This window comes from Zingiber officinale, chromosome 10A (assembly GCF_018446385.1).
Source record: "Zingiber officinale cultivar Zhangliang chromosome 10A, Zo_v1.1, whole genome shotgun sequence".
Taxonomy (NCBI): Eukaryota; Viridiplantae; Streptophyta; class Magnoliopsida; order Zingiberales; family Zingiberaceae; genus Zingiber; species Zingiber officinale.
This window is the reverse complement of record NC_056004.1, coordinates 73302549-73374637: the sequence shown is the minus strand read 5'-3', so window position 1 is coordinate 73374637 and position 72089 is coordinate 73302549. Positions and strand designations below refer to the sequence as shown.

Here is a 72089-nt window from a genome sequence, read left to right as displayed (position 1 = left end):
TGCCACAAACAATATCGTTGCACTGTTTGAGGGAAAACTTGTGCAATGGCTTTCGACATAGCAGGATCCTGATTAGTGATGATAATATTTGGTGGACCTTTAGGTATGACTTCTATGAACTTCTTAAGCAACCAAAGAAAAGATTCAGTTTTTTCATCACTTAAAAACTCGCAACCAAAAATGATTGTCTGATGATGATAATTAACTCCTACAAATGGTGTCAAAATCAAGTCATATTTTTTTGTGTTATATGTTGTATCAAATACAACTACATCACCAAATACACTATATGCCCTCCTTGATACATGATCAACCCAAAAATACCTACTAAATTTGTTATTTGAATCAGTCCCGTAATCAAAGAAAAAAGATGAATTCTTCTCTTGTTCGGATGTAAATAATTCGATTAGTGTTTCGGCATCAATACCCTTTTGTTCATCTCTTAGGGTTTTTTTCAAAGTTTCTAATATCTCTTTCTGTGTAACCTACGCCCTCAGGCCCTCCATATTCTATCTCTAATAAATGCATTTGTTGACAAGTTGGTACATTGGCCTCTGAAAATTGTTTAGTTAATGTTTTCTTTGCTGTTGAAACATTACGATGTGAGCGCAATAAATGCACCTTTGATAGAGTCGAGAGTGGATGATTATGGATTTCTATGAAGTTACTGTTGGAGCAATCCCAATGGTCCGCGATACCATATGTTTTGGTGTTTGGGCAAAGAGTTTAAGTTAGGTTTACCCTCGTTATTTGATATATATACTTGAGTTGTGCAGGACTGTAGGTGAGACATGTGACTCAGGTTGACGGCTTCGGGTCCGGTGAAGGATGGAGCATCCTAGGGACCGTAGACAAGACAGCAAGGACAAGGGCCGATGGAAGCGACGAGGCATACGCGAAGGATGGCATTGGGGACGAGCCGCGGGCTTGGATGCATCCGAGGGACGAGAGCCAAAGGAAGTAGGCTTGAAGGCAAGTGGTCAAAGCTGCAAAGAAGAGTCAAGTGAGTCGTGAGGGTCAGAGTGCTAAGAGAAATGTACTCGGGATGGGAACCCTAAGTTTAGGGTTGTACCAATCGACTGGCATTAGGACCAGTCGACTAATGGTGAGCACAGAGAGCTTCTGTGCCCAAAACGGCTGGGACCAGTCGACTGATAGATAGCCGTTGGAGTGCCGTTGGACTGGCACCAATCGACTGTTGCAAGGACCAATCGACTGGTAACGGGCAAATCAACAAGGCTGATTTCCTCAAGATCTAATAGAAGGAGCTTGGGATGGCCAGCAAAGGTTGACGAAATTAGACTTGGTTAAAGCCTAATTAGTAGTCACTAAGTGCTCAAGGTTTCCCTTGTGTCTAAGTGCTTTTGGTGAGTATTGTGGTGAGGTTTCTCCACCCACAAGGAGGTTTAAGCTAGCCGGAGTTTCCGGGAACTAATCCACCGACGGATTGAAGGATCGTCCACCTTACGGACACACCGTGGAGTAGGAGCAAGTTATCTCCAAACCACGTAAACGAACGTGTTAGCAGTTTGCATTTCCATTCTTGTATTTGGTGTTCAGCTTTCTATTTGTGTTCGTTTGTATTCCGCTGTGCTAACATCATAGGAAGCAAGGATTTGGGGGCGCTGTCCATTCAACCCCCCTTCTAGCCGGCCGCAAGATCCTCCTACAAGTGGTATTAGAGCGAGACCGCTCTCCATCGGACTAACCGCCGAGGAAGCAAAGATGACCGGCTTAATAGATCCACCAAAGTTCGAAGGAGGAAGCTTATGGGACATCACCTTTTGGATGGTGAAGATGAAGAACTTCTTCGAGACGGATTGGGACATAATGATGGTGGTGAAAGAGCCATTTGAAGTCCCGAAGGACAAGAAAGGAAAGAAGCTTCGACCACGACATTGGACGGAAGAGCAAACAACACGGTCAAAAGCAAACGATAAGGTAATATCAATTTTGATAGATATTTTGCCTTCTAACGTATTGAGTGATGTAGGTGAATACAAGAATGCCCATGATTTGTGGAGCAAAGTAAAGAAAGTTCTAGGTAAAGAACTTATGCCTACACAAGAAGAAGAAAAATCCAAAGAAACGGATGAAGAAGCTCAAGTAGAGGAGGAGCAACCGGAAGGTGACGAGCACTCAATTTCGAGGAAAAGGAGGAGAAGGATGAAGAAATGACATCCACTAGTGTGGATGAGGAGACATCCTCAAAGGCTGAGGAAGAATCCAAGACAAGTGAAGAAGAAGTCTTGGAAGTCAACCTAGTGAGTACCTCCACCGAAGCAAAGTCAAAAGATCACATTGTGTGCTTCGGGTGCAATGAAAAGGGACACTACAAGAGTAGATGTCCATTGGGTAAGAAAGAGGTAACTCCTAAACTCAATTCAATTCATTTTGAATCTAATTTGAGTTGTAGGAAGAATAAAGAGAAGAAGCACATTAGATGCTTCACATGTGGAGAAATGGGTCATTACCACACCAAATGCCCAAAGAAGAAAGAAATCAAGAAGTTGGCGCATTTGAAGAAATGGGAGAAAAAGAAGAAAAAGAAGAAGAGCTCAAGTCAAGGGGGAGCTTCAAGGGTAAGGGAGGTATACCCTAATTTGAAATGCAATTCAAATTTTCATTCCTCCTTGCATGCTAGGAAAAATAATGTTAATCATTATATGCCCATGCAAAATTTTGGTTTCAAATATCATAATAGAAGTAGGGTTAATGTAGATCAAAATCCTAAGGTATCCATTCATGATAACTCTAGAAATGGTAGACCTAAGGAGACCCAAGGCATTAATCCCAAGAAGGTGAGACATATGCCTAGAAAGGGTAGGTCTAGAAATGTCCATGGTGGATATGTTGATTCTAGGTTTAGGAACCTAGAAAGAGAAAATCAAGTTTTGAAGGCAAAACTTGATAAGTTGGAGAAAACCCTAGAAAGATTCAATGTTGGATCTAAGGGTTTAGGTATGGTGTTGGGTAGTCAAAAACCCAACAATGATAGATCGGGTTTGGGATACCGATCTAGTGTCTCCAAAGCTAAGGGAAAGTCTTATGCTAGGGTTGCATATGACTATAGCAAGGAGAAACTAATAAATGGCAAGGGAAAGTTATTTAAAGGTAAGGAAAAATTAACCAAGGACAAGGTATCTAAGGTTAAGAAAGTTAGGTTTATAGGCCAAGTGTCACCGGAGGTGCACCGATGTGGCCTAGCCATTGTGGATGAGTCACCTAGGGAGGTGACTAAGACTAAGGGCTCTAGGGGGAGCTCAAAGAGTCAAATTGGGACCCATGGCCAATGGATCTCAAGTGGGTACTACTTGGGAGTCTAGAGGAGCCGTGGAGTGTGCCAAATGGTTTGAAGATGGACTTGAGTTTTAAACCTAGGGATTTGGCACACATGGTTTGTGTTTCATGCAAGAAATATGACATTTGGGGGTCATATAACATGATAATTGATTTTGGATGTATAGATGTCATATAAACCAATGCTAGGGATGCATTGTGGGTTGGTATGGGCAAATACATCAAGAGGAAGCCAAAACTAGGACTTTAGGTCAAGGTTCAATTGAACCATGTAGCTAGTTTTGGATTTTGTGTCAATCTTGGGATTAGTGATAGATACATTTTGTAATGTATTTTTCCCAAGTAGACAAGGGTACAATAGACCTCTCCACAAAATTTGAGAATTTTTGGAGGTCTAAGAAATTTCTGATGCATTTCTGAAGTTGTCCTGAAAATGTTGATTTTTACAGAAATAGGGTGCCAGTCGACTGGTACAGATACCAGTCGACTGGTAACAGTGTTTTTGAGCACAGAATGGTTCTGTAAGCTCATTTCGATGAGGGCAGTCGACTGGTGCTGAGACCAGTCGACTGGTAACAGTAGATTTCGACCACAGAATGATTCTGTAAGGTTCTGTCGAAGGGGGCAATCGACTGGCACTCAGGGGCAGTCGACTGATACCAGCTTGATATTGTTTTTCAGTGTGGTTCGTGACCGTGTCAACTCATTTAAATGTATGGGATCCATGGGGGATAAATACATGAGTTTGGGTCTGTTTGGATGATAAGTTTTCAACAATTGGGATATTGTTGGAGAACTTTTTGGATGTTAGGCAAAGGGGGAGAAGTAAGGTTTAGTTGGGAAAACCTTAAATGCATTTGCGTAGGGGGAGCCTTGTGATAGGTTCTTAAAAATCCCTGTGGGAAAATCCTAGCTCATTGGGGAGCTTAGGTGTAGGGGGAGCCTTGGGATAGGTTCAAATACATGATGCATTGTTTCGGCGGTATAAGTCCAAGTGTGTAGCCATAGCAACGTAAGTCCATTCGGCGGTGTAAGTCCAAGTGTGTAGCCTTGGCAACGTAAGTCCATTCGGCGGTGTAAGTCCAAGTGTGTAGCCTTGGCAACGTAAGTCCATTGTTTCTTTTTAGCATGTTTATTTGCTATATGTTTTCCCTAACTTAAACGTATTGCTAAACACCAAAAAGGGGGAGATTGTTGGAGCAATCCCAATGATCCGCGGGACCATGTGTTTTGGTATTTGGGCAAAGAGTTTAAGTTAGGTTTACCCTCCTTATTTGATATGTGTACTTGAGTTGTGCAGGACTGCAGGTGACACATGTGACTCAGGTTGACGGCTTCGGGTCCGGTGAAGGATGGAGCATCCGAGGGACCGTGGACAAGACAACAAGGACAAGGGTCGATGGAAGCGACTTCGAGGCATACGCGAAGGATGGCATTGGGGACGAGCCGCGGGCTTGGATGCATCCGAGGGACGAGAGCCAAAGGAAGTAGGCTTGAAGGAAAGTGGTTAAAGCTGCAAAGAAGAGTCAAGTGAGTCGTGAGGGTCAGAGTGCTGAGAGAAATGTACTCGGGATGGGAACCCTAAGTTTAGGGTTGTACCAGTCGACTGACATTAGGACCAGTCGACTGATGGTGAGCACAAAGAGCTTCTGTGCCCAAAATGGCTGGGACCAGTCGACTGGTCCAGGGACCAATCGACTGATAGATAGTCGTTGGAGTGTCGTTGGGCTGGCACCAGTCGACTAGTGCAAGGACCAGTCGACTGGTAACGGGCAAATCAGTAAGGCTGATTTCCTCAAGCTCTATAAGAAGGAGCTTGGGATGGCCAGCAAAGGTTGACGAAATTAGACTTGGTTAAAGCCTAATTAGTAGTCACTAAGTGCTCAAGGTTTCCCTTGTGTCCAAGTGCTTTTGGTGAGTGTTTTGGTGAGGTTTCTCCACCCACAAAGAGGTTTGAGCTAGCCGGAGATTCCGGGGACTAATCTACCGACGGATTGAGGGATCGTCCACCTTACGGACACGCCATGGAGTAGGAGCAAGTTATCTCCGAACCACGTAAACGAACGTGTTAGCGGTTTGCATTTCCATTCTTGTATTTGGTGTTTAGCTTTCTATTTGTGTTCGTTTGTATTCCGCTACGCTAACATCATAGGAAGCAAGGATTTGGGGGCGCCGTCCATTCAACTCCCTTCTAGTCGGCCGCAAGATCCTCCTACAGTTACTGATAACCTAATTATGTTTGATCTGTTTCTTAACAAATGCAATATTTGACTTACAACCCGTTCTAACTGTGTCACGTGCTCTTTCCCTTGTCAGTTGATCAGTTTTTGCATGTTTAGCATTCCGCATTAGATCAGTATGCCCTTCTTTAAAGTATATAATTTGTTTCCACATCACTTCATTTGTTATCTTATTTTTCTTTCTTGTGTTTATCCTTGAACTAAATCTGACTTCTCGTGCATATTGGTCATAGAATGAATATATATCCTCTAGCGATGAGACTTCCATCCCAATTTTTGGGTTTCTAATATCTGCAACTTGAGGAATGTATTCATAATCATCAACTCTATTTCCGTCCATTTCTAGAAATGTCACATTATATTTGAGAACAGATAAGTAGATAAATAAATAAAAACTATAACTTATTTTAATTTAAACTCAAAATTGCAAATTTAAGATCATTTGATAAAAACTACAACTTATTTCAATTTTAATTTCTACTATTCTATAATTTGACTACTTCAATAAAAAAATATATAATTAGTATCACTATCAGAATTTCAGAAAAATGATAATCAAATCAAATTAAGATCTTCATACCTAGTTTGTTGCTCAAATCAGAAAATGATGATCAATATCACTACCAGTTTTGTTGTTGTCACTAGTTGCAAAAAACTTGTATACCTGGAGAGATCAACTAGAATTAAGATCTTCATATCAAATGCAATAGCAGAACTAGTAGAACAAAGAAATTCTCATTAGCTGTGAGTAAATAAGAACTCATGATTATTTGAATAGAAATGTCGTCAGGTTTCAAGAACCTCTGTTCTTATCGGTAGGAGACGGATCGGTGAGAGAGGGAAAACCTAGCTTCATCGCAGCAAGTGAGGGACGAGTGGGGAAAATTAGTTTCGTCGCAGTATAGGGAAAACCTAGTTTCGTTGCGGCGAGGGAGGGAGGCTTGGCACAGCGACGGTCGAAATCACAATGAGGGAGGGTAGGGCACGGAAAGGGCTGAAAAGCCTAAACTCGCAGGAGGGTGCTGCGAGAGAGGGCAGGGCAGGGCGTGGCGAGGTATTGTTGTGGCACAACGTCGCGGTGAGGGTCGACGGCGAGGAGAGCGGCGAGGAGGGGTTCGGCGGATTTGGATCGGAGGGTGGCGTCGTTGGCGGTGTCGCTGAAGAGGGAAGGTGTTGCAGCGAGAGAGGGCAGGGCACGACGAGGGAGGGTTGGCGAGGGTTGACGCGTGAGGAGAGCGGCGAGGAGGGGTTCGACGGAAGAAAAATAGATTTTAAGGGGAAAAAATGACGTAGATTTTTTTTTTTTAGAATCATATAATGACGGGGATATGTCACATGAGCAGTCCATATGATTCAGTAATAAGAGGTTCGTAGGCTAACAATTCTATATATGTAATTAAACTAGGTCCATATTTAAATAATTTCACACCAAATATGTTATATCCTATACGTATAATTAAAAATAGGTCCTATGTTTAAATAATTTAATTTCAATTATTTTAAATCTCATACGTGTCATGATCTTATATCCATATATAAGCTAATATTAATTAAATCCTATTTACCACATTATGAGAGAGAGAAAATGCTACAATTATTTATTTACTATTTTCATTATTTTATCTTATTTAAATTAAATGATTTACTTACTGTACATGGCCGATTTTAGAACACTACACCATCTGTAAGGCATCTCGCCCAGTTAACCTTCAAAAACTGGTTAACTCTTCCTCTTTTACTTGGGTGATGCTTCAATCATCTTGAGTTGATCACACTTGAACCCAACTCCGATCTCCTCCTCGGGCAGACTTTCTCCCTGGTTTATCGTCTCTCGGATATGTCATGCACATCTTTCTCGTATGTCGGTGTACTATTCCGCAGCTTCTGGTTCATCGGATGCATTAAGCCCATTGATTCCCTTTCCGTGTCATTTTTCTCGTCTGCTCGACTTTTTATGCTACTAAGTTTCTGCACACTTAGACACAAGGCATCAAATACAATATGACCTAACTTGACTTGATTTGATCACATCAAAACCAGCCCAAGTACTTACATATAAAACCCCTGTTAGAGCAGCCAACAAGACAAACTCAATTTCAACAATCTTCTCTTGCACGTTACTCCAAAGACAACTCGACGACGCCCAAACATTGCTCCGATAACCTACGATCAAGTTTTCCAATTCTCTTTATTATAAGTAACTTTACGTTATAGTTCTTATACTTCATTTTTGTAATTTATTCAAACTATTAGTTGATTGTCCATCGAAAGTACTCAACGAGTGCGAACTTCCTTTACTTTACTTTCTGCTACATTTTCTCTGATAGTTTTTAACGGAAAACATGAAAAGTCATGAGCATTATTCACCCCCTCCCTCAAAAAGCACTTTCCGATCCAACATACCCAAGACCCAAAATATAGGTCATTCATATCCTCTACAACTCACATGAGATTTAACCTTAGGACTTCTCATGTTTAGATATCTGAACAATCTTAAAGTATCAAAACTTTATATGTCAAGAGTCCTCACCTCCAAGTCTTCTTCATTTTCCAAGAGCCTCACCTGTGGGTCTTTCTTGTTCACTAAGAGCCCACGCCTTTGTCTCTCCCTCGCCTATTATCATGGCTAAATTTGTCCTTTGTTAAATGTTTGATTAACCTTGATTCCCTTGGACTTCATGAAGCTCACCTTAACTTGTATCTGCACATTTGACACACTTTAGTAGTAATAATAATATTAGCCTAATTTATTTTTTTTTCAAAAACATTAGAACCATATGGTTGGACTTTACCATTAGGATATGATTGCACCAATACTTTCCATTACATTTTAGAAATTGACATAATGGTGTAGCTTGGAGCAAAGTCATCTGTGCTAGTAACTAGTCAACTAGTTCTTGGTTCAATCTATTGTCAACCTATTGAGAGTTGATTGATGTTGTACAAAAAATTTAGAATGAAATTTTAGACACTTATTTTTATCATGATAACTTAGGGTATTCATGTAAATCGATTTAGGCGATTATAAATATTGTTCTATGATCAAATTTCATGCCTTTACCCATTCTTGGTGATATATATATATATATATATATCTTCAGGAAGTGATTTAGAAACCTCATCTTCTCTTGGAAAATTTCAAACTCTAGGGAGAGATTAGGTATAGAGAGAGTTTGGAGTCCCATAATATTTGTTAATTTCCTTAACTTTAAATTATTGTTAAACATCAAAAAATGAAGAATGTTAGTGCAATTGTGCCGTAAGTGATCAACTCAACCATGGATTTTAATATTTAGGCAAAAGTTTTAAGTTAGACTTTTGCTTGTGTATTTGATTTATGCATTGAATTTTATAGGAACTTGTTAGGAGACAGATGAAGCTTATAGAGCTTGTAAGTTGACAAGGTCGAGTGTAGTTGATGATTTGGCATGGCCAAAGAGACATGTTCAATGACTTGAAGGTCCAATTGAGTTTGGAAAAGAATGCACGAGGTATTTGAGGGATCATAGAATGAGAAGCATTGTGTGGTAGTGGAGTAGCTTGTGGAGCTTAACTTGGTGCAACCAAGTTGGTTGACTAGTCGCCCGAGGTTCATTGGAGATTGGAGAAGGATGGAATGAGATAGGTTAGTGACGGTAGATTGAGGAACATTGAGATGCAACATTGATGGTAATTTGAAGAAGACAAATTATGTTGGTAAAGATTGAAGGATGACGTGTGGAGCAAACTATGAGTTTAATGCATTCGAGGGACTTAAGACTTAATGGGAGATAACCTTACTGGAGAAGTTAGTTGCGAAAGGTAAGCTCTTGAGTGAGTTGTGAGAGTTGAACAATTTTTATTTTAGGGTTAGGATAGCACTTGATTTAGGCAAAGACTCGATCATTATGATGATCATAGTCGAGGCTCCAATCGACTGGAAGGTGTCTCCATTCAACTAGTAAGATGAGTTGACTCAAGTTTGGAGTTGGCTAGTGAACAAAACATTTATGTTTATGGGAATAATCAAATGATTCCCTACAGAGTTAAGAAGAAGACCATTAATCATGTGGAGGAAAGTTATAACTCTTAGTAGAAGTGGTTAGGTTGACCAGTGGATTGAAGTTGTGGCCAATTGACTAAGACGCAAGTAATCAATAGATAGATGGTAGAACAAAATAATAAAGGTTGAAGGCCACTTAAGGAAGATTAAAAGGATCAAGTTTTAAATTTAATTAATTAATGGATAAATTTTTTTAATGGACACTTAAAAATATTTTGGACTGATGGATCATTTGTTGGGAATGATTTCTTATTTATCCTAATAGCCAATGAAAAATTTATATGAGATTGGCTAGTCACCCCAAAATAATCGACATAAGTTGAATATTTAGTATCAATTTAAAAAAAAAGGAAAAATTAAAAGGAACCTGAGGGTTGTGTTGGTGCAATATTCTCTAGGTCAAGGTTGACCTGGTTGACTGAGTTTGAATTGGGTCAAACTTGAGTCTTGATGTTTGAGTTTCGATGTTAGACAATACATGAAGACAACACATGGAGATTGCAGGTGCAATTGTTCATGTGGGGAGTTTGTGAAGGAAAGTCAAGTAGGTCAAGGTTGACTGAATACTTGACTGGAAAGACCTAGTGAGTGAAGCTAGGCAGTTGAAAGTCCTAGTAAGTGAAGCTAGGCAGAAGGAAAATCCTGGTGAGTGAAGCCAGGTGAAAGACCTAGTGAGTGAAGCTAGGCAGTTGGAAATCCTGGTGAGTGAAGCCAGGTGAAAGTCCTAGTAAGTAAAGTTAGGCAAAAGGGAAGTCCTGGTGAGTGAAGTCAGGCATAGGAAATCCAGATGGATCAAGGTTGATCAAACATCTGGTATTGGGAGGTCCAAGTAGGTCAAAGGGATTGACCGGATACTTGGCACGAGGAAATTCAGATGGGTCAAGGTTGACCAGACATCTGGTGGAAGTCCAAGTAGATCAAAAAGATTGACCAGACACTTGGTGAGGGAGTCATGGAAGGTCAAGGGCGACCGGATGCTAGGCATGATGAACCAACAGGTCATGGTTGACCAGATGTTGGTGTAGGGGACTTTGGACTTGGTTTTGGGCAAAAACAGGAGCTGAATCGATCAACCGATCGATTGGGGCATGCCCAATCGATCGGGTGATCGATTGGGTGAGTCCCCGCGACAAGGATCCTCCCAATCGATCAGTGGATCGATTGGGGAGAAGTGTCGCGTGAACAGAAAGCCTCCCAATCGATCGGGCGATCGATTGGGAGCCTCAAATCGATCGGGCGATCGATTGGGAGCTGCAATTTTTTGCGATAATCCTTGGATTGATCCAGGCAATTCCCAGGAGCACTGAGGCGCTCTGGATCGATCGGTCGATCGATCCAAAGCCTCCCCAATCGATTGGGAGCAATCCAATCAATTGGTATTTGACCGTTGGCGCAAGATATAGCTGTTGGCGAGCGTTTCTCTCGGCAGAACTTCCACAGTTTCGATTCTTTCTCAACAGCAACTTCACAGCCACTTCTCCACAGCTCTCACGCCAGATCTTGAAGGTTCTTGGAGGCTTGTGCTGATGCACGTCCAAGTCAAGAGGCGAGGAAGAAGCTAGGGTTAGGGTTTCTTGTGCATATCTTATAAGCTTTTGCTTGTATTGTATTTCCCTTCCCTTTCTTCTTGTACTGTGAGCTTATAGGGCTTCTCCGCCTTCAGTAGTTACCGTAAAGGAGGGTTTTCATAGTGGAGGGTGTGTGAGTGTGTGGATCCTTGGACTAGTCACCTTCTTCTTGAGGTGGATACCAAGTAAATCCTTAGTGTTAGCGTTGAGTGTTGTATTCTTGTATATTTCCGCTGCACATCATCGCAAGAAGCAAGCAACACCAAGCACGACGATCACGCCGAGCTATTCACCCCGCCCCCCTCTAGCTACATTTCGGCCCCAACAAGTGGTATCAGAGTGAGACCGCTCTTCACCGGAATCATCGCCGGAAGGGGCAACAAAGCTAGAAGGTGAAGAAGTTGAAGCAAATTCATCAAAGCCAAAGAATTCAAGAAGCTCAACTTCAAGATGGAATTTTGAGATGGACTCGGATTCGACACGAGGGTGCCTCCACCATTCACAATGATAAGCTTCGATCTTTGGAGATCAAGGACCAAAAATTTCTTGATGGTAGAGATAGAGCAATGGTTTGCTCTTATGGAAGGCTTCGAAGCTCCAACAAGTTCAAAGGGAAAAATTCTCAAGAGAAGCAAGTGAAGCCAAGAACAAATTCAAAGGAGCGAGGCAAATGATAAAGTGACCAAGCTTTTGGTCAATCTATTACCTAGCCACATTTTGGAGCAAATTGGAGAATTCAAGGATGCCAAGGAGCTTTGGAGAAAATTGGCGACGATTCATGAGATCCCCTTCACTGTACAAGATCAAGAAAAATCCAAAGAGTGCGACTCATTGGAGCAAGATCAAAAGGAAGAGGATTCCGTAGTTGAGAGATGCTCAACTTCTGAAGAGGAAGAAGTCCAAGAAGCCTCATCTTCAAAGGAATGCAATGAAAAGGGCAAAGAAGGAGCATACTCTTTGTTCCATGTACAAGATGAAGATGATGAAGCCTTCACCTCTAGGATTGAGGGGGAGCGATCTTCATTGACACCGGATCAAGAAGAAGGAAAAGCTTCTACATCCGGGTCTAATGGAGAAGAAGAAAATGCATCCTCCACAAGTCAAGTCAAATATATTGGAGGAGCATCATTGTCAGATCAAGAGGAAGTTTCTACCTCCGGATCAATAGAAAAAGATGCCATCCCTACACATGAAGGTAAAAATATTTCAATTAAAAATAAAAATCATATTATATGTTTTGAGTGTATGCAACATGGGCATTATAAGAGCAAATGTCCCAAATTGGCCAAGAAGAAGGACCAAGTGGCACAAAAGGGCAAGGAGAAACTCAAGGAGACAACCCCCACAACAAAGAAGAACAAGGAGCACATTGTGTGCTTCTTGTGCAACCAAAAGGGACATTATAGAAGTCAATGTCCTAAGGGGAAGAAGGTGGTCAAACCTAAGGGAGGAAGCATGAGTAAAGGGGGAGCCTCCAAGGTAAAACAAAAGGTATCATTTATTGAGCCTACCCCTTTAAATAATGGTAAAAAGCATGCTAATTCCAATTTTTATCATTTTAATGCTATTTACCATAAAAATAGGGAGCATGATAGGATTAATGAAAAATATATGGCTCTCTATGCTAAGACTACCACACATAGGGTTAGGAAGGTAGGTAAAATGTTAGGCAATAACACTAAGGACCATAGTTATAAGCCTAGAAATAAAAATGCTCAAAGATTTAAAGAAAAATCAAAATCTAGGGATTTATGGGAAGAAAATCAAGTCTTGAGGTCAAGACTTGATAAAATGGAAAAGATCCTAAAAAGGATGGAAAGTATCCTAAGAGGGCAAAAAGAGCAAAACCTAGGTTTAACACAACAAGAGTTATTCAAGGGCCATAGGGGTTTGGGATACAAACCTAAAACTAAAAGGGATGTGCCCTCTTACCATATGGTTCCATATAATTATGGAACCAACCCTAGGTCAAATGATCAAGTCAAAAACACTAGGGAGGTTATCCCTAGAAGTATTTTTACAACACCAAACGAAACCAAGACTTCTAAGAAGTCTAAGAAAGTCACTAAAAAGGTCACAAGGGAAGCAATCCCTAGGGTTGACCTAGAAAATGTGACCAAGGCCCCTAAGAAGCCTAACAAGGTCAATAGGAAGGTATCTAGGGAGGCTATTCCTAGTGAGTACCTAGAGCATCCAAGGAGCACCAATAGATGTTGGGTTCCTAGGAGCATTTTCTCTAACCCTTAGATGGGTTAGAGAGTGTCAACTCTAATTGAAAGGGTAGTTAACCCAATCATGATGAAGTTGGCACTCTAAGAGCATTTTTAAGGTTATTGCTAACCTTTGAAAATGATAAGGATTCATGGCTTACTCTTGGAAAGAGTAAGATGTGCCATAATTTGAGTATTTGGATATAATTTTAATTGGCATAAGAAATCAAGTCTAAAGAAATGCCAAGTTGGGATGTTGGCATTTTATTAGGAAGTTAAAGGTAAATCTAAGCCTTATTTTAATTTGTTACTCTTTAAAAGAGTAATTTGTGCCAAAAATTTGAGGAATTTGCTTAATTTAAATTGGCACAAAATTAGGAAAATCAAAAGAAATGTCATAATTGAATTTTGGCATTTTTTTTTGGGAAATAGTGGGCAATCTAGGTTTTAAATTTTAATTTAGCTAAGGATTAAGGATACTTAGATAGATAATCTAGATATTTCATTTATGCTAATTTTTCATGCATTGCTTGCCCATCATATGTCATGACATCATATTTATTCTTGCATTCATGACTTATTATGAAAAACACAAAAATACCATGTCATGTCATACATACATCATGTAGTTATAGGAAATTTTCTTTTGGAAATAATTTCTTTTTGATGTATGCCATAACATATCATGCATTATGTTAAATTCCTTGCAATTAAGAACAAATGACATTTACTTACAAATAACATCCTTGGTGGATGTTCATAATTCAAAATGCCTAGATAGATATACATGATCCCTAGTTTAGGGCAAAACTAAAGTTTACATCTCACTAAAGAACTATAAGGTGACTTGTATGTATTTTTGAACACATTAGATGCAAGTGAGATGTTAGGATGATGAACAAAACTCAAGATGTTGATTTAGTACATTTTTATGAGTTTTAGGTTCATCAAAACACATAGTTATGTGTTTTCCAATCATTGGGAAAGCTAATGTACAAGTCATGTGCATTGAGCCCAAAGAATATGGTTGGATATTGATTTTGAAAAGGATTTTAAATATGCTTTGAAAAACTTTGATGAAGACTATCTTTTGATAGTAATCATCATTGAAGAGTTAGGCACAAACTTGAAGAAAACACTAAAGTTTTTACAAGTTTTCAAATTTGTGTAAATCTTTGAAAAAAGGAAGTATTTTCATAGAAAACTATTTTTCCATGATAATATATATCCTAAATAATGTCTGCAACGAGTTTCATGATTTTTGGAATTTTGTAGAATTTTCTAGGGGTTTCTGAAGTTGACTGGAATGAAATTTCAGCAACTTCAGACCTTCAATTGATCACCCGATCGATTGAAGGGTCTCAATCAATCAGGCGATCGATTAAGCGTGAGCTTCTCACGAACAGAAGCTCACTGGATCGATCCACCGATCGATCCACGCAGTCTGAATCGATTAGTGGATCGATTCAGCAGGGTTCAATCGATTGGAACCCAACTCCAATCGATTAGGAATGCTGATTTTGGCTGGGCAAGCCTGATTTCAGCATTTTGAACCACCTTTAGTCTAGGTAATCATTCCTAACCCCTCAAAACACATTTGTATACATTTAGGGGGAGTTTTCATGATGAAAACAAGGATGGATTGGTTAAGGAAGATTAAGTAGAGGTTTAGGTTGATGTTTGGTTTCAATATTGAATTGTTGAACCTCAGAACTTCTAAATTTGGATTTCCTATATGTTTAGGGACTCCAAGTCATTGTTGATGCAATGACAGAAGTTACGTGCATGTCTTTAGGGGGAGTTACTCTTTAAGGACATGAAAATTTATTTTTCATACACCTTGGAAGGTGGTTAACATTCTTTCATGAAAATGCTCAAGGTTGGACATTTGAATATAATGGAGAGTGGATATCTTCATTATTCAAGTGGTGTATGCTCATGGATGAGCATTTGATGATAATGAAGGGTATGAGACCTTCATTTGAATAGTGTGTGAATATACCAGGTGGTATATGCTCAAGGGTTGAGCGTTCAGAATAATGAAGGGTATGGGACCTTCGTTATTATGTTGTGAACAACAAGTGAAGTTGTAAACAGCGTTGGCTAACTCTTTAGAGGGAGAGTTTTTTTTTTATGTGTGCCAATAGGGGGAGAATGAGTGGTTAAGTTAGACCTTCATTACCTATAGAGGGAGTTTGCCCTCTGGTAAAGGGGAAGAATGAAGGAAACCATCATTATCATTCATATATTGGCATGAAGGGAGTTGAGGCTATGAGATTAGCCTAACTTAAATGTGGTATTCTCAAACATCAAAAAGGGGGAGATTGTTGGTGTAATATTCCCTGGGTCAAAGTTGACCTAGTTGACTGAGTTTGAATTGGGTCAAGCTCGAGTCTTGATGTTTGAGTTTCGATGTTTGTTAATACATGAAGACATCACATGGAGATTGCAGGTGCAATTGTTCATGTGGGGAGTTTGTGAAGGAAAGTCAAGTAGGTCAAGGTTGGCTGGATACTTGACTGGAAAGACCTAGTAAGTGAAGCTAGGTAGTTGAAAGTCCTAGTAAGTGAAGCTAGGCAGAAGGAAAATCCTGGTGACACTACAAGAAATTTTGGATTTAACCACACTTAATAGACAACAGTTTTTCAAGAAATTATTATCTTTTTTCCATTTAACAACAGTTTTATTGAAAACTGTTGTTGTTCACCATAATGTTTTTTAAATAACAATAGTTTTTCAAAAAACTGTTGTCTAATGTGTGTCAAAGACAATGATTTTAAAAAACTATTGTCTTTTAGTGTTGCTTATGTGATAATATACAATAATTTTATTAAACTGTTGTCTATTGAATGTTGTTGAATCCTAAATAATCTCATATAAATGTCTTTTGTTATTGGATGTTATTTATTTAATAACCTACACATATAAATCTAAACAATCTCATGTTTTTTCCCCATTCCTCCTCTTCTCCTCCTGCCGATCTCACCGTCACCGCGATCTCCTCATCATTGCTGACCTCCGACGCAGCCGCTGCTGCCCTCACATTCCCGAAGCCATAGCCATCGCCAGCCATTGAGGGTGCTGCCGGTTACTCCCAGTCACCGCCGCCCTTTCCCTCGCATGGCCAAAAGGACCCTCGCAGCGGCAAGGATGCTCGCGACCACTTCAAAGCCTCCAGTGCTCAACATCTCCACCTTCTCCAAGATCGAAAGCAACCAAATCAAGGTGTTTTCCCCCAAATCGCATTACAGAATCTAGGTTTTTAAATCCTAATCTTTTTTTCACTGATTCACAATGGTTGCAGTACTTGAGATGAGGTTAGGATCTAGGTTTTGTTCTTATTGCATAGGGTTTCTTTTCAACTATCAAAGATGAGGCTATCTTCTTCAAATCTGTCACCACAATACCACAAGAAGGTAACTCTATTCTAACAGCCTCACGTGAGGTTTATTTGTTTATTCAAGAGAAGATTTGATAGCTATCTTCCGCATCTCTTGTGTTGTGAATGTTAGAAATGGAGCAACCGAGTAACTAGCATGACATCTTCACTTTCTGATTTGTTGATTGGTATTGCCTTTTGACTCTCAAGTTTATTGATCCTGTCCGAATCGCCGAACCAAAGGACGCTGGGCACGTGGCGCGATCCTAGTCGATGGAGTGGATCTCCGGCTGGTCGAACGAAGCTCCGGCGATCCTGCACAAAAGTCGAGCCGGGAAGGGATTCCCGGCGGCGACCCTCCGACGCTCAAGTCAGGTAAGCGGTGGAAAAAGTGGCTGCCAAGCTTGTATTATGCGTACCTTTTGAGAAGTAAGAGGCTCCTTATATAGGGCAGGGAAGGAACTAATGCACGTCCACCGAGGTGCATACGTGTCAGCAACCCATACCTTGGTATGCACTTGTCAGAGAGCTTACCTGACACCATACTGCTACAGTCCGAGCATGCCTTCGATGGGACAACAGGGCACCCTGCTGTCAGATTAGGAGTATGGCGTAACCATACGACTTGACGGTTGTCAGAAGATGTTCCCGTCTTTTACCCACCGCCCGGCCGGGACGTCCGTCCGGACGACCGGGTGAAGAACGTCGTCCGGACGGCCTTAATTTCCGTCTCGGCCGACCGGGAGAAGAATGTCGTCCGGACGGCCTTAATTCCCTGCGCGGGCCGGGCGGCACGTCCTTCCGCTCGGTCATTATGTACTGTTTCATTTGAGCGTCGGAACCCTGGTCCCTACCAGGGTGCTTTTTACTACCAGATGTCCCTTTCTTCCAAGTTCGGTCGGCTCGTCCTTCTCCGGCGGGCCACTGGGCCCCTTGACCTCCCCGTGGCGTTGACCCCCCGTTATGGGGTTCCGGATTCTTACCACCGGATCACTTGCCTTCCCCTCGAGTCTAGTCGAAGGAGGCGAAGTTCGACTGACTGGACTGCCGATCTGACTAAGCAATGTTCATTGCATTAGGCTGCTCGGCCAGGCATAAGGATGCTTATCCGTTCGGCAGTATCTATCCGTCTGGCGATATCTTGTCCGTGCCTTGTGTTTTCTTGGAATCCACGTCCGTTGTTCTCCCATACTACCCATCACGTGCTCTGCGCACGGTAAGGGGAGCTCATTAAATGCGGCTGGTAACCGGTTGACAGGTGGCGATCGTGCGTTTGTCAGCGTATGGCGGTTGCGTCACTTCCGATGGGACAGCCATAGTTTGAAATGAACGGCTAGATGACAACCTCGATATTAATGACCTGGATCGGACGGTGGGGATTGCTCCCGGGCGGCGATATAAAGCCCTCGACTCTGTTTCCGTCGCATTTCGTCCTCCTCGTTTCCAGACACCTGTTGCTCCTTCTTTCGCCGGCGACCTTGTGCTCAGGCTTTCCAGCGACCATACGGCTTCTTCCGACCATCTCCCTCGCTTGTAAGACCCTTTTTCTCGCTCCTGACGCTTTCTTCTTTCTGCTAATCGTCTCCTTCAGTCGATTTCCCCCCATTCCTTGCTTGAACTTTCCCTTTTGGTCCCGTATCCTTATTTGTCGACCATGACTAGCACCTCGCAGTCGACCGGCGGTGCTCCGGGTCTTTGGTACCCGAACATGGAAAGCCGGTTCGACGAGGAGGATGCCTTGCGCCTCACCCGAGCCTATGACCTGCCGATCGACCACCAAATAGTGTTAGCCACACCGGCCGATCGGCCTCATGATCCGCCGCCCGGCACTGTTGTTTTCTTCCGAGACCAATTTCTGGTCGGACTGCGTTTTCCACCCCACAAGTTTTTCTTAGAAGTTTGCAATTATTTCCGCATTCCGCTCGGCCAGGTAGTTCCCAACTCTATTAGGTTACTGAGCGGAGTGATAATTTTATTCAAACTGAACGGCATCCCCTTAGAACCAAAAACTTTCCACTACTTTTTTTATCCCAAGCAAGCCGAGTGGGGCACCTTTGTTTTCCAGTCTAGGATAGGTTTCATCCTTTTTGATAATATGCCGAGCTCCAATAAACATTGGAAGGAGCATTTTTTCTATATACGTTTTCCCGAACGGCCAACTTTTCGCACCAAGTGGCAAACGGCGATGCCATCGCAACCGGAGCTCGGCAAATTTAGAGGTGACGCTGCCTACCTTCATGCAGCCGACCAGCTAGTTGGCCAGCGCTATCATATTGACATGCTACTCCTCCCGGGAGTAATGCACATATTCGGCTTGTCCTCTACCACAACCGATCTGCCCTGCAGCATGAGTAAGTTTCCTTATCTTCCCATTTGTTTTGTTCTAACTGATTTATTTTTTGCTCCTGCAGCTGAAGTCATGTGGCGCGCCAAAGCTACCGAGAAGCTCAAACTGAAGGCCGCTCAGATTGAGGCGGTGACGAACAAGGAGGCCGCCGAACGGGGCCTTGCTCCGGCTGATCCGGCCGGCTAAGAAGGTGAGGGGACACCAACTGTCCCCGAAGCCTCAGACGCCCCAGCCCCTCATGATGAGGCCGCGGGCGACATAGAACCTCCCACTGAAGCTGAGGTGGAGGGCCGTTCGGCCGATGATGTGCCGCTACGCACTCGGAAACGCCGACGACCAGAATCCGCCCCTGCCTCTACACTTGATGAACCCCAACCTGAGCGGGGCGCGGGTGCACCGGTGCTGTCCGGGACGGTTTCCCTCGAGAGTACCCCGACCCCTCAGGGTTCTCCGAGGGCCAGCTCTGAGGTGCCGTCCTCCAGCCCTTCAAGAACCTTGCGCCGTATCAGGCGTTTGGGTGAGCTTCCTTCCTCGTCCACCGGTAAGGCCGGTACTTCTCAGAGCGAGCCAAGCGGCTCGAACTTAATAAAGACCGTTCTGCGCCTCCCCTCAGAGGCGTACATGGCTGCTGCTGATCGGCCAGTGGTCCCCGAGCAGCAGATTACCCTGACGGGCCCTCTTGCACAAGCTTGGATAGACGCTCGGCGTCGAATAGCCAAGATGACTCCCAGGCAGCTCGGCGACAGCAACCTCCAACAGGCCACCGGGGTATGTTCTCCTTTTCTTCCTTTGCATATTTGAACTAAGTTTTTAACCTGCGCACATTTACTGGCAGAACTGGGTGGAGCAGATCGCTATTAGCGATCGATTGGCCGAACTGGAAGATGAGTTGAAAAAACAAAAAGCTGCGGGGGATAATGGGCAGTCGACGGCCGCTCTGGAGAAGTCCCAAAAACTGCTGGATGCCGAGCGGAAAAGGGCGTCCGATCTGGCAAGCAAGGTCGTTCGGCTTGAGGCGATGCTCAAGCAACGGGATAAGGAGATCAAAACGGCGACCACTCGGAAGCAACAGGCCATCAATGATATGGATCGCATGAAGGTGGAGATCAGGGGGCTGGAGCAACGCATCAAAGACTTGGACGCCCTGCTGACCACCGAGAAGGAGAGCCGCTCGGCTGATCTCTAGAGATTTGATGGGGACTTGAAGGAGCTTCAAGCTGCCAGTGATGCCGCCCACGCCGCGCTCAAGGAATACCAAGAGGGGGAGTCGGCCCGCTCGGATGAAGTGAGGAAGGCGTTCCTCCGCTCGGAAGACTTCGGAGAGAAGTTTACCGACAAGATATCCCTCACTTTCGAGGAGGCGATCAAGGCGGCGGTGGGCTATCTGAAGACCAAAGGCCACCTGCCTGCCGAGCTGACCGTCCCCCCCGAGGATCTAGCGAGCGTGATGGACACCATCCCCGACGCTCTTTTTGATTTTGATGTGTGAGGAGCGTTTTTGTAAACCTTTTTTGAATTCCCGCCGTTCGGCCCTGCTTATCTCTGTAATGACTTTTTTGGCTTGCATAGTAGATAATCTTCTGTTCCTTTCACTTTTTATTTTGCCAAGAAAATTTTCCTTCGTCACAACCAAGTGTTCTTTAAAACTCTTCCGCTCGGCACCACGCGAATTGTCCTTGATGTCTTTCATCATGCGACTAAGCAGCCGCTCAGCGTGCGAACGTCGCTTGTTAACTTGTTTGCCCTTTTAATTCCGGTTAACCATCTTTTGCTTCGCGCCTCACCTCAAAGGGGTTTTCGCTGGATTTTCGCATGCGAGCCGCTCGGACGTTTACAGACACCGGTTCGTCTCTCGATCTTTAACGACGGAGCTCGTCGATCTTCCGCTCGGACGTTTATAGACGCCGGCTCGTCTCTCGATCTTTAACGTCGGAGCTCGACGGCGCGGATATTTATAGCCGGTCAGCGCGGCTCTCGATCTTTAACGACGGAGCTCGTCGGCGCGGATATTTATAGTCGGACGGCGTGGCTCTCGATCTTTAACGTCGGAGCTCGACGGCGCGGATATTTATAGCCGGTCGGCGCGGCTCTCGATCTTTAACAACGGAGCTCGTCGGTGCGGATATTTATAGCCGGACGGCGCGGCTCTCGATCTTTAACGACGGAGCTCGTCGGCGCGGATATTTATAGCGGTGGTAGCGGCTCTCGATCTTTAACGACGGGCTCGTCGGTGCGGATATTTATAGCGGTCGGTAGCGGCTCTCGATCTTTGACGGAGCTCGTCGGCACGGATATTTATAGCCGGTCGGCGCGGCTCTCGATCTTTAACGACGGAGCTCGTCGGCGCGGATATTTATAGCCGGTCGGCGCGGCTCTCGATCTTTAACGACGGAGCTCGTCGGCGCGGATATTTATAGCCGGTCGGCGCGGCTCTCGATCTTTAACGACGGAGCTCGTCGGCCTTTCAAGGCTAACTCCTTACCATGTCGAGCGGACTGGGCCTTCGTATCATATCCCGCGATTGAACAATATTTATGCCCGGCCGAACAGCACGGGTTATTTGCTTACAAGTCTTTAAACATATAAACCTCCCGGCCGATCGGCTCAGGGGCCTTCACGTAGTAAGCCATTCGGCGGAGAATGCTCAATGTGTTTTCATCTTTTTGCTTCCTGCATTACAGGTACATAGGCGACTAGCATATACACAAAAATGGATTACATTCGTGCACCTTTCATCCAGCTCGATAAGGCTGGAGATGATTTGCACTCCACGGTCGATCCAGCTGCCGCCCGGCTTCATCTTCCAAATAATAGGCTCTCGAGCGGAGCTTTTCAATAACTTTGAAGGGACCTGCCCACGGTGCCTCCAGTTTGCCTACGTCGCCGACCGGCCTGACTTTCTTCCAGACGAGATCGCCGACCTGGAATGGTCTGGGGATTACTCGACGGTTGTAGTTCTGCTTCATCCGCTGTCGGTATGCCATCAGCCGAACGGACGCCTTGGCTCGCTCCTCTTCGACCAAATCCAGCTCCATGTCCCTCCTTTCGGCGTTGCCATCATCATAGTTCTGGATCCGGACGGACTCAACGCCGACTTCCACCGGAATGACTGCCTCACCGCCGTACACCAAATGGAACGGTGTGGCGCCCGTCCCTTCCTTTGGCGTTGTTCGGATGGCCCACAAGACGCCCGGCACTTCATCCGGCCAACTTCCTCCCAAATGGTCGAGCCGAGCACGCAAAATACGAAGGATTTCCCGATTGGCTACTTCGGCTTGACTGTTGCTCTGGGGATAGGCCACGGACGTGAAGTGTTGTTCGATGCCGTAGCTTTTGCACCAATCCTCTAGTACCTTCCCTGTGAACTGCCGCCCGTTGTCGGAAACCAATTGGCGAGGGATGCCGAATCGACAGATGATGTGTTGCCAGATGAATTTTTTAACCATCTGTTCGATGATCTTTGCCAGCGGCTCGGCCTCCACCCACTTGGAAAAATAGTCGACCGCCACTAGTAAAAATTTCCTCTGCCCGGTCGCCATCGGAAATGGACCGACAATATCCATTCCCCATTGATCGAACGGGCATGAAACGGTTGATGCCTTCATTTCTTCGGTCGGTCGGTGGGAGAAGTTATGATATTTCTGGCACGAAAGGCATGTAGATACTGTCCGAGCGGCGTCTTCTTGTAAAGTTGGCCAAAAGTACCCGGCCAAGAGGATCTTGTTGGCCAACGAGCGGCCGCCCGGATGCCCCCTGCATGATCCTTGATGTACTTCCTGGAGGATGTAGGCCGAGTCCTCCGAGCTCACGCATTTCAGCAACGGGCGAGAGAAAGCTTTCTTGTAAAGTTGATCGCCGATGAGTGTGAACCGACCGGCTCTCCTTCTTAGCAGCCGGGCTTCATACTCACTGGATGGTGTGGCGCCCGAGCGGAAGAACTCTATGATGGGTGTCCGCCAGTCGCTTGGAAATGTAAGGCCTTCCATCCGGTCGACGTGCGCTACTAACAGTACTTTTTCAATTAATTGCTGAATGGCGACCGGCGTTATTGAGCTCACGAGCTTGGCTAACTCATCAGCTGCTTGATTTTCTGCTCTGGGTATCTTCTGTACAATAACTTCTCTAAAATCAGCCTTGAGTTTCTCGAAGGCTTCAGCGTAGAGCTTGAGCCGAGCGCTATTGATTTTGAAGGTACCAGAGAGCTGCTGAGCGGCCAACTGCGAATCCGAGTGAAGAGTGACCCGACCGGCTCCCACATGCCGAGCTGCCTGCAAGCCAGCTATGAGGGCCTCGTACTCTACTTCATTGTTGGTAGCTTTATAATCTAGCCAGACGGATAAGTGCATCTTCTCTTCTTGGGGGGAGAGTAACAATATCCCAATCCCGCTTCCGAGCCGTGTGGACGACCCATCCACGTATATTCTCCACATAGCTTCTGGTTCCGACCTTTGCACTTCAGTCACAAAATCGACCAAGGATTGAGCTTTGATCGCCGAGCGGGGCTGGTATTGGATGTCAAATTCACTCAACTCCGTCGTCCATTTGATGAGCCGTCCGGATGCCTCTGGATTTAGTAGCACACGTCCGAGCGGGCTATTGGTTTTGACAACGATCGTGTGCGCCAGGAAGTATGGACGAAGGCGCCGAGCGGCGAGAACCAGAGCGAAAGCCAGCTTTTCGAGCCCGGTGTAACGAGATTCAGCATCTTTTAAAATGTGACTAAGGAAATACACGGGTTCTTCTCCGCTCGACCTCACTAAAGCTGAGCCGATTGCATGCTCGGTTGAAGACAAGTACATATGAAGTGGCTCACCCGCAGTCGGCTTGGCTAATACCGGGAGGGAGTTCAGGTATGCCTTCAAATCTTCGAACGCCCGGTCGCATTCTTCGTCCCAGTGAAATTTTGTAGCTTTGCGTAAGATCTTGAAAAAAGGAAGGCTCCGGTCGGCGGTTTTGGAGATGAACCTAGACAGAGCGGTTATCCGACCGGTCAAACGCTGCACCTCCCTTGTATTTCTTGGAGGCGGCATATCTTGTAGAGCTTTCACCTTGCTGGGATTTGCTTCGATTCCCCGTTCGGTCACTATATACCCCAGAAAACGCCCTCCTTTTGCTCCGAACAGGCACTTCTGGGGATTTAACTTGACTCCATACTTGCGCAGCGTTCGGAAGGTTTCCTCCATGTCTTTGAAGAGATCGGCCGCTCGGACGGACTTAATGAGAATGTCGTCCACATAAACTTCTAGATTCCGCCCGATCTGCTCTCTGAATACTTTATTCATCAAACGCTGATATGTGGCTCCCGCATTCTTCAGTCCGAACGACATCACATTATAGCAGTAAGTGCCGTCGGCCGTCACGAAGCTGACTTTTTCTTGATCTTCACGGGCGAGCGGCACTTGGTGATAGCCCTGGTAGGCGTCGAGCATACAGATTAATTCGCAGCCAGCCGTAGAGTCCACCAGCTGATCTATCCGGGGCAAAGGATAAAAATCTTTCGGGCAGGCTTTGTTAAGATCCCGAAAATCTATGCACACTCTCCATTTGTTGCCCGGCTTGGAGACTAATACCACGTTTGCCAGCCAGCTCGGGAACTGCACCTCGCGTATATGACCGGCTTCCAGAAGCTTTTCCACCTCCGCCCGGATGATGACATTCTGCTCGACGCTGAAATCCCTTTTTCTTTGCTTTACCGACCGAGCGTCCGGTCGGACATGTAACTCATGCTGCGCGATGCTCGGCGAAATTCCGGGCAGCTCATGTGTCGACCAGACGAAGACATCATGATTTCTTCTGAGGCATTGGATCAGCTCCTCTTTCTGCTTCTCCTCCAGATCGGACGCAATAAAGGTTGTGGCCTCCGATCGGGTGGGGTGAATCTGCACTTCCTCCTTTTATTCATAAATTAAAGTGGGTGGCTTTTCGGTGATGGCGTTTACCTCGATCCGGGGCGTTTTCCGAGCGGAATTGGCTTCTGCTCGGACCATCTCAATGTAACATCGCCGAGCTGCTAGCTGATCTCCTCGTACTTCTCCCACTTGGTCCTCCACGGGGAACTTGATCTTCTGATGAAAAGTTGAGACGACCGCCCGGAATTCGCTGAGCGCCGGTCGTCCCAAAATGACGTTGTAGGACGAGGGAGAGTCAACCACCACGAAGTTTATTGTTCTTGTCCTCCTGAGCGGCTCTTCTCCAAGCGAGGTAGCCAGCCGGATCTGGCCGACCGGCTGAACTTCGTTACCCGTGAACCCGTAGAGCGGAGTCGTCATGGGTAGCAGCTCGGCTCGATCAATTTGCAGCTGATCGAACGCCTTCTTGAATAAGATGTTGACTGAGCTCCCTGTGTCAACAAATATGCGATGAATAGTGTAATTGGCTATTACCGCTTTGATGAGCAGAGCATCGTCGTGGGGTACTTCAACTCCTTCCAAGTCCCCGGGCCCGAAACTAATTTCGGGTCCTTCCGCTCGTTCTCGGCTACAGCCGACTGCATGAATCTGGAGCTGCCGGGCGCTTGCCTTTCTAGCTCGGTTGGAGTCTCCTCCGGTCGGCCCGCCAGCAATAACGTTGATCTCGCCTCGGGAAGTATTGCTTCTATTTTCCTCTTCCCGAGCGGACGGTCGGGACCGTTCTCTGGACGCTCGGCGATTCTCCTTCCTTGGAGACTGATGCCGATCGGGAGTCTGTCACTGTCATCTATCAGCTCGCGTCCGATCGGCTTCATTGGCTCTTTGTCGCCTGTCGACTGAGGGAGACCGTCGTCCGGCGTTCCGAGGCACAGGATGAGCCACGAAGGGAAGCCTTCGACAATCCCTTGTGTTGTGGGTATCCGTCCGGTGGAAGGAGCAGAACATCAGGGTCCATCTCTTCTTTATCTTGGGCCAAGCGGCAGCTACCTCTTGCACATGGGATCTAACGTGGGAGGCTCGGATTGCTTCAGCCCTTGGTCCTCTGGGCGGCTGATGAGCAGCAGGTTGTTTCCGCTCGGACGGAGGAGGCCGCTCGGTTGGAGTTTCTTTTTTCCGAGCTGCTTACGCTTCTTCCACATTGATCTATTCATTCGCCCGGTGTAGCATGTGATCATAGTCTCGGGGCGGCTTTCGGATGAGCGATCGGAAGAAATCTCCATCCACTAGGCCTTGTGTGAAGGCATTCATCATAGTTTTCGAGGTGGCCGTTGGAATGTCCATCGCCACTTGGTTGAATCGCTGGATGTAAGCTCGGAGCGATTCACGAGCTTCCTGCTTGATGGCGAACATGCTAACGCTTGTTTTCTGGTAGCGTCTACTGCTGGCGAAGTGGTGGAGGAAGGCCGTTCGGAAGTCCTTGAAGCTTGTGATGGATCCGTCCGGCAGCCTTCGAAACCACCGTTGGGCCGATCCTGAGAGAGTGGTAAGAAAAACTGAGCACTTTACTCCATCTGTGTATTGATGGAGGGTTGTCGTGTTATCAAACTTACCCAGATGATCATCTGGGTCGGTTGTCCCATTATACTCGCCGATCGTCGGAGGTACGTAATGCTTGGGCAGAGGGTCTCGTAGAATAGCCTCTGAAAATTGGCGATTGATCCGCTCGGGCGATGCTTCCGCTCGGGGGGCTTTCCCCTTCCTATCATCTCGTCTAGGCATTTCATCCGAAGAAGACCCCCTATCTCTGTGAGTTGGTACGGCCTCAGGGGTGCGGAACAGAGCCCGATGAAATGCGACGGTGGCAGGTGGTGCTTCCGCTCGGCCACCAGATGCTGATGTTGCTTGCTGCTCCGGCCGCTCGGATGCGGCTTTCTGTTTTTGCTCCACAAGCTTGGCGGCCCTTATCTCGATCAGAGCGTCGAGTTCCTCAGTCGAAAGTGTCACCGCGTGTTGTCGTCCAGCCTCGTCCATTGTTTCCGATCGGATGCAGGAGCGTTCCCACAGACGGCGCCAAATTGATCCTGTCCGAATCGCCGAACCAAAGGACGCTGGGCACGTGGCGCGATCCTAGTCGATGGAGTGGATCTCCGGCTGGTCGAACGAAGCTCCGGCGATCCTGCACAAAAGTCGAGCCGGGAAGGGATTCCCGGCGGCGACCCTCCGACGCTCAAGTCAGGTAAGCGGTGGAAAAAGTGGCTGCCAAGCTTGTATTATGCGTACCTTTTGAGAAGTAAGAGGCTCCTTATATAGGGCAGGGAAGGAACTAATGCACGTCCACCGAGGTGCATACGTGTCAGCAACCCATACCTTGGTATGCACTTGTCAGAGAGCTTACCTGACACCATACTGCTACAGTCCGAGCATGCCTTCGATGGGACAACAGGACACCCTGCTGTCAGATTAGGAGTATGGCGTAACCATACGACTTGACGGCTGCCAGAAGATGTTCCCGTCTTTTACCCACCGCCCGGCCGGGACGTCCGTCCGGACGACCGGGCGAAGAACGTCGTCCGGACGGCCTTAATTTCCGTCTCGGCCGACCGGGCGAAGAATGTCGTCCGGATGGCCTTAATTCCCTGCTCCGGCTGGGCGGCACGTCCTTCCGCTCGGTCATTATGTACTGTTTCATTTGAGCGTCGGAACCCTGGTCCCTACCAGGGTGCTTTTTACTACCAGATGTCCCTTTCTTCCAAGTCTGGTCGGCTCGTCCTTCTCCGACGGGCCACTGGGCCCCTTGACCTCCCCGTGGCATTGACCCCCCGTTATGGGGTTCCGGATTCTTACCACCGGATCATTTATATTATTAATTATGGTCTTGCAAAGAAGTACAGGCATTTCCAAACTCATAAGCACATACCTTATAGGTAATCAAAACTTGATCTTGATATAATAATTCTGTGTTTTTTTACTTCATAGCACGTTTGGCAAATTCTTCTTTGAGGCTGATGTTTCAATAGTGACCAGTATGCAGAATCTTAGACGAATTTGTATCGTTTCGCTTAGTTTATAATTTATTATTTTTATAAGTTTCTTCATGTCCATACTAGCCATTGTTTCTGAGACTTTTCAGCCCCTAAAAATTAATCTGTACTATACATGCTTTTTTATGAGCAACTTGACAGGAAGGGTAAAGAGTGAAATGGAGGGCGAAAAATTTGAGATGTTTGCACAATTTTTTTTTTCTGAATCAAGCTTATTTGATCAATTTCAGGGTTTTTGTCATTTCTTAAAGGAAATGATTTCTTTTGGGGGTTGAGTTATAGTAAACAATCAATTAGGCATAACACTTTAGGATCTTTGGTGACTAACAAGAAATGTACAACCTAAATTGAGCAGAGAATTCTGTCTTTTCCTAAGCAAGTTTTGTTTTATAACTATAAATTGACTTTTCTTTGGAATCTTTTTCTTGTTTTTATTTACTCCATCCAGCCTAACAAATTTTGTTATATTTTACATCTTCCTATCATGGGATTTTGTTGAATTGTTTTATAGGTAATGTGTTTTTGGTTTCATATGGTGTATCCATTTACAGGGAGAATAAGAATCTTACAGGAACTGCAAGCTATGTCAGTGTTAATACACATATAGGGATTGGTGAGTTTCTTGATCCTTATATTAATGTAAATATTATGTACTTGCACTGTTCATTTGTATTTATTAATACATGATAGTTTACCTACATAGCAAAGCCAAAGATGATTTGGAATCTCTTGGTTATGTTCTTATGTATTTTTTAAGAGGAAGGTTAACATTTGTCCATCTACCGTCTTTCTTATCATTTTTGTTTCAATTGGATACCTAATATGATATCTATGGTGGTTTTATTTTGCTTCAGCCTTCTTTGGAAAGGGCTTAAAGCTATCAGTAAAAAGTAAAAGTATGACAAAATTAGTGAGAAGAAAGTGCTCACCCCTTTGAGGTAATTCAAAATCCTTCTTTTACATACTTGAGAAAAATTTTGTCAGCCACTTTTATTTTTATTTCAATTTGCATAATGATTGTGAGAGAGTTTAGATTTTTGATGATATAAACCATGCACTTTGTAAGTCATTTCCTTCAGAATTTACATCTTATTTTCACTACTGTTGATCCTTGCGTTTTGAGGACAAGCCGGATTATTCATACTTGAGGATGCTATTCCGTGAGCTATTTATTCGAGAAGGTTAGCAAAATTACAATTATTGTCTATTGTTCTTATTTTTTTTTGTTGAATTGACATTCCACTTTATACTCTGTCCATGTTAATGTGGTATACAAATTTGGTCCTTAAGAATTCTAAGTTCTAACACGTTTTTTTTTTTTTTGTATATTTATTATAGGTATGGGAGAGTTGACCCGAAATAGTTATGAGAATGTCAACATTTTGCATACGAAGACTTTAGAGAAATGAATGCTAGCTTTTGATGTAAGTGGATGTTAATTTTACTAGATGATTACTAGACATTTGATATCTAGTTTAATGATGTGTAGAAACTATATGGTGTTTAATTTTTAATATATTGTGTTTTAATTTTTATTAGTATTCATTAATATATTTATTAAAAATATATAGATTTTGACAGGTCTGAATTAGTGATACTGTCATTGTTACCATTAACGATGGTATACTAACTTGTTGTTAAATAATTAAATGACATTAAATTATTAATAATGGTAAATATAATCGTCATTATTAATAGCGGTACATATGATTGTCGTTGTTGCCATTAACGATGATATCTAAACTTGTTGTTATTATCACCAACGACGGTAGCGTATACCGTCGTTAAGACCTATTAACGACGGTAGTGTATATATTAAAGACTCTTTGTTGGTTTTTTTAGTTTCAATCTACTGCTCTTTTGGCATCTTTATCCTGCTATAATGTTATTCTGTAAGATTATGTTGCATTGATTTCTAAAAGTTGCATAACGTCTCTCTACTCTGCCTTCAAAACTAATGATTTATGTTGTTTCAGGTAATTACTGCAGCCATTCCTACTATAGTTGGTGAAAACCTTAACGTGTTCATGACTTTAAGAGCCACCATATTGTTTCAAGAGGTTACCATTTATGTTACATAGATAACGCTTTTTGCACTTCTGTTAGATGACTAGATCAAATGATTTTTATGGTTATGTAACATTTATCCAGTGCAATTAGAATCACGCGTACAGTTTAGTTTCTAATTTGTAATATATATCTTTATTTGAATAGGTGTCCTCAAGAGTACTGGGAAGAATGCCGACAAGCCAAAAAAATGGAGAGACTTTAACAAACTTCTCTTCATAGACATCTAAGTAGAAAATCTCGAGTTATATTGTTCTACCTTTGTTTTAATAGTGTTATCATTTTGTTGATTGCTTATGAAATTTCTTCAGAATGTTATAGATATTATTTTTGAATGTTAGAAAATTGTATATTAAATTTTATTTTGAAATTTAGTATTTTGAATGATTTATAATATTGGAAAATTGTGTATTAATTTTTTTTAAAATTTTTTATCTAAAAAAGACAACGATTTTTCACCGTTGTTGTAGATAGTTTAAAACTGTTGTTGAAGACCTGCTATTAAAGGTAGACACTCAAAGACAACGGTGAAAAACTGTTGTCTTTGAAGGAAAAGACAACAGTTTTTCACCGTTGTAAAAATGTTGTCTTTGCCTTCAAAGACAACGGTTAAAAATTGCTGTCTTTGGGCACCCCTTTTAACAACACGGCATTTAACAACAGTTCTAAAGGGGCTACGACAACGGTGAAAAACCGTTGTTGTTAGGCTTTTTTCTTGTAGTGTGAGTGAAGCTAGGTGAAAGACCTAGTGAGTGAAGCTAGGCAGTTGGAAATCCTGGTGAGTGAAGCCAGGTGAAAGTCCTAGTAAGTAAAGCTAGACAAAAGGGAAGTCCTGGTGAGTGAAGCCAGACATAGGAAATCCAGATAGATCAAGGTTGATCAGACATCTGGTATTAGGAGGTCCAAGTAGGTCAAAGGGATTGACCGGATACTTGGCACGAGGAAATCCAGATGGGCCAAGGTTAACCAGACATCTGGTGGAAGTCCAAGTGGGTTAAAGAGATTGACCAGACACTTGGTGAGGGAGTCCTGGCAGGTCAAGGGCGACCGGATGCTAGGCATGATGAACCAACAGGTCATGGTTGACCGGATGTTGGTGTAGGGGACTTTGGACTTGTTTTTGGGCAAAAACAGGAGCTGAATCGATCAGCCGATCGATTGGCTCATGCCCAATCGATCGGGTGATCGATTGGGTGAGTCCCCGTGACAAGGCTCCTCCCAATCGATCAGTGGATCGATTGGGGAGAAGTGTTGCGCGAACAGAAAGCCTCCCAATCGATCGACCGATCGATTGGGAGCCTCAAATCGATCGGGTGATCGATTGGGAGCTGCGATTTTTCGCGATAAGCCCTGGATCGATCCAGGCAATTCCCAGGAGCACAGAGGTGCTCTGGATCGATCGGCCAATCGATCCAAAGCCTCCCCAATCGATTGGGAGCAATCTAATCGATTGGGATTTGACCGTTGGCGCAGGATATAGCTGTTGGCGAGCGTTTCTCTCGACAGAACTTCCACGGTTTCGATTCTTTCTCAACAGCAACTTCACAGCCACTTCTCCACAGCTCTCACGCCAGATCTTGAAGGTTCTTGGAGGCTTGTGCTGGTGCACGTCCAAGTCAAGAGGCGAGGAAGAAACTAAGGTTAGGGTTTCTTGTGCATATCTTATAAGCTTTTGCTTGTATTATATTTCCCTTCCCTTTCTTCTTGTACTGTGAGCTTGTAGGGCTTCTCCGCCTTCGATAGTTATCGTAAAGGAGGGTTTTCATAGTGGAGGGTGTGTGAGTGTGTGGATCCTTGGACTAGTCACCTCTTCTTGAGGTGGATACCAAGTAAATCCTTAGTGTTAGCGTTGAATGTTGTATTCTTGTATATTTCCGCTGCACATCATCTCAAGAAGCAAGCAACGTCAAGTACGACGATCGCACCGAGCTATTCACCCTCCCTCTAGCTACATTTTGATCCCAACAAGTTGGAGTTGGAGTTGGTTTCTAAGCTTCTTTATTGTATTCATAACTTAGTTTCATTGTTGTTATTGTCTTTATTTCTTTTATCTTCTTATAAGAAATTTGTAAAAAGGTTGTTTCTGTTTTTAAAAGGTTTTTGAGAAAGAGAAAATACAGTAACAATTCAACATGACTCAATGAGGAATCATAGATGGTGAAGTAGAAATGTAAATTTCAAATCATATTGTTAATATCATCTTGCAGGATAAATAATGCCAACTAAAAAACAAGGAAGATTAAAAGGAGCCTTGGGGGATGGAGTTGGTGGATCTTGACCAATATTTTGATAATCCGTAAGCCTCCTTATTGTATTCATAACCTAGTTTCATTGTTGTTATTGTTTTTATTTCTTTGAGGCCACGGGATCGCGTTCTCGATGGATGTATGCCCTTGGAAAATAAATTTCTTTCACCTCTAATCATTTAACAATCGGTTATAAGTTGATCTCATGATTTACCTTTCTTTATATAACTCAGACACATATTGTAATGGACGCTCATCTTTTTACTACAAAAGTTAATATCGTCATGCATATATATTTTATTTTTAAAGTCAAGAGTATACATTTTTATTTGTATGTCAAGCAAGATTCACCTCTCAAATCATTAGTCCTAACTAGGGGTAGGAACGAATAAAACATGTTTGCGAGTTTTTCGAGCTAAATTGAAAAATATTTAATTCAAATTTGAAAATTTTGAATTCGAGCATAATTCGAACATATTTGATAGTTTTTTTTTAATCAAATTCGAACTTATAATATTTTATTCGATTGTTCATCAGTCGCTCATAAATTGAATTTAAATCAAATTTTGATTATCTTTATAAAAAAATTTAATTTACATATGCTTAAATTAAAGTTCCAATAATTCAAATCAAATTCAAATTTAAGGTATTTCTAACTTTAATTTGATTCTACTCGAATTGAATTGAGGTTCAAACAATTCGAATTGAACTCAAGCTCAAGTCTATTTCAAATTAAATTCGAACCAAAATCATTATTATTTTTTAGCTTTGAATCCAATTGGAATATCATATATATTTTTCATATTCAAACTCAAATATAAATATTTTCATATTATTTAACTTACCCTTTCCTAACTCCTAACATAGAAATAAATAAATAAATAAATAAATAAAGTGATTTAAATTTCTATAATACTAAGAAAGTTACCTTTGACAATCCCATTAAAATAGGCAATCTTTTAATTTTTATTCTTGTTTTTTTTTAAAAAAAAAAAAACTTGAGAATCTACCGATGACCTAACTAGGTTAGTTTGGCAGCCGGCATGTCAACAGACTGGTGATGTAAACGGAGACATGACGGCGTAACCGCTCCATCTTTATTTCCAATAAAAGTTAAAAAAGGTTGCGCATTTGCCAACTATCGATCCCACCCAAGGCAGTCCACAGCTTTCCTCTATCTTCAAACCACCCCTTCCTCTCTCCGCTTACCATTGTTATCTGAGCTTCCTCGGTTTCATCTCTCCCCTTCGCGCTACCTCCGCCTCGGAGCTCACGGGTATCGGTTTCTCTTTGCTTTTCCTTTTCCTTTTTTCTAATGTTTCAATGGTATAGTATTATGCGAGATTCTCATTCGCCCCACATGATTTTAATCTTTGTCATGCTGTCGTGCAAATTTTCCATTTGATATCGGGAAGTGCGATAGCGCAGAGAATCTTTTGATTTGCTATTAGTTTTTTTAAGCATATAGAGATTGGTTTTCGGTGGCTATTTAGGCGTTTTGAGTCTGGATAAGACGGAAGAATAGGGTTTGTGCAAGTTGCATAGAACCTGAAACGCTCGTTGGATTCCACTTATATTCATGAAAAAAATGGAGTTTTTATTTTATTTTATTTTTGTTTCGCCGAGAAGTTTTGCTGAAGCGTGCAAAAATTTTGGCCTTTGATGAGACGTGCGATATTGAGTTTTTCTTTATTATGATAGGGTAGGCGAAGGGTTTGGTTTGTGCTGGAGTTCTACTGCCTTAGTATCTTCGGCTAGTTCTTTGGAAAACAATAGATTCTGTGCCATACGTTTATAGAGAAAAAGGTTCATTGGAAGGAATTTGCAGAAAGAGAGAGCGTGACTCTTATGATGCACTGCGGACATGAGTTTGGAAAGCTTCCTGATCATCTCCTTATAGAAATTTTTGTCCGCCTACCTCTCTGCGAGTGGTCTCGGATTTCTTGTGTCAACAAGCACTGGGCTGCAATTTTTAGGGGGGAGAGCTTGTGGCAAACGGCGATCATCAAGACCTGGCCTTTTGCGTGCCAGAGAAAACGATGGCCTGGACCTATTCCTCGTGGTTCCAGTAGAAGGTCAGTTATTTGAAGAAATTAATGGCTCCTATTTGTTTGTACTTATGATTTGTTTCTTTCGTAGGAGAATTATTGGTCCAATTTCTTCCCTATTAGCTCTTAATTTTCATGACACTGTTAATTCCTAAGAACAAAATAATGAATTCATTCCAGACTGATTTTTTTTTTTTATTTCACTACTGTAGCACATGTTTTAGCTTTGTTCAAACATGTTCATTCTGATTATTAGATTAACTGATAAGGATCTTGGTGGTTCTACATTACAAAGTCTTGGTCATATTACAATAAATTATCTCATTTAGGGCTCACTCCTGCATATAAGGATCATCAAGGATCTGTGACTTAGTAATAAGAGATTACGGAAGCCTTCATTTCATCCTTTGGCACATCTGGCAAGCGCATCCTGTGCTTGTACAGTTGGTTCTTGTTTCATCACTATATATCGACCGCTATCATATATAATCATGCTGATGGTTCATTCACTCCAAAAGGGCCAAGGAATCACGCATATGGGTGAAGCTCACTCCCACGTATAAGAAAAAGGACTTCAAGACAGAAATTTCGATAAAGGAGCCTTGCTTGCCTCTGGCAACACACCTTGCAAAAAACTTGGATGTCTCCCTTGGCATGCCACATAGTAGTACACATATTCACCTCAAAAAAGATCTGGGAACCTAGATACATCTATGTGCTAGACCACCATAGTCGAGCTGCATCACTAGAGGCCAAGCTATGATAACATTTAGACTTCTGTACATGTGATAAAATGTTCAAGAGCATTTATTTTAGACTTGACAAGACCTCAAAATCTATATATTGGATGTTCTGTAGAACACCTATAAAAAGGTTCTTTACTTGACTACACCTGCGTTCTCTATTATTATCAAGTTTGAATATTAAGATGTTTTTTTTCATCTTCTGAAACATATTTTTTTTAATTTCATTTTACTTGATCATAACTAAATTTTGAACATTAATCATGATTATTTTGGCCCTCTATAAATTTACAAATTGGATAAATAGATATGATTTAAATCACCTATCCCATAAATAACTCACTATGGTTTATGGTGCAACTGGATGCATTAACATTTTTTATTGCAATCATAAACATGAACTTATGTAATTGTTACAATTGGTTCCATCCATAAGATTAACTCATTGTACCTATTGGAAAATTGACTGGTCAATGGGACAATATTTTTAATCGTTTTTAAGTTTCTTACCAACGAAAAAATTGTGTATCCATTTTGCACATGGAGCATAAGTGAAGTAGGTAATATACCCATTCATTGAAGAAGTGATATCTAAAATCTTCCCTTAGTTTTGTATTCATTAGGGAATACTTATTTTCTTATATGATTTTTTTCTCCTACCAAAAAATTATCTTTTACCTTGAGTGAGTTAGATTTTTTAGTCATCATTGCCACGACCTATTTACAGGAAGATTGACTCTGCTTCTTGTTGATTACATCATCTGTGAAGGCAGTGATAGCTGCATCAATCATCTTGGTATAACATAAAGAATGGACGGTACAGATTTTGGTCATTTGAAGCAATTCCAATAGCCAATTTATATAGATAGTAGAAAACTAAAATTTAAATTAGGAACAGAAAGATACATTGGCTTAGATAATTTGCTGAAAGTTTTAAAAAGGGCAGAAATATTTCATTTACTATTGAAATCTTTACGAGTAATTTAAGTGCAGCTATAATGTAATTTTTTTTCTATCTTCTTAAAGAGGTGTTTGTGCTTGTAGATGTAATTCTATTGTCGATCTTTTATAGACTACGTGAACAAAAAATTATCTGCATTTATTCTAACAAAATTTACTATTTTGTCCTATCTTCTTGATTAAACAGGAGATATGAAGCACTGTATGCAAGCAAACACTTCATTTCCTCTAATGGTGAAGTAGATGAACTATTAGGTCACACTTATTTGTATTTGAAGGAGCAGCTTGAGCTATCAATGATGCCACCTCCTTCTAGCATACTTCATGGAACCATGATTGGTGGGTTCTTGATCTAGTGTCTCTGTTTAATACTCTTCATAATACTTGTTGACTAACTGAGCAATCAAAAAATGATTTGTGAATTGGGATAATGGCTTCAAAAGAGTTAAAGAGGCATAAGTTTGTGTCCTTTATTAAGAGATAAGATGTCTTTAGTGTTGGAGCAACCTAGGTGCCCTAGGTTTTGATGTTTGGACAAAGGTTTAAGTCAGGTTTATTATTGTATTTGATATGCATTGTGAGTGTGGAGGATATAGGTACAACAAGGAGAGTCCAAATGTGTTCTTGGCAAAAGAGGAAAGTCCAATGGTGAGTCTTGGCGGTGTAAGTCCAAGTATGTAGTCTTGGCAACGTAAAGCTGAGTGTGACTTGACAATGGATGAAGTCCTGGAGGCGCAACCTCTTGGCAAAGGAAGACCCGACAACAATGACAAGGCTGATGGAAGCTCCAGGAGGTAAGGCGTGAAGTATGAGGAGGTATTAGAGAGATGCGAGGCTGATGGAGAAGGCCAGAAGGTTATGTCTAGGTTGCGCGGGCAAGGACGAGTGCATGAGAGATTGTAAAATTCCAAGTTACTATAACAGTATTGTAGCGCTATTATAGCATAACTGTAGCAGTCGACTGGTATCGAGCCGTTGACATGTAACAGTCGAATTCCATAGAGGACCAGTCGATTTACCAGGTGGTAGAAAACATAGTTAGGTGTTTCCTCCCGAGCTCTATTTAAGAGAACTCGGGATGCTTGACTATGGTTGACGAAATTAGTAGTGGTTAACCCTAATTAGAGTCTCCAAGTGCTTAAGTGATCTAGTGTGGTCTTGTGCGAGTTGTGGTGAGGTTTCTCCACCCACAAGGAGCTACGCGAGCTAGCCGGAAGTTCTCCGGGGAATCATCCATCGACGGATTGGAATCGTCCACCTTATGGATAGCCGTGGAGTAGGAGTAAGTAATCTCCGAACTATATTACATAAACGTGTTAGAAGTTTGATTGTCTTTGCTATTGCCTCTAGGTTTAGCTTTCTATTTGCTTGTTTTGTTTTGTATTTCCACTGGGCACTAACAAGTGTAGGAAGGGATGATTCGGGTGACGAGCTATTCACCTCCCTCTAGCGATGTCAAGGTCCCAATAATTTGGTATTTACAAGTGTAGGTAATTTCGAGAATGCAAGTAATCTTTGGAAAAAGATCATTCCATTCCATGAAGATCCTATAAAACTCCAAGGAGTGGGGGAGCCCAAGGAGAAGGGTTTATTGGTCCAAGAGGAGAAGGACTAATCGGATGTTGACACATGTTCAACATCCGAGGAGGAGAAGGAAGATGAGGAAGTGTCATCCACATCTTCAAGGGAGGAGGATGTGGAATCGTTCACATCTTCGAAGGAAGAAGAAGAGCAATCCAAGGAAGAGGAGGTCTTGGAAGCTCAACCTTCAACCACACCCACCGAGAAGAGCACTAAACCCGCATCAAGTGCTTTGAGTGCGGGGAGATGAGATATTACAAGAGTAGGTGTCCTTCGCTCAAGAAGGTAAAGGAGGTAAACCCTAAACCTGGTAAAGTTCTTTTAAAGACTAATGTGAGTTGTAGGGATGGTGTCAAGGAGAAGAGGTACATTCAATACTTCACATGTGGTGAGTGGGGTCACTACCACACAAAGTGCTCAAGAAATTGGCGCACTTGAAAAAATGAGAGAAGAAAAGGAGCTCAAGTCAAGGGGGAGCTCTAAAAGTAAAAGGGAAGGTAATCCTTAATTTGAAGTTTAATCCAATTTTAAATTCCTTCATACTTGTTAGGAATAATGAAAATTATGTACCCATGCATAATTATGGATTTAGGTATAATGATAGGAATAGGGTTAACACGGTAGATAATCCTAGGAAATCATACACTAAGGTTAAATCTAAAAAGAAACAACCTACTTTGCCTAAGAAGAGGAAGGTGGTTGAAAACCTAGGCATTAATCCCAAGAAGGGGAGACTTATGCCTAGGAAGGGTAGGTCTAGAAATGTCCAAGGTGGACATGTTGATTCTAGGGTTAGAATTCTAGAATTAGAAAATCAAGCCTTGAAAGCAAGACTCGAGGAAATAAAGAAAGTCCTAGATAGGTTCATTATTAGACCTAGAGGACTTGATATGTGTTTGGGTGGTCAAAGATCCAAAAATATCAAATTGGGTCTCTCCAAGACCAAAAAGAGGTCAAGTGTTAGGGTGACACATTACATTGATAAGGGAGCAGTACTAAGGACAAGGGAGTGTCATCCAAAGCCAATGAGAAGAAATATGTTAGGGTTGCATATAATTATGGCAAGTATGAGGTGTCCAAGGTTAAGGATAAAAATAAATTAACCAAAGATAAGGTGTTTAAGGTTAAGAAAGTCAAGTTTGTAGGCCAAGTGTCACCCGAGGTGCACCGAAGTGGCCTAGCCATAGTGAATGAGTCACCTAGGTAGGTGATTAAGGTTAAGATTCCTAAAGTTAGGAAGAGCCTATGGGATCCATGGTAGATGGGTTATCAAATGTGCCAAGTGGTTAGAAGACGGACTTAAGTCTCTAACCTAGTGGATTGACACAATTGGGATGATATCATACATGAAAATATGACATTGGGGTCATATTACGTGACAATTGGTTTTTGATATATAAATGTCATATAAACTAATGCTAGGGATGTATTATGGTTTAGTATGAGCAGATACATCAAGAGAAAGTCAAAACTAGGACTTTAGGTTAAGGTTCAATTGAACTATTTAGCTAATTTTGAATTTTGTGTCAATCTTGGGATCTATGATAAAAGATATTTTTGTATATATTTTTTCCAGGTAGACATGAATAAAACAGATATCTCCTCAAAATTTGAGAATTTTTAGAGGTTTGTGGAATTTCTGGTGTATTTCTGAAGTTGGGTAAGAAATGTTGTTTTTGGCTAAAATAGTGTACCAGTCGAAGTCGACTGATACAGTATGAAAATATATTTTAGCAATAAGAAATGACCAAAAGGATGGTGAACATGTATATTAATCTTATGGGGGATTAATACATGATATTTATGGTCATTAGAGGTTAAAGAGCCAATAATTGGAATATTATTGGTGTTCTTTTTTATGTATGACAAATGGGAGCAGTGTTGAGTTTAAGTGGGAAACCTACACACCTTTGCAAGAAAACCTAGCTAAGGGGGAGCTTAGGTGAAGGAGGAGCAATTGCTCATTTGTTGGCAAAGGGGGAGAAGTTTAACTTTACGAAAATGTCTAGCTCAAGGGGGAGCTTAGGTGAAGGGGGAGCCTAAGGTTATGTTTCATGACTTATGTATGAGTAGATATGCATGTTTATTTGCATTGTTATTGCATTTATGTTTTCCTAACTTAAATGGGTTGTCAAACATCAAAAAGGGAGAGATTATTGGAGCAATTTAGGTATCCTAGGTTTTGATGTTTAGACAAAGGTTTAAGTTAAGTTTATTGTTGTATTTGATATGTATTGTGAGTGTGCAAGATACAGATACAAGAAGGAGAGTCCAAGTTTGATCTTGGCAAAGGAAGAAAGTCCAAGGGTGAGTCTTGGCGATGTAAGTCCAAGCATGTAGTCTTGGCAATGTAAGTCCACGTGTGACTTGGCAATGAATGAAATCTTGGAGGCACGACCTCTTGGCAAAGGAAGATCCGACAACAATGACAAGGCCGATAGAAGCTCTAGAAGGTAAGGCGTGAAGGATGGGGAAGCATTCGAGGGACGCGAGGCTAATGGAGAAGGCTAGAAGGCTAGGTCTAGGTTGTGCGGGCAAGGACGAGTGCATGAGAGACTGTACTCAAGGTAAAATTCCAAGTTAATGTAGCAGTTACTGTAGCGCTACTATATCATTACTGTAGTGTTACTGTAGCAGTCGACTGGTACTTCCATCAGTCGACTGGTATCGAGCCGTTGACATGTAATGGTCGAATTCCACAGAAGGCCAGTCGATTTTACCCGTCGACAGGTGGCGGCAAACACAGCTAGGTGGTTCCTCTCGAGCTCTATTTAAGAGAGCTCGGGATGCTTGGCTAAGGTTGACGAAATTAGTGGTAGTTAACCCTAATTAGAGTCTCCAAGTGCTCAAGTGATATAGTGTGGTTTAGGGTGATATAGTGTGGTCTTGTGTGAGTTGTGGTGACGTTTCTCCACCCACAAGGAGCTACACGAGCTAGCCGTAAGTTCTCCGGGGAATCATCCACCGATGGATTGAGATCGTTCACCTTACGGGCAGTCGTAGAGTAGGAGTAAGTGATCTCCGAACCACGTTACATAAACGTGTTAGAGGTTTGATTGTCTTAGTTATTGCCTTTAGGTTTAGCTTTCTATTTGTTAGTTTTGTTTTTTATTTCCGCTATGCACTAACAAGCTTAGGAAGTGACGATTTGGGTGACGAGCTATTCACCCCCCTTCTATCGGCATCAAGGTCCCAACATTTAGTTGATTGAATATTTTCATCTTCTTTGGTCTCTCATGATAGTTTGACAATAAGAAATTCTTTTGCCTAGATATGATAAGATCTTAAGTTGCTGAGGTTGTTCTTAGTCATGGATCCTTGCTTCTTATCCATTGTGACTCTGATAATGTAAGATACTTGTCTTTAGTTTCCAACTTTGCTATTAATGCAAAATTAATGGACTTGGAACTAGTTAATGTACATGTTAAGAAATTGTTGACGGATCTTAATTGAGCCGGTATATGTTATCAATAAATTCTGTAGAATGAAAGCGTCAGATATGATTTGTGGCTTGTTGATATACTTATCAGATAAACCACCATATAATATTACTATATCAGAAAAGGCAAGAAGGGTTCATCCTATCCAATATCCACCAATAATATATGAATTTTCAAGTCCATGTTCCCAAACTAAGGGGGAAAGATATAAACTTCTTCTTCATGCAAAATTAGCAACTGTAATGTCTTATGTCGTAAGTGATTATTTGATGAATGCTATTTGTTGATTGTTATTTGATGGCCTTTAGGCTTTAAGACTGCAGATTGTTCATGTGTACAAGATTTTGTTTCTTAATCTTCTATCTTCACAGTCTGGTCATTACTACATATGATTTTGCTGTAGCTGAAAATCCTAAGTGTTCAAAAGAGGGCAATAAATATCCTTGTCATATATAAGCATCTCAAGTACTTAACTAATTTAATTGAAGTTGGAAGTGTATTTGATCCATTCAATACTTAATTTCATGAAATTTACAAAATTAACTTCATTTGTAGTTTCTACTTTCTACTTTATGCTACACATTACCAGTGAACAAATCCACAAATTGTTGAACTACTAGAGCTTATCTTGTTGTGCCTCTTGCCTAATCTGTATCATCCATGTGACTAATCACAAAGTTCCTCCTCCTGTCAGATCAATTTATTGCCTGTGGGAAGTCAATAGACAAGGCTCATGAGCTTTCTTCAGAGGTTTGGCTCGCAGTCATCAATAATCTTGAAGAGAACAAGCGAACATTTTTGCTGCTTAAACGTCTTGCACAAGAAGGCGAAGTAAATTTTCTTATCACTAGTTATTTTGTGTTCTATTAGATTTTGGTCTATTCATGGTTCATAGTCATACTGATAGGTAGATGTTAGTTTATTCGTGGATTACAGGTATAAAAGAACTATTATGCTACTTCTTAAGGAATGTTCAAGTTGAGACTCCAACAATAGAGTTTGGAGGTACTTTATCTCTGTAGATAGAATAATTGTAGTGTGCTTTAGGAAGCATTAATAGCGTCTTGATGGTTATTGTTCTTTCACTTCATTAATGGTACAGTAGGATCGTGTTTTAGTGTACTGGATGCTAGGAAAAGAAGATTAACATGTACACAATCTAGCATCTCCTTATCTCCTCATCATCATACCGTTTTAATGAATGCTTAATTTACAACCACATTAAACGATAATACTTCATCAGATGATAAAGTTAACTTGCTGAAGTCCGGGTAACTTGGCCCATAAATATGAGCCATAGTCAATGCTTTTACTTCATTCATTAAGCAGGTAACTTTCTTTCACGCAGTTCTTTCTTCCTTTTCCCTACTCAAGATCTTACAAGGTGTTATGGATGGTATTTGAGAAGCTTTTCACCGACTTCCGTGACTGCTTAAACCCCACAGATTACTATGATGTTCTAGCATGTGCCAAGGCCAGTTTCCAGCCGATCCCCTCCACTTGGCTAGGATACTAGCTCCAGACGGCATCTGCTACTGTTTTGTGCTGAAAATCCACTTAACTATAGTTGTTGCTCTGGGTTAGCTCTTGGCCAAAGTGGCCATCTTGTTTCAAGACCTGTTGATAATGTATCACATAGATTGGTTAATCTTGCATTCGAGGAGGGAGAGTGAGCTCTATACATGCTATGAAAATGCAATCTGATCAATTGTTCTTCTCAGATTGTAATTGTATATGTGATAGTTGAACCAACACATGAATTAGACTATAGAAAAATTTTATCTACTTGCCCAAATGATACCCTATATATTAGTGATAATCCCTCTATTTGTCATGTCGAAGCAATAATCTAAGGTTAAATTTCACCATTTCACTACTGTTTTTTTTTCCCACTATATTGCCATCTCTTTTTTCCTCCCCGATTGGGATCATTCTTCTTCTCCACAGCGAGTTGATAACAATATGGGTAGGTCATGTTTGTGTGATTTATATTTGTTTGATTGTTTTTGCATCTCATAGAGAAGTTATTTTTATAGAATTTCTATCTCATGAATATCATACTTTGACGAACTAGTCATAGCTTGTTTCAAGTCTGGATAAAAGAAAAGGGTTGTGTTACATTATTAGTTAGCGTTAAATTATAGAAAATATTTAATGAATGGATTCATTAAATTATTATGCTAATGTTAGGTTATTCCCCTGAAGGAATGCATTGTAGGATCTAATTGTAGTGTCTCGGCAAGGACGACTATATCTCCAGAATTTGGGCATAGTGTTAAATATCTAAGAGTTCACATTGTAGGGTTCGATTGTAATATATCGGCAATGACCATTATATCTTCATGAGAACTTGAGTATAGTATTAAATATACAAGAATTCTCAAACCATAGGATGAATAAGAATAAATATTATAAGAAAATTAATAGTCTAAGATTTGAAATATAAGATATAGAAACACTTAGTGGTAAATCAGTGGAGGTAGTATATGTAAATGATTAGGAGAAGAATTAATATTTTATGTATACAAGAAATAAAATAGGTAGACGAGAAGGTAAGATGATAGAGAACTCATATTTTAAGTTATGGTATACAAAAAAGAGTAAAATAAGAAATGAATTGGGTATTGTTGTAGATAGTTCATTAAAAGATAAAGTTGTAGAAGTAGTTAGAAAAGAGGATAGAATTATGTTGGATTGAGACGCGCTAGAGGAGGGGGGGGTGAATAGCGCTCGTGACTTTCACTACAGCGGAATAAAAGAAAATAACACAAGAAAAACACACCAAGTACGCAGGTTGGTTTTACTTGGTTCGGAGCCTGTGACGACTCCTATTCCAAGGCCCACACTCGTTGAGTGTTTACTTTGGGCAATTCACTATCAGTTCGAAAATCTTACAAAAGAATCTTACAATTTAGAATGCTATAAAGAAATTATACCGACTATAAAGGAATCGTAAATTCGAAGCTTCTGGTCGTCGGTGTCTTGTTGTAACTCAACTGGATCGTCTCGTTAGTAGTGCGTTGAAGAAGGATTGCTTAGAAGGTGTTTTGTTAAGTCTCTGATCGAGACAGGCTTATATAAGCCCTTGAGGGCACCTTCATTACCGGTAGATTCACAGCGTGGATGAGCTTTGACTCCTTTGCAGCCTATCCACCTGAAGGCGCCTCCAATGCCATGGAGGGCGCCTTCAAGGCCGTCTGAGGCGCCTCAGCACTCCATGAGGGCGTCTCCAGCTTTGTTGCGCACGCTCTCCAGCTCTTGCATCCGAGGCGCCTCTAAGCTCCATGGAGGGCGCCTCGGGTACTATTCATCCGAGGCAAACCATGCTATTTTGTCCCTACAAGATACGTTAGTCCCAAAATACCAAGCATACCCTGCAACACAAAGTTAGCATGCAATAATAAGACAAACATAAATGTTTTGACAATCATCGGACTGTCCGGTTCTGATTTTGGATTTCCGACCGGAAACCCTAGGTCGAATCGACTCCTACTGTTCCCTCTTTCGGGGAATGCGTCCTCACCTACTCCACTCAGGAAAGTATACCTGTTGCTAGTTCGATCCTCCCGATCGACTGGACTTTTGCTCAGCGCCCGAATCTTCATGTCTTTCCGTTGGACGTCCGCTCCACGACCTGTCCAGACTTTCCACCCAATCCACGACATCGGGATTTTCACCTAGAGTTTCCGACTCTAGGACTTTTGCCTAAAGACCTCGACCTACCAAGACTTTCCGCCTAGGGTTACCACCTCCTATGACCTAGGGTTACCACCCCCTAGGATTTTTCTGCCTTCCTAACCGCAGCTAGGACTTTTGTATACCTTAGGACTTTTCCTGCAAACTCATTCAACCACATTAGATCACAAATAACCTTAACTTTTGAATCTTTTGTCATTATCAAAATTCAGGTTCGATCGTCGGATGCTTCCCGCACCAACAAATTATAGCATTTAAGATAATAGTGACAAAAAAAACTACGAACGTAATTAACATATATGTACTTTAAGTAACATTAGATGAAACTACCAAATCAAATTTTAGGACGACTTAGATGAAATATTATAAAACATTCCACCAAATGAAATGATTTTAATAAAAGATGATCTAAATGAACATATTGGAGTAAAAAATAAGAAATATGAGATGGTGTATGAGAGTTATGGGTTTAGAACAAAAAATGAAGAAGGTAAAACTATATTAGATTTTGTGATAATATATAACTTTATATTATCTAATATGTTTTTTAAGAACAGAAAAGAGCACTTGGCCAGGTTTGAAAGCGGGAACAATAAATTACAAATTGACTTTCTTATAGTTAGCAAGAGGAATAAAAAGATTTTTAAAGATTGCAAGGTCATCCTTGGAGAAAGTTTAACTATCCAATATAAGTTAGTAGTATTGAATACGCATCGAGCATAGTATCAATATAAAGAAAATACATACGATTCCTAGAATTAAGTAGTATTAGTTAAAAGATGTGAAGTAAAATATATTTAATGAGAAGGTATGAGTACAAGAATTATGTAAAATATACAGTGACTCTAATATGACATGAGATAAGATGATATCAAAGTTAAAAATAGTAACTAAGCATGTGCTCAATAAGTTAAAGGGATATGCGCCACTAAATAAGCAATTTTAATGGTTGAATGAGAAAGTACATGAAAAAGTGAAGGAAAAACGAATAGCTTATAAGAAATTATATATTTGTAAGAATGATGAAAACTTAAGAAAATATATAATAGCCAAGAAAGAGACTAAAAAAGCAGTGAATAAAACAAAGAATAAACTTTTAAACGATTATATAAAAAATTAGATACAAAAGAAGGGAAAAAAATATTTATAGATAGTTAAAGTGGGAGAAAAAAAGACAAGAGATCTTATCCAAATAGAATGTATTAAAGATGAATACAATATGGTACTAATAAATGATAGAGAAATAAAATAACAGTGAAAAAATATTTTATCAATTTTTTAATGAAGGTTTAGGTGATCAACTTAACTTAGGTAATTTAAGTAAGTTAAATGAGTATAGAAATTTAAATTTTTATCGTAGAATTCAAACTTCAAAAGTAGAACAAGTTTTAAATGAGATGCACAATGGAAAAGTCATTGGACTAGATAATATTCCAATAGAAATATGAAAGTGTTTAGGGAAACAAATTGTTGAATGACTTACAAAATTATTTAATATGATATTGAAAATGAAAAAATTTGTGTGATCAATGAGGGTAAAAACTCTAATTCCCTTATATAAGAACAAGTGATATGTACAAAATTATGCAAACTATAGAGGTATTAAACTAATTAATTATACTATGAAACTTTGTAAAAGAGTAATATGAAAAAGATTAAGGAGGGAGAATATGGTGATCGAAAATCAATTTAGGTTTATGTTTGAAAGGTCGACGATAAAAGCTATACATTTTTTAAAACAGCTAATTGAAAAATATCAGAAGTAAAAATAAGATATATATCATGAAAAATCTTATAAAATAGTCACAAGAGAAATTATATGGAGAATTCTAGAAAAGAAATATGTTAGCTTAACATATATTGAACTAATTAAGGATATGTATGAGGATGTAATGATCAGAGTAAAAACTTCAGACAGAGTAACTAAAGTATTTCTAATAAAGATAGAGTTACATCAAGGATCAATTTTAAGTCCTATCTTTTTACACTAATTATAGACAAGCTCACTGCACACATTAAGACGCAGTACCGTGGTGTATGTTGTTTACAGATGATATTATTTTGATAGATGAAACACTTGAAAGAGTAAATGCTAAACTAGTTAGCAAGAAACACTAGAAGAGAAAAAATTTATGCTTAGTAGAATAAAGACAATATATGAAATTTAAGTTTAATAATATTAGATGTAATGAGGTAATTGTCAAGATAGGAGAAGACAAGTTGTGTGGAATTGAGAACTTTAAATATTTATTATCATTTTTACAAAACGATGGAGAAGTTGAGAGAGATGTCTTACATAGAATACAAGCATGATGGTTGAAATAGAGGAGAGCGTCGGGTGTTTTATATAATCGTAAAATACCTCTAAAACTTAAAAGAAAGTTTTACAAAATTGTAGTTAAACTTGCTATGTTAATTGGAGTCGAATATTGGGCTATGACTCAAACACATGAACAAAAGATGAGAGTTATAAAGATAAAGATGTTAGATGAGAGTTGCAGAGATGAGGATGTTAAAGTAGATGTGTAGACATATGAGGATAAATATAATTAAACATGAAAGCATTAGAGAGAAAATTAGAGTTGTATTTATTGAGGGAAAAAAATCTTAGAGACACGTTTAAGATGGTACGAACATGTATTTAGATGGTCAATAAATGTTTCAGTTAGACGATGTGAAACTATAATAAACATGCACATCAAATGAGGAAGAAGATAAAAAAAGACTTAGTTAGTAATAATAAATAAGATAAAATTTATTTAAGTATAGATGAGCTCAATGGTATAAAAGAATCTATATAATCGATCTTATCTAAAGGATAATCCTGGGATATTATTTGTTGTTATTAATAGAAATCATGGGTAGATAAAATGTACATTTTTTTATACCACAATTTAAAATGATTATTGCACTCGAGCAAGCTTTGACGAACCTTCAGATGTAAATGGAAACAAAATGAATAGATGTAGAAGATAGATAGAAGGAAGCCATGTATGCCCTTCAATGTACACACTATCCAAGGAAGAATAAATAAATACAAAGATGCTAAATAAAATGTATTAAGCTTAGTGAATTACATGAAGCATCTTTGGAGTTTAAGCTTGGAAAGGGAGACTTATTAAATGCATAGTTGACTATATAATATTAATCACGATTCAAAATCGACAGTTCAAATTTGACGCTTTGATGATTTGACAGCTTGAAAATTATTGACCCTTAATATTAACCTTCGAGGACAATTCAGTATTTAGAACCATCAGTTAGTTAACGTTTGATGCCAATCCAGAATATTATTTATATTTTAATTTTTTAAAAATATTTTAAATATTTTTTTCAAAATTAAAAAATAAAAAGAACTAGAATTTATTTGCTATGTATTTTTTAGGGTATAAAGGAATTAAAGTTCACGTGCTTCGGTTACATTTTTATCCTTATTATCTTAACAAATGATATAATAACTCATTTTTATTTTCCATTCCTGTAGTGGCAGTTTATTCTATATCAAAATTTTCTACCTCGTCCTTTGAAATGTGCATTCCTTGTATTTTTTTTTTTCAACTCTTGTTCAATCGTCAAATAATACTCATGCTTAGAAAGAATCAAGATATAAAATAAATCGTCTTTCATCTAATATATTATTTTGAACTTAAGTGTTTATTCTACAACAACAGCTGACATTAGATAAGTTGGAATTTTCTTTACTATGATAGAGAGGATGGAATAGACAAGTTGGAATTTTCTTTACTATGATAGAGGATGGGGATGGAATAACGTTAAGTTTTCTGTGACTATCATCATAAAATATTGAAATTCACTTCACTATCTATTTCAATGAACTCAAAAGAAATCGTAAAATAATTCTTAAATTTCTATCTAAAACTTAAGGATCGTAAAATAATTCCGTGACCAAATTGCCTTAAAGTCATAAATTTTAAAAACCTTCTAATCAGGGGCGGATCAAGAGAGAAATTTTAACGAGGGCTAATAGAATATCTTTTGTAACATAAAAAATATATTTAATAACAAAAAATTCAATTTGACATCACAAAAAGATAAAATACTAAATTAATAAATTGCAATTAGACTATTGCTTATTGAAGTATTGGTTAACACTTTGTGACATATTAGGTGATCGTTGGATAAGAAAGAGGAGGTAACTGCATCCTGCGGCTTTTCATCTTTTGAAAACGCTGCAATATTTGCTCATTTTCAATTGTTGAAAAGATATCTTTCTCGATGTATACGACTAGACTGTCATTCATCCACTCGTCTCCCATTCTGTTACGTAAATCAGTCTTTATCGTCTTCATCGCAGAAAATACTCTTTCAACAGAAGCGGTCGCAACTGGTAAAACTAATGTCATCTCAATCAGACGATAAACCAATGGATAAGCTTGATTTTTTTGAGTTTCAACAATTTTCTGAGCAAAACTTCCCAAATCTTCAATTCCAAAAAAAATTGGATCCTGTCGTATATTATGAATGAAATTCTGAAGTTATTGTTCAATAACTATACAATCATTTGTTGAGAAGTCCTCAGGATATAAATCACAAAGTCGAACGAGTTTCTGAACATTGAATTCAGAAAAAGAATTCCTTGGATGAAGACATGCTATACAACTAAGCAATTCTGTGCCAACTTCTGAAAAACGAGTATTCATCTCTTGTATAACTGAATCAACAACCTAACATTATAATTCACAAAAAAAATAATTAATAAGTAAAAAAACTAGGATCGATGAATATAATAATAATAATTTTTTTAAAAAAATAATACCTGATAGAAAATCTCCACACGATAATAATGCAAATTGGTGATGACTTGCCTTCTACGTCTACTACGACCACCAATCATACAATTGTCTTTCATCTCCGACACTGGGATCTCATTCAACTCACAAAATGTGTTGACTTTATCTATAATTGTATGCCATCCGTCTTCCCTAAATATTTGAAATTGATCTTTCACACTCTCAATCAAACTTATAGCTTGGACAATATTTTGATCCTTTTGTTGTAACACAAGTGACAACTCATTTGTCATTCCCAATATCATCTTCATCAAGTGCAACATGAAAACAAACTCATAATTCTTCATTTTCTGAATCAAACTTTTGGCAACCCCTCTACTATCAAAAGAACTAGAATCATCACAAATATTCTCCAACACTTGAATCACTGAAGGCCACATAGATAATAGACGACCCAATGTCAAGTAGTGTGATCCCCAACGAGTGTCTCCTGACCTTACTAAATTAGTTTCTTGATTTTTGCCACTGCCTGTACTAATGTCTCCACCCTCCAACATTACAACAATCCTATCATGTTCAATTTGCCTAAGTTGATCTCTCCTTTTACATGATGCTCCCGTTGTGTTAACAATCATAGTGACATAGTTAAAAAATCACTCGCATTGAGATTACTCTTGGCAACAGAATAATAACTAACTGCAATTGGTGAGAAAAACAATGAATATAACTTGCAAATGGATTTTCTTGTAAAATGAGAGATTTCAATCCATTGAATTCACCCCGCATATTTGAAGCTCCATCATATCCTTGACCTCTCAGTCTAGATAATGATAATCCATGTTTCGCAAATAAAGCATCGATAGCATCCTTCAAAGAACGAGAGCTAGTGTCAGATACATGTACAATTGCAAGGAATCGTTCAATCACCTGTCCTCTTTTATTCACATATCTCAAAACAACTCCCATTTGCTCCTTCACTGAAATGTCTCGAGATTCATCAACCATTAAGGAGAAAACATTGTTTCCAATATCTTCGATTATGGAAAGTGTGATCTCAGAGGCACAAGCACGCGTAAGGTCTTTTTGAATTGTTGGAGAAATCATTTGATTGTTTCCGGGAGCATTTTGATTAACAACCTTTGAAACTTCCTCATTTCGTTGACTGTACCATTGAAGCAATTCAAGAAAGTTTCCTCTATTTAAAGAATTACTTGACTCATCATGTCCACGGAAAGACAGTCCTTGCTTTAAAAGAAATCGCGTAACATCCAACATTGCTGTTAAACGGATGCGATAAGAAACCTCTATATCTCGCCCATGTGCTCGTAATATATTTGAAACACTATGTCTTTGATCTTGAAAAGATTCAACCTGTACTCTAGCATGATTGTGACAACTATCTACGGCACCATTATGCAAATTAAATCTTTCTAAAGCATTTTTCCAATTAATAAATCCATTTTTTACAAAGGCATCCTCTTTATATCGACCTCCTTTATTTGATGGTTTAAAAAGATAACACCATAAGCAAAACGCCGCATCTTTTGATATGCTATATTCTAACCATGTATATATTTTATACCAACTATCTTGGAAACTCCTTTCTTGATTACCAAAAGATCTTTTTGGATACATATGCCCAATTGGTTGGCAGGGCCCCCTAGTCAAGTACTCTCTTCGGACTTGATCTCGAATAGAAATATTAAACTCTTCAATTGATTTTCGTAATCCAGGATCACTAACAATATCATTTAAATCTAATTTCACATGAGATTGAATTTCCACAACTTCATTAATATTAGGATCATTGGAAGAACCCTCACGAAAACGTTTAGGTTTAAAAAACCTCTCCATAATCTACATAAATAAATAATTAAAAATAAAGTCATGTATATGATGTAACTAAATTAATATTCATAAATCACAACTAATTTAAACCCTAAACTTCTTAATTTAAATTGAAATAAAAAAGTAAAAAAAATAATAAGAAAGGTAAAAAAAATAACCTTGACTTCACAAATTATGTGAATGACGTGAGCCCACCTATGTTGTAAATCAAGAGTAAGACAGATCCTTTACTTGTACTTGCTGGAAGAGCCAAATAATAACCTTCTGATCCCGGACAAAATACACAGAGTCCTGAAATTATCAAATTAACAAGTTTTAATCTTAATCTAAATAATTGTTAGGATCAAATCAACAGACAACAGGTAGTATTTTTTGGATTTCAGTAAGTTAAGAAAAACATTAATCAAATCAACAGCGGCTTGCAACTGACAGCTGTTGACCTGCTGCAGTGGATGGGCGACGCCGCGGCGGACAGGCGGGTCGGGGCCGCGGGTGGCCGGCAGTCCGACAGACTGGTCGGCGGCGCCACGATGGACCGGCAGACGACGGAATCAACATTCAACACTACACAAGAAAACAAAATAAAAGTAGAGAAAAAACCTTAGAGGGAGCTGCTGCAGTCAGCGGGCGTCGCCGGGCGGAGCAGTGGGCGGTGGACCGGCGGGTGTCGGACTGGTGGGCGGTGGACCGGCGAACATAGGACGACAGAACGAAGCGTCGAAGCGTCGAGTCGCCGACTGCTGAGGCGGAGTCGAGATTCGCGATCGCGAAGAGGGAGAAATTGTAATTGACGAACACGAACTGTCGGCAAAAAAAAACATGACCTATTGGGCATTTGGGCTTGGGCTGCAAAGGCCTATAAATTTTATTTAAAAAAATTAAAAAAAAAAAAAAAGCAAGATGAAAACGTCGCTGCTTCACTTTTTGTCCAGTGGTTGTCGGCTTCTCACGCCGCCGCCGGACACAGAACAAGTGTGACTCCTCTTTAGCTCTTTCTCCGGCAAATCTTGGCGAGGGCTTCAGCCCCCTCCAGCCCTCGCCTAGATCCGCCCCTGCTTCTAATCATTGTTGTTAATAACTTTATGTTGATATCTCTAGGCATATATAGATTCTGAGGCACTTCAGAAACTTACTTCAGAAACTTGTTCCGATCAAAACTCTCTAAGTCTATCAATGAGTTTTGATTGAAACTTATTGATGGATCCAAAAAGGCTTAAATTATATTTTTGGGTTCAAAACTGAGTTATTATAGTTTCACATGTTAACAAATGTAGATTTCTAAACGAGTTTTAATTTAACACGTAGAATATTCTGTTTTGACGCCTGGGTCAAAGGTTATTACTTTTGGAAGCAAGAAATTGATACAATTTATTGTAGGGATATCAGAATTAGGCATGAATACCATAAATACCTTAATTACACTACCCTCTTTCATTACATGTTAACTTTTTAGAAATCCAAATCTTCTAGGTCTAGGTTTTAGTCAAGACCCATTGATAAAACTAGACAGTTTTGATCAAACTCATTTCAAGTGCTACAGATTTCTAAAGTGCCCTAGAGTTCAATTTAAAGTCATTAACAACAATGATCAGAAAGTTTTCAAAATTAACAACTTTAAGGCAATTGACATATAAACATAACCTATTGTAGTGATGTTAGAACAAGACATGAACACTATAAATACTTTTATTACACTATACTAACTTTTAAGAAATCCAAATTCTCTAGATCTATCAATGAATTTCGATCAAAACTCATTGATGCTCTAGAGAGTTTTGATTGGACTCATTCCAACTCCTATAAATTTATACAATGCCCTAGAATCCAAATATTGTATTATTTGCCATTAACAAGAATAACACTATGATGCTAGTGTGTTAAATTGTGATGTTGATATTTAAAAACTAACACCACAACGGTACCAATATTTAAGTTGTGGTACTAGTTTTTAAAAAGCAACACTAAAGAGATTTTTTATTGATAAAATCAGTTTTAGTTATTAATTTTATTTTACTTTTTTATTTTTTACAATTAGATAATAAAAATAGGATTTTTTTAATTAACTTTCTTTTGTATTTTTTTTATTTTTATTAAAAAAATTAAAATTAGAATTAATAAATTTAGAGAATTTTTTATTAAAGTTTAATTTAATTTAAGGGTGAAGAAAAGAAATGAGATGTGGTATGTAAATAAATGAGAGGAAAGAGAAAAAAAAACAACAACAACGATTGAATTTGGATGTACCGTTTGGAAGGAATAAATTTGACAATACCAAACTTTGACGTGCCTTTAAGAAATTATCCAAAAAACCTCTCAACTGATAATTTTTTTTTTCTAGTTAATCGTGTCACACATGTGACAACACCAATGAGATGACTAACCTGCATGGTAAAATGAATGATAAGGAAAAATTGATACACGACGACGACAGACAAACAAAAAAAACAGAAGATATTCTATAATAGAAGAAGATATATTGAAAGGGCACAATAAAAATAAAGAAAGAAAATTGAAAATAGGCATCAAAGGCGACCTTGGATTTTGTTGTTGAAATCGTGCTTCAAGTGGTCCAGTACGATCTAGGATTTTAATATTTTAATAAAAGATTTCAGTTAGTCTTTGTCTTATGATTTCATAAGTGTATCTACGTGGTAAGAATTTGTAGGAATGTATAGGGATCTTAGAGAGTGCGTAATGAGGTTGAGTGATGATATGAATGATGACTTAGAATGAGGTAGCGCTCAATTCTTAGAGGTCTATAAAGATTAGGAAGGATGGTAGGAGATATCATAGGGACCGCAAGACGTGAGTGTTAAAATCATATCACAACAAACGAGAAGAATCGCTAAAGAAGAAATTTAAGAGGAAGAAGAATTGAGAGATGAGAGAAGACGACAATGAATTATCATGGTTCGATGATGTGCTTACTCCATAAACAACCAAGATCTCTCTATTAGTTGTTAGGTTTAGAGTTTGAATGATCAGATATATACAACCCAAGTTGTACATGTAAGATACGATAATTAAATAATAAATGTTATTGAAAAAATAATTTTATTGAATTTTTCAAAAAATTTTAAAAATCTTTTAAAATTTAAATGGAGTTCGTATGATATATTTAAGGGGATGAAATGATTAGCATTAGAGAAAGTCTATTTAGAATATCTATTAAATAGATGTTGATTTATTTAATTAATAAAAGGTTTAATTCATTATTAAATTGTGGAGTTACTGTGCCAAACTTTGTACCTCCCAGATTCTTCCTCTTCCCCTCCCGATCTTCATTCGCTGTTGTCCACTCGATCGTTGATCGCCCGACACCGACTAGCTCTCGATCGCCCGACATGAGCTGTTGAGAGAGCCTCCGGTCTCCATCTCATCGGTGCTCTAGACTCTCCTTGCTCGTCGATTTTTCTCTCCCTCTATCACCTCTGTGTCAAAATTGCTTGTGCTCGTGTGCGCCATCGACCACCGTCCACTGGGCGACAACGCCGACGACCACGAGGGTCGGACACCTCCGGCGTAGCTCCCACGACCATCAGCGTGTGGACGCAATCGCTCTAGGAGCGGGTGCCAGCCCTCCCATGGCTTGCTCGCGCCACCGTTGCTCCATCACCTGTCGAGCGCCGGTGCCGCTCAACCGATCTGCCATCCATGGCCGACCATCTCCTTCTCATCGTCGTCACTATCGGTTCCTTGTCAGCCACAAGCGACACCGCTGATTACAGTGAGAGCTACCATTTGTTGCCCTTTTCGGCTGTGCCGAGTGGCAGAACGAACCAGTCACTGCACCATTTCTCTAGTTCTTGATCCAACTGAGTCACTTAATATCTGCTCTGACCACAAGCCAACTCACCGTCGATCATCTTAACCCTTGACCTAGAGGGTTGTTTGTCAGTTCTATGAATCGTTGCTAGAGAAGAAGGGAAAACTGGTGCTATGAACTTTGTTACTAAACGAGCGTCTTGACGTGGACATTGTTTAGAACAATCTACAATAAACAGAGAAGGTATATGTTTGAGGAGTTGCTTGGAGGATCCTAACTACCAGTCTCATATCATTTCTGAGATTAGTTTCCCATTGTTATTTCATTCTACGCTATTTGTATTTGAACTTGCTATTGAGTTATGTTGTCTTGTTTATGGTTTTGAGCCTTGTGACCGGTTTTATTCATTTTGGATTTTATTATGGTATAACTCATGACAGCATGCAGTCAGTCTATTATCTTGCGTGATTTAGGTTTGTACCAGCCGTGTAGGCTATGCAGTTTTATTATCTTCTGATGTATTTCTGTTTCAACCATGTGGGCTGCATATACAATTGTGTGATTTTGTTTGTATTTCAACCGTGTAAGAATGGACTCCTTTGGGGCGTGACAATTTATTGGTATCAGAGTCATAGGTTTACGAGGCATGTTTTTCATGTTTCAGATTTCGCTATTTGTTTCCTCAATATGACTTTTCGAGTTTTGGGACCAGATAGCGGCAAGACATCTCCAAGATATGGGATAATAAGTATGTTTTAGTGGTTAGCATACTTGTTTAGGTTCATTACCTTGTTTAGTTATGTTGGATTGTATAGCTATTTCTATACCTATCTATTGGGTATCTACTGACTTGGTGTTAGCATGGTGACACTTAATGAGTCAGTCTTATTTGTAGTCGTGGTCGAGGATGATCCAGACGTGACTAGTTGACACTTTAGGACTCGAACCTGATGCAGATAATATAGAATTTTCTGTGACGCTAATTGACACCGAGTTGAAAAAAAGGGGTCAGGTCCATCAATAATTATTGGGGATTAAAGTTTACAGTTTCAGGGAATGCCACCAACTATACAAAGCTACTACCTGCTGGGTGAGAGATAGAGTTATATACACTTGTTGGTTCAGTCAGTAGAGGACCAATTTACTCATGATGGTTCGGTTAGTAGAAGACTAATTTACTCATGATGGTTCCTTTAGTAGAGGACTGATTTACTCATGATAGTTCAATCAGTAGAGCACCGACTTACTCTTGTTGATTCAGTCAGTAGAGGACTAACTTCATAGAGATTCTGATCCTTAGATTCCTCATGTTTGTTAGATAACTTAGAAGACATATTCTAGTACATGACTTGTATAGATGTAGGAAAGACCGATTTAGCTGCATATCATCTATGAGATTAGATTGTTATTTGGTGGAAAATGCAGAGGATGACTTTCGGGGAAACAAAACATCTCTTGTTGATGATTTCGAGATACTCTAGAGAGATAGTATTTCTCTACCCCTTTTTGTATAGCTCATCATAAGGTGTTTTTGAACCTAAAAAAGGAGGAATCAAGGCTTAATGGTTAAAAAGGTGATGGTTAGTTGACTCACCTAACATTATTCCATGAGAGATCCTAACTCATAGATCTATTGGGTATGGTTAGATTTCCTCAATGGTGTATTGAAATATATGACCCACAATGATGTAGAGAAAACAAAGTTATTTACTTATCACTTGCAAGATCATGATATTGCTTAGTGATAAGGTATAAAAGATAATCTTCTAGAGGTAAAGCATCATTTGGTGTTGATTTTGAGATGCTATGGAGAGCTAGTATTTCTTTTCTACCTTTTCTATTACTCATCACTAGAGGTTCATAAACCTTAAGTAGAGCAATCGTAGTATGATGGTTAAAGGTAATGGTTAGTCGACTCAACTAACATTTTCTCCATCAAGTAGCTCAAGACCTTGACCATATGATCATTTATCCAAGGACTTGAAGTCTATATGTCAAATCAGAGTGTTCAACCTTTTGTCGACATTTGTCAGGGGATATTTATAGGCACAATTATGAGGGTTATGGAGATACCCTCTTAATGGGTAGACTCTCAATCAAGAGGTTAAGTGACTCTTTGGACTTAGTTGTGGGATTTGCTAGGACACAAAGAGGGCATGATACGATTTGGGTAATCAATGACCGATTAACCAAATCTGCTTAGTTTCCACCGATCCATAGGATGAATTATTTGGATCAATTTGTTGTGCTATAGAGAGATTACCAGACTTCATGGTGTGCCTTTGAGTACCATACCAGATAGAGATCCATGATTCACGTCATGATTTTGACAGAGTTTACAACAGACCATGAATATAGAGCTCTGTTTTAGTATAGCTTTCCACCCTCTGAGCGCACTATACAGACGTTAGAAGATCTGTTGATAGTATGTGTTACAAATTTCGGAGGCAGTTGATTTACCCACAATTGGCTAAGCAACAATATGGGAGTAGCGGAAGCATGGTGAACTTATAACCCATAGAGTCGTCACTATCTATTTGAAAGTGAATCATTTTGTAGTTCTATAGGGGAACCTTAATCCCTCACGGTTGGAGATTTATTCATGATACTATGATGAAGTAATATATGGATATGCTGCTTAGTTGTTACCCTTAGATGAGGATACCTTAATTTGAGCAGTAAATTTTGGGGCCAAATTTGTATTAGTGATGGAGAATGTAAGATACAATAATTAAATAATAAGTGTTATTAAATAAATAATCTTATTAGATTTTTTAGAAATTTTTCAGAATTTAAACTGAGTCTTTATGACACATTTAAGGGGATGAAATGATTAGGCTTAGGGAAAGCTTGTTTAGAATATCTATTAAATAGGAGTTGATTGATTTAATTAATATAAGGTTTAATTCATTATTAAACCATGGAGTTATTATGCCTAACTTCGTACCTCCTTGATTCTTCCTCTTCCCCTCCCAATCTTCATTCGTCACCACTCGCTCGATCGTTGATCGCCTAGCACCTGTCGATACCTGATCGCCCGACATGAGCAATTGAGAGAGCCTTCAGTCTCCACCTCACGAGTGCCCTAGCCTTTCCTTGCCAGCCAAGTTCCCTCTCCCTCAGTCACCTCCGTGCCGACACTGCTCGTGCTTGCGTGCGCCATCGACCACTGGCCGCTGGGTGACGACACCTACAACCACGAGGGTCGGACACGTCCGACGTTGCTCCTACGATCATGATTTGAAGTTAGCTACCCTCCAAGGAAAGCTAATATGTTTCGAGTAGAAAATCCCAAGGAATGTTGGCTAGTCACCAGGTTTATGATTACATGATTGGTTTAGAGTTTCTGAGTTGAGTTTGTAGTGCAGAGTGAGGGACTCTGGTGTCCATAGTTGCTTAGTCACTTATTGTTAAGCAGATTTAGAGGGCTTAAGCTAGTGATCAGCATCTTCGATTTATATGTAGCAGAGTAGTCTCAGGATAGCAAATAGAGTTCTCATGTGATGAGAATGAGATTCTTTATTATCGTGGAAGATTATGTGTGATCCTGAGTAACATCCGATCCGAGAGGAGTTACTCCAGGAAACACACTGATCCAGATTTGTGATACATCTGGGTGGTAACCGATGTATAAAGACTTGAAGTGTTCCTATTGGTGGAACAACATGAAAGATATCAGATTTTGTAGCTCGATGTCTAATTTTTCAGCTAGTGGAGGCTAAATATCATAGAGTAGCAGGATTGTTTCAATAGATTCAGATACCATAATAAAATGATATGGGAGCATATCACAATGGACTTCGTGTGGGGCTACTAGGACACGGAGAGCACATGATGTGATTTGGGTAATCCTTGATTGGTTAACTAAATTTGCTCACTTTTTATTGATCCGTAGGACAGATTCTTTGGATCAATTAGTAGGATTGTACTGTAGAGAGATTACTAGACCTCATGGTATATCTCTGAGTATTGTATCAGATGAAGATCCATGATTCACATCATGGTTCTGGCAGATTTTATAGCAAACCATGAGTATAGAGCTCTGTTTTAGTACAACTTTCTACCCTCAGACTAATGGACAGTCTGAGTGTACTATACGGACGTTAGAGGATTTACAAATAGTGTGCATTATGGATTACATAGATAGCTGGGAGGACCACTTATGACTAGTAGATTTTATCCACAGTTGGCTAGACAGTAGTGTGGGTATAGCGGAAGCAAGGCAAGCTCATTACTCATGGAGTCACCACTATCTACTTGGAAGTAGATCATCATGTAATTTTATTAGGGAATCTTAATCCCTTACTACTGGAGATTTGTCAAGATGCTAGGATTGAGTTGTATATGAGTATGTTGCTTAGTTGTTACCCTCAGATGAGGATCCTTGAGTTGAGCAGTAAATTTTGGAACCAATTTCTAATTAGTAAGAGAAAATGTAAAATACAATAATTAAATTCTAGGGGTTTATCAAGAAAATTTCCTTATATAATTTTTTGGAAATTTTTAATGAGTCTTTTTATATTTTATGGGGATAAATGAGATAAAGAAAAAGTCTATTTTTGCTACCTTATTTAAATGAGTAATGATTTATTTTCTGAAAAACTCTTTTATTTCCTTAACCCTAAAAGCTTCGCTCACCGATTCTCTCTTCCCCTCTCGCGCATCACCATTCTTTCTTCCCCAGATTCACTGTCGCCGCCCTGATCACCTGATGTTGTTGTCCTCATCGTGCCACCAGTCGCCAATTGTCGATTGTCGCCTCTGCCCACTCGAGATGCGGGCACCCTGCCCCTGTTTTCCACTGCGCAACAACCACCATGATTCCTCCAGCGATTGTCGCTCGATCTTGTCGCCATCGCATGGTCACAACCGCCCTGTTGCTGCCTCATCTCGTGTCCGGCTACCACGGGCAAACATGACTACCTGCAGCCATTGCCCATCCAGTTTGGGGGCCACACTGGCAGCCTGCCCTTCCACATAACGCACCTCAGCCATCCAGTTTGGGGGCCACACTATCGCATTTCTTTGACCTCCCCTGTTGTTGCCTCTCTTTACCCGTAACTAGCTCAATCATGGTCGCCCTCTTCGTGTATGGCCAGTTTGACGATGCCACAGATGCTGCCGTCATGAGAGGCAACACCTTGACCATTATGAGAGTCACAAGACTCCCCGTGGTGCTGTTGCCCTCTTCTCCACAGTCACCACTGCGATTTCACTGTACTGGTGAAGGAGAAGGTATTGGTTTCCTAATAGGGCTAGGATTATGTTTAATAATTTGTTATATGATAGAATTGGCTATGATTTTGTGTGTTATGTTGTAGGATTCTGATTTAAAGCAGACTCTTGGACGTGAAGACAAGTAGCATGATCTACAGTTAAAGGTGAGTCCTTCCTTAACTTTTATAGTTCATAAACTTAGTGCATGAATTATCTGATGGATTAGGCTATTTTATCTTTACTCTACTCTAGATTGGTTCATAAGTTTGATACTTATGCTTGTCCTTATATTTTGATCTATTAGATATGTAGGTAGTCTCATTTGTTAGACTACGGTATATATATATATATATATATAGTATCATACAGTAGTCTAGTTATAGGCTTATGTTGTGCATTTATATTATAGTATGGTTATATACTTAGGCTCTTACCTACAAGTTATTTAGATCATATGTAGTATAGATGTATACTTATGTAAGGGCATATATGTTCGTGAGATCATACTTACCTATACTTGATAGAAATCACTATTCAGGGGTAGCATATCCCACTAGGCTATTGTCTTCGGATCACCATCTAGGACTACTTGATCTTGATCCCATTGTTTATTATATGTATGATGATACCATGAAGTTCGAGGAGATATTATGATTAGATGGCTATGATCTCCTTGGATTGAGATTGTTACTATTGTACTTGCTATTATGGTACCTAGACACATGTTATTAGACTTGTTATTTAATGCATGCCTATGCATTTAAACTGCTCATTAGATCATATAGTAATCTTGAGCTATCGTATGTAAACTGTAGTGAATAGTTAAATATCCTACTAGACTCTTTACTTGTTATGTAGGCTCAAGCCTACACATTGGTAATATTATATCTAAGTATAGGATATCGAGTATCCTACTAGACCCTTGGTTATTATTTAGGCTCATACCTATCCACTGTTGATTTTAGATCATAGGGTATCTTGAAGAGCATTATCCTCGGATGGATTGTTACTGCTTATTTGTCATTATGGTTGGGTATTTGTATATGTCATGTTTACTCATGGGACCATCCATGGTAAAGTATTCTCCCGTAGACAGTAGTCACTTATATATATCCTGTCTATCCATATGACGATATGTGGTAGAGCATTTTCCTGTAGACAGTGATTGTTTACATACCTTGGCTGTCCACGGGAATATCTGTGGTAAAGTGTTCTCCCGCAATCAGTCGCTGAGGTGCTAGAGAGTTACCTTATTCTATTCGCCCACAGGACCATCCGTGGTACTGCAGATAATGATTATTTACATACCTTGACTATTCATGAGACTCATTCGTGGTAGCATATTATTGTGCTAGTCATGACTTGTTATTTGCTGATTATACATTTATTTGTGCAGGGTTGGGATGTACTGTAGGTACTCTTGATTTAATGGTTATACTTAGTTGAGAAGGTTAATAAATGTCATATTATGAGTTATGTTTTTGCTTAGCAGATGATTATATGGGTACTCTCACTTTTATTATAAGTATTTCTCTTGAGACTGCTTCTTTTGATCTCCTTATATTATTATCATGTACTATCTTCTTGTACCCGCGGAGTATGTTATACTCACTACCCCTTGCTTTCTTTTTTGTTTCCAAGTTAGCAAGTAGATGATATGTCATGTCGCTCAGAGGTCCTAGTTGTCAGTCCCACATCACATCGAGAGTTTTTGTTTATGCGGTTACTCTTACTCATGCTTTGTCTTTCCGAACTAATTCATATATTGTATAACTTGTGTGTGGATTTCTGGACTTGTTGTGTTATTTTGTCTGTTGTATATTTATTGAGGTAAGTTGTACCGGTACACAGTCTAATTTCTTATTTTGCATGGTTGTGTTAGTTTTCAATTGTGTGGGCTATAGATATATATTGCCTTGTGGCCATGCATCCAAGTTTCATTTGTCATTGTTACAAGGGAGGTGCTACCCGATTTTCATCGGACAACCTTACCCTCGGGACGTGACATTATGAGATTATATTGGAGTGTTGTGTTTGCTCGTGTTGCTGCTCAAAACAAGCCTAAAGCTGACCTACTGTCAATATCTGTTACCATATTGCAAGACATGTGGTGGCAACAAAAAGTATGATGGGCGGTTAGGTAGACTTTCCTAACTACTAATATAATGTCACGATTTCTGTTTGATACTATGCTCATTGACTATGCATCAACAGCAAAGAATCTCTTCATATGATCCAAAAATCACTCTCATATAGACCCACATTCAACTTCAATGATTCAAAAGGCCACTAGGAGGTAATGCCAAACCACGAGCACCAACCTCGAATCAGATATAGCGACACCACTGATTCTCGATTGATGGCGAGAAAACTAATAATCGGATACAACACAAGCACCACCGAACTCTAGAGTTTCTCCAATAAAAGATCTCTTAACCTTTAGGAAGAGAAAATAGAACTTATTCTTCGAATACCTCTCTTCACTCATTATATCTCCTTAAATACATAAACTTTGCTAATAACAAAGTTTAATTAAATAAGTATGCATTTAAGTGCCATTAAACAAATACAACTAGGGAAATGAATAAAAGGTTGCATTTCATTTTGACTAGGAGTGGCAAAGAGTCATTCTCCTTTCTTGGTCTTGGATTCATTGTCAAACTCTGGTCTTCCTTCCAGTTAAGCAGTGTTACGAATTGTTGGCTTTCAATCAATGAAATATCTTCCATAGGATTTTGTCTTATGCAACTCATATCATCCTCCCTTTGTTGAGAAGGATTTTCCCTCAAATCTTCGAGTCTAATGTCATCCTCGTACGGAGATAAGTCCTGAACATTGAATGTAGCTGAAACATTATAGTCTTCAGGAAGCTCCACACGTAAGCATTATCGTTGATTTTTTTTTTTCAGGATTTTGAAAGGCCCTTCAGCTCGCGGCATTAACTTTGAGTTGCATTTAGCTGGAAAACACTCCTTCCGTAAATGTATCCAAACCAAATCTCCTGGTTTGAATATGATAAGCTTTCTTCGTTGATTGGCACGTGCCTGATATCACCCATTTTGACGTTCAATTTGCGCTTTGATCTTCTCATGGAGGCTCTTTATCAATCTGGCACGTTCTTTCGTAGCTGCATCAATGACTTTTTTTTTGTCGGAAATGGAGTTAAATCAACAGGTGTTAATGGATTTACTCCATAGACTACTTCAAATGGAGACTTCTTTGTAGTAGTGCTGGGAGCACGATTATAAGCGAACTCAGCATGCGCGAGCTTCAAATCCCAATCGTGAAGGTTCTTTGATACCAGAGTTCTTAGGATAGTAGTCATCGTTCGGTTTACCACCTCGGTTTGACCATCGATTTGTGGATGACATGTCGTACTAAATACTAGTTTAGTACCCAACTTATTCCATAGCGTCTTCCAAAAATAACTCAGAAATTTAGAGTCTCGATCGGATACGATGGTTCGTGGCACACCATGTAGTCGCACAATCTCTCGGAAATAAAGATCTGCGGCTGAAGAGACATCGTTTGTCTTTTGACATGGAATGAAATGAACCATTTTTGAGAATTGATCAACGACCACCATAATTGTATCTCGACAGCGTTGAGTTCTCGGAAGACCAAGAACGAAATCCATGCTCACAAACTCCCAAGAACGCTTGGCCACGGGCAAAGGCATATATGGAACTTGAGGCTGCGATCTACTCTTGGCTTGATGACAAGTAATACATCGGCTGACAATAACTTTGACATCCTTGATCATGTTCGGCCAATAAAAATGTTCTTGGAGCATGGAAGAAGTCTTCTCTATGCTAAAATGTCTAGCCACACCTCCTCCGTGTACTTCTCGATTTAAAAGCTCTCGAAGAGAACATCTAGGAATGCAAAGCTTATTATTTTTAAATAGAAAATCATCATGGATTAAATATTTACCAAAAGCATCTCGAGAGCATTCTCCATATGCTGCAGAAAACTCATTGTCACTAGAGTAGAGTTCTTTCAGAAACTCGAATCCCATAATTTTAACATCGAGCGTAGATAATAACACATGTCTTCTAGAAAGTACGTCCGCGACAATGTTCGCTTTTCTTGACTTGTGCATGAAAACAAAGGAATATGATTGAAGGAATTCTACCCATTTGGCGTGTCAGTGACTCACGTTGTGCTGTCCATTAATAAATTTAAGTGACTCATGATCAGTATGAAGGATAAATTCTTTCAGAAGGAGATAATGGCTCCAATGCTCCAGTACTCGAATGACCGCATAAAACTCCTTATCATACGTAGAATATTTCGCCCTTGAATTATTTAGTTTCTCACTAAAAAATGCAATAAGGCGACCTTCTTGTTGCAAGACTCTGCTAATCCCTGTCCTGGAAGCATCGCATTCCACTTCAAAGACTTTCTCAAAATCGGGAAGTGCTAATACGAGCTCCCCGAGCCTTTCTTTGAGGGTCTCAAAACTACGCTGTGCGGCGTCTGTCCAAATGAATTGATCTCCCTTCAAGGTCTCTGTCAGAGGGGTTGCCAGAGAACTAAAATTACAAATAAATTGTCGATAGAACGACGCAAGACCATGGAAACTCGGTACGTCATGGGCTAAACAAGGAGAAGGCCATGATCGAATTGCCTCGACCTTACTCTCATCAACACGGATATTGTTGGCAGAAACAACATAGCCAAGGAAGACAACCTGTGGTGATAAAAATCTGCACTTCTTCAAGTTTCCGAAAAGTTTCTCTTGCCGTAATGTTGTAAATAATTCTCGAAGGTGTTGAATATGCTCTTCTTCATTCTTGCTGTAAATAAGAATATCATCAAAGTATACGACGATAAATTTATCGAGAAAAGGCCTAAAAATCTTATTCATAAGACGTATGAAGGTGCTTGGGGCATTAGTCAACCCGAAGGGCAAAACAAGCCATTCATATAACCCGCCTCTAGTTTTAAAAGTGGTCTTCCACTCGTCCCCTTCTTTCATGCGTATTTGGTGATAACCACTACGAAGATTAACCTTGGAAAATACTTTAGCTCCATATAGTTCATCAAGCATATCATTAAGACGAGGAATCGAAAAACGATATGTCACCATAATTTTATTAATAGCACGACTGTCCACGCACATCTGCAACGAACCATCTTTCTTTGGCACGAGTATAGCCGAAACCGAACAAGGGCTCAAACTTTCTAGAACATATCCCTTTGCTATTTAGTCGTCCACTTCTTGTTGAAGTTCCTTAGCCTCCTTTGGGTTGCACCTATAAGCTAGTTTGTTCGGCAAGGATGCTCCGGGTATAAGATCAATTTGATGTTGTACGTCTCGCAAGGGTGGTAGTCCTCTGGGCATTTCTTCTGGAAAGACATCATTAAACTCCTCTAAGAGCTTATGGACAAGGGGATGCAAAGCTTCTTCGGTGCTTTTAGCAACTTCGACAATCATCAAAAAATAAAATAGTTCTGATTTTGCTAGAATAGCACGAACCGTTGCTTTATCAATGAGAAGTGTTGGCTTGGAAGAGATAGCAGACAACCCTACTTTTTCAGGTGCTATCGGCATCAGAATAATCTTCTTTCGATCCATAACAAAAGAATAGGTATTTCAAAAAAACCATCATGGATGACACACCGATCAAACTGCCACGGGTGACCGAGTAGAAGATGACAAACATCCATTGGAACAACATCACAAGTTACCTCGTCCTTATAATGGGTGCCAATTGAGAAAGATATGAGGGCTTGTTTTTGTTGGGTTTTTCGGGCCGCGAAAACCGCTTTTTCGCGTCGCGGAAACCCCGAAACTCCCTAGCCAACGGATCCGTGCAAAGAAAATTTTTTCAAAAAACTACGAGTACGAGTTTACCTAGATCTACACTTAGATCTACAAGGGAAAAATGTTATACCTTTGAAGCGAAGCCCTTCGCAATCCCGCAAGTTCAAGGTACGCCGGATCTCAAGATTGTCAATGTAGACAATCCTCTAGAAGTATCCACACGAACAAGATGTGTTCTCTAACACACAAGGATGGAGAAGAGAGCACCACAAGTGTTCTAGTACTTTCTAGGGCTCTCGGATGGGAATGAAAAAAAAAATATAGAGAAGAGAAATAGAATGGATCTTATGAACACTCTTCTTCTTCTTCTTCTATGTGACAATCACTCTACCTTTTTCTTCATGAAACTCAAACTCATTCACTTTCTTTCTTGCTTGAAAACTTTCGGCCAAGAGAAGAGGAGAGGGAGAGCTTGAGGAAAGCTTGAGGAAGAAGAAGATGCAATTAACCTTTAATGAAAAATAATGAATCCCATTTATTTTGAGTGGCCGGCCACATCAAGAGTAACTCCTCTCATTAATGTGGCGGGCCACATTAAAGCAAAGGAGAAGATGTAACTTCCATTAGGTGGCACAATCATGTATTAACTATGATGATGTGGCACATCATCATTGGCCACTCAATGCCAAGTCACACATATGATGTGGCATAAAGTCAAGTCAAACTTGACTCTTCCTCTTCCTCTCAAGTCAAGTCAAACTTGACTTAATCTCTCTCATGGTTGATCTAATCCAACCATTTAATTCAAGTCAATTTAATATAATGAATCTAATTCATTTAATTAAATTGATTCAATGAGTCATAATCTAAATTAGACTCATTGAACACATGAATCAACTTGAGTCCAACTCAATTAGCCCAATTAGGATTACTCTTAATCCAATTTAATTCATCAAATGAATCTAATCATCTTGGTTCATCATATGAACCTAATCTCCATCCACTTGTTCTTTGTGTGTGACCCAATAGGTTCTTGTAACGTTGGCAATGCCCCTAAACTCATTTAGAAGCATAAGTAATGAGCGGTATCTAGCAATACATCATTACTACCCAAGTTACAAGAATGTTGAGATCCAACATCACCTTGTGACTATTAATTGTGACTCCTCACAATATATGACAAGTGTCCTTCTATCCTAGACATCTAGATTGATCAATGTGAGACATAGACCGTGTCATCCTCTAATCAATCTAAATCTTGAACTCCAAGTAGACTCACTCAATCAAATGAGCTCAATATCTCATATTGACTCATTTGGGCATGGTCATACACTTCGTGGTCTCACTCTATCAAGAATATCGATGTCTCTCCCGTCATATAGGAGGGATAGATCTCATCTACATCACTCACATCCCTCCGCATAATTTGTTACATACCCAATAATCGCCTTTATAGTCCATCCAGTTACGGGTGACGTTTGACGAAATTAAAGTACATAACTCCTTATGTAGGGAACCATGGTGACATCAGGTCTAAGGACTAGTAGTCATACTAATAGCCACATGAGAAAGTATATGACACTCATATAACGATCCATGATACTTTCTCATGGCGGGTCATTCAGTATACATTCTCTAATGTCAACTTGATATCTCTATATCCATGACTTGTGAGAACAAGTCATCGAGTTGACCTACATGCTAGTCTTATTGCATTAACATTGTCCCTGAATGTTAATACTCGACTAGGAATGATTAAGAGTAGTGTTCCCTATATCATCTCACTATCGATTCAACCAATCGATTGATATAGGTAAGAACCTTTTACTCAAGGACGTTATTATACTTAGTTTATTTGACACCAATACAAGTAAGTATAATAACCAAAAACCAAATGCCTTTATTTATATAGAATATGCTACAACAAGTTCATAATACAATCATTGGCTCTAGGGCTCTAGCTAACAATCTCCCACTAGCACTAGTGTCAATCAGTGTACGCTCTAAGCCCCAATGACCTAGTGTGACCATCATGCTTCCTCTGTGCCAAAGCCTTGGTCAAGGAATCTGCGATGTTAGCCTCTGTGGGTACTCTGCAAATCTTCACATCTCCTCTCTCGATAATCTCTCGAATGAGATGGAAGCGCCGTAGTATGTGTTTGGTCCGCTGGTGTGAGCCAAGTTCCTTCGCCTGTGCTATAGCTCCATTGTTGTCACAATAGAGCTCAATAGGGTCAGCAATGTTAGGAACCACCCCAAGTTCAGTGACGAACTTACGAATCCAAACTGCCTCCTTTGCTGCCTCTGATGCAGCAATATACTCGACCTCTGTCATAGAATCATCTACTGTGTCCTGCTTCGAACTCTTCCAGCTCACAACACCACCATTTATGCAAAACACGAACCCTGACTGCGATCGATAATCATCTTGGTCGGTCTGGAAGCTAGCATCACTGTAACCCTTTACAGCTAGCTCATCATCGCCTCCATATATCAAGAAATATTCTTTAGTCCTTCTTAAGTACTTAAGAATATTCTTGACTGCTATCCAGTGACTTTCACCTGGATCTGACTGGTATCTGCTCGTCATGCTCAAAGCATACGAGACATCAGGTCGAGTACATAGCATGGCGTACATGATAGATCCTATGGCTGAACCATAAGGGATCTAATCCATGCGGTCTCTCTCCTCTCTAGAAGAGGGACCTTGAGTCTTCGAAAGACTCACGCCATGTGACATCGGCAGAAACCCCTTCTTGGAGTTCTGCATGGTAAACCGAAAGAGTATCTTGTCAATGTATGTACTCTGACTTAGGTCAAGCAATCTCTTAGATCTATCTCTATAGATCTGTATCCCTAGAATGCGGGATGCCTCACCTAAGTCCTTCATTGAGAAACATGTCCCTAGCCAAGTCTTGACAGACTGTAACAAAGGGATGTCTTTCCCGATGAGTAGTATGTCATCCACATACAATATGAGGAAGACAACTATGTTCCCTACAACCTTCTTGTAGACAGAAGGTTCATCTTCGTTCTTGATGAAACCAAACTGTTTGATTGCATCATCGAATCGAAGATTCCAACTCCGAGAAGCTTACTTTAGTCCATAAATGGACCTATGCAGCTTGCATACTCTGCTAGTATGCTGTGGATCTACAAAACCCTCAGGTTGTGTCATGTACACATCCTCGAGTAGGTTTCCATTCAGAAACGCGATTTTGACATCCATCTGTCATATCTCATAGTTATGGTAAGCTGCAATAGCAAGCATGATCCGAATGGACTTAAACATCGCTACTGAAGAAAAGGTTTCATCATAGTCAATACCATGAATCTGCTTGAAACCTTTAGCTACCAAGCGACCCTTATAGATAAGTCCATCCATGTCTGTCTTTCTCTTAAAGACCCACTTACACCCAATGGGTTTTACCCCTTCAGGTGGATCAACCAAAGTCCATACTTGGTTGGTGTACATGGATTCCATCTCGGATCTCATGGCCTCTAGCCATTTCTCGGAATCTGGTCTCATCACAGCTTCTTGATAGGTGGTAGGCTCATCCTCTATGAGCACAACGTCATCATGGTCAGACAAGAGAAATGAGTATCTCTCAGGCTGACGACGTACCCTATCAGACCTGCGAAGAGGTATGTCTACTTGAACTGGTTGTTGTTTCTCAACTCCTTGTGGAACAACATCATCCACAACACTTTGTGGTTCCAATTCAACTTCCATCGAGGCTTCAGTGCTATTGTTCGCATCTTGAACTTCTTCAAGATCGAACGTGCTCCCACTAGTCTTTCTAGAAAGACCCCAGTCTTTGCCACAACTACCTTGTGCTGACTGGGAATGTAAAAGTAATATCTCTTAGTTTCCTTGGGATATCCAATGAAATAGCACTTGTCGTATTTAGGTCCTAACTTGTTTGAGACTTGACGTCGAACGTAAGCCTCACAACCCCAAATCCTCATGAAAGACAACTGGGCATCTCTCCCAGTCCATATCCTATATGGTGTCTTTATCACGGCTTTGGATGGAAATCGGTTGAGTATAAAAGCTGCCGTGTCTAGAGCATAGTCCCAAAGGTATGTCGGAAGATCTGTGTGACTCATCATAGATCGTACCATATCTAATAGGGTACGATTCCTCCTTTCGGATACACCATTCCACTGTGGTGTTCCAGAAGGAGTGAGTTGGGATAGAATCCCACACTTAGCTAGGTAGTCACGAAACTCATGGCTAAGGTATTCTCCACCTCGATCGGATCGAAGTATCTTAATACTCTTGCTAAGCTGGTTCTGTACTTCATTCTTGAATTCTTTGAACTTTTCAAAGGATTCTGACTTATGTGTCATCAAGTACACATAACCATATCTACTAAAGTCATCAGTAAATGTGATGAAGTACCTATAACCGCCTCTAGCAACGACATTGAAAGGGCCACATACATCACTATGTATAAGTCCTAATAAATCAGTCGCTCTTTCGCTGTGCCCACTAAAGGGAGTCTTGGTCATCTTGCCTCGTAGGCATGACTCGCATATCTCATATGATTCAAAATCAAATGAGTCCAGCAAACCATCCTTATGGAGATGGGATAAGCGCTTGTCATTTATATGACCTAAGCGACTGTGCCAGAGTAAGGTTTGGTTCATGTCATTTGACTTGAACCTCTTGGTATTTATGTTATAGATAGGGCTCTCAAGGTCTAGAATATAGAGTCCATTCATCAGAGGTGCACTACAATAGAACATATCGTTTAAATAGACGGAACAACATTTGTTCTTTATTGTAAACGAAAATCCTTTCTTATCAAAACAAGAAACTGAAATTATGTTCTTAGTCAAGGCAGACACATAACAACAATCATCTAATTCTAGTACAAGCCCAGAGGGTAGAGATAGATAGTAAGTTCCTACAGCAAAAGCAGCAACCCGTGCTCCATTGCCTACTCGTAGGTCTACCTCACCCTTCGTCAATGCCCTGCTATTTCTCAGTGCTTGTACATTAGTACAAATGTGCGAAGCACATCCGGTATCTAATACCCATGATGAAGAAATAGAGAGGTTGACTTCTATAACATGTATATCTGAAGTAGAAATCTTATTTCTCTTCTTCTTAAGATCTTCCAGGTATTCTTTGGAGTTCCTCTTCCAGTGCCTTGCTTGTCCTTGATATAGGTGACAAAGATGTTCAACCATATCGTAAGCGCCCATCAACTCATGTTGCTTCTGAAGCTCAGAGTTCATGGTCGCGAGCATAAGATAGGACACATCTAATGCGTCATCTTGATGCTTCTTGTAAGCATTTCGGTCTGCTCGCGTGGCAGTGGCAGGAGGAGCTTCCGGAATGGACTTCTCCAGAACGTACAGTTTACGTTCTTGGGTGAGAACTATTCTCAGGTTCCTGTACTAGTCCAGGAAATTTGCTACATTGAGCTTGTCCTTCTTAAGGACAGAACGCAGAGAGAAGTTGTTCGTGTTTGACGTCATGGAAATTCTACAATAGAAATAAATGCAGAAATAAATATCATATTCTTTTAAATCATTTAATTAGGCCTTCAACTAAATGATGCTCCCACTGAATTCTATAATTCATGTGGGACAAGATCCACATCATACTAACCCTTGAGTTAGCTTTGGCTAATACGCCCAAGATTTAGTATGATCGATAGGTAACGATTACCAATTACATCTCTATGCAACTATTGTTTATAGGATCATTATCCGTAGTTATATTAAAACTTGAGTTACCTTTGGCTAATACGCCCAAGAATTAATATAAATGTGATTTATGTCCTATCTTTCCAACCGTTAGAAGAATGCCTATAGTTGTACTCGATCCAACCGAGTTAACTAGTTATTCAATCTAATTGGGTTGTACTCACCCATGCGTTGATAGGCGGGACCAAGATTGTCCCTCCGTACCCTACCAAGATAATATGTGTTGCTCTTTTTTGGCAGATTCAACAACACATGTGAT

General features: G+C 40.3%; 1 protein-coding gene across 2 annotated transcripts; it reads left to right on the top strand.

The window, feature by feature from the left end:
* The first annotated feature begins 33420 nt into the window (after window positions 1–33420).
* LOC122027663 lies at window positions 33421–42846 on the top strand. Of its 2 annotated transcripts, none has more exons than XM_042586654.1 (5): window positions 33421–33565; window positions 33991–34364; window positions 36228–36379; window positions 41756–41892; window positions 42410–42846. In XM_042586654.1, the coding sequence occupies exons 2-5, from the start codon at window positions 34138–34140 to the stop codon at window positions 42575–42577; spliced, it is 684 nt and encodes a 227-aa protein (XP_042442588.1). In that variant the 5' UTR covers window positions 33421–33565; window positions 33991–34137; the 3' UTR covers window positions 42578–42846. The 2 variants fall into 2 exon arrangements, with proteins under 2 accessions (XP_042442588.1, XP_042442589.1); XM_042586655.1 differs by having other exon boundaries at window positions 33422–33565; window positions 33996–34364.
* The last annotated feature ends 29243 nt before the right edge of the window (window positions 42847–72089 follow it).

Bases quoted from the DNA above. Each gene is read 5' to 3' on its own strand.
- LOC122027663 (XM_042586654.1), top strand. From the start codon at position 34,138: ATGATGCACTGCGGACATGAGTTTGGAAAGCTTCCTGATCATCTCCTT. The intron at 34,365-36,227 runs GTCAGTTATTTG...TTGATTAAACAG, and splicing joins CCTCGTGGTTCCAGTAGAAG to GAGATATGAAGCACTGTATG. The intron at 36,380-41,755 runs GTGGGTTCTTGA...TCCTCCTGTCAG, and splicing joins ACTTCATGGAACCATGATTG to ATCAATTTATTGCCTGTGGG.